Here is a 72089-nt window from a genome sequence, read left to right as displayed (position 1 = left end):
TAGTATCAATTGTATATTCTGGTGACGTGCGGGGTATGGTAAAAACTAAGATGGGACCCTGAACTTGCTACTTTCCTTGTCACCGCAGATGTCGCATCTTTATACAGCAACATTAATCATGCAGATGGTATGGCAGCAGCAAAACAAATAATATCCCCATGGCACAGAAAACTTTTATTTTGGAATTGCTAGATTTCGCAATGAGAAATAATTATTTCTGGTTTAATAAAACATATTACTTACAGACCAGGGGCGTTGCAATGAGAGCAAAGTTTGCTCCCAGCCTAGCCAATTTATTCATGGCTAGGTGGGAAGAGGATGTAATCTACTCTAGAGAATGTCCTGAACTTATTTTTTACAAACGTTTTATAGACGACATCTTACTTGTGTGGCAGGGAGAGGAAGAGGCCTTAGTTAATTTTTTCAGAACCCTCAATAACAATAGTTTGAATATTCAACTCACTTTCACGTATAGTACAAAATAAATAAATTTCCTAGATCTGACATTATTGAACCAAGGTGGATATATAGCTTTGGAAGCTTATTTCAAAACACCAACAGGAACAGCTATATCGCAATTGACTGCTGTCACCACCCATCCTGGCAGGCAAACATCCCTAAAGGTCAGTTCATGAGGGTGAAGAGGAATTGTGCTGATATTAATGCTTACTATACTAAAGCCACAGTAATAAAACAGAGGTTTATTGAGAAAGGATATAATAAAATGAAATTGGAAGCAGAAATGGCTGGTGTAGCGGGTATGGATAGAGACACGATGCTCTTTGATTCCACTATACAGAGAAAAGGTACATTTTGCCCATTTGTGACTTCTTTCTCAATCCAACATAAAACTGTGAGCAAAATTATCAATAAGAATTGGGATATTTTAAGAGCTGATCCAGTTCTATCCAAGGTCTTACCTGAAAGACCGGAGATCGTATTCCGTAAGGAACCTACTCTCAGGAACAAACTAGCTCCAAATGTTGTTGACCCACCACTGAAATCCACCTTTTTTACTAATATGCTAGGTGTTTACCCATGCAATAAATGTATTATCTGCCAACAGAGTAAGACCATTAAGAGAAAAATTGAATGCTTCACATCTTCTTCCACAGGCAAAGTATATGATATATCTACATTTATGAACTGTAATAGCCAATATGCTGTCTACCTATTAGAATGCCCATGTCATAAACAATATATAGGCCGTACTACAAGAAGAAGAGGGATAGGTTCCGTGAACATGTGTACAACATCAAAAGAGGATTTAAGGAACACTCATTCTTGAAGCACTATAGATATTTTCACAACAGGGATCCCTCTACTTTGAAATTTACAGGGATAGATATGGTACAGAACCATTGGCGAGGCTCAAACAAAGGCAGGCTTGTCTCTCAATTAGAGACGAAGTGGATATATGAGATGAGAACCTTGACCCCTACCCGCCACAAAGTTGATATAGATATCAACTGCTTTATAGATAACAGCTGAATTTTAACTGTTGTATTTTAGCCGGCATATCCACTTTTCTCTGCCTAGTGTTCTCTGTATGTGGACATTTGTACTTCTTACCTATTTTAATTTTTTTAATTTTTTCTATTTTTACGGTATCTTATTATCTTTTTTATAGTATCCTCGTCTATTTTCATGGTATCCGAGTCTATATTTTTTTCTAACATTAATTTTTATATTATCCAAATCTATTCTTATCATATTATTTTATGTTTATGCCAATTTTTAGCTGTATATATGCTTATTGTATTCCTTATGTATTATTTTCTTATTCTACTAAGAATATATATCCAATTCTCACCCACCTTCTCTTTTTTAATTTTTAATATTTTTTATATTTTTCATACAACATTATTTCTACATACAATATATTAAATATTTTTTATTTTTTATTATATGTTTACCTCAGGAATAGATGTAGGTTGTTTTACTTACCTACATTAACCTCAGGAATAGATGTAGGTTGTTTACTTACCTACATTTTATGACTTTTATGTTTTTTTAATTATGAATTTTCTTTATTGATATATGTTTTATTATCATTGTTTACATCCGTTTTGGGGAGTTGTATATATATTCCTCTTATTTTGAACATGTTCTTTAATTGAGTTTATTAATATGATTCACATTTGAATTTTGTATACACAGATTTAAGCGGTACAGTACTAACAGCCATATTTTATTTATTTAATTATCTTTAGCACTATTTGATTCCCATTATTTTCCCAATAATTTTAGCCATAATTTACGGATTACATTACTGTTTCACTTAATTGCTACATATAAGGCTTACACAAACATTAATAATCTATTGATTGATCCTCTGATATACGAGCTGTCCTTCCTGTATCACGATACTCAGACTCTGGGAAAATTGCACACTACCCAGATGTCTACGGCAAAATGGTGCCCGGATTAATTGCGTGCGCATTTTCGGGATCATAAAAGCAACAGAGCTGACATCCGGCGTTAATGGCACACCCCATTTGACAACGTACGTTGGTACGAAACGCGTTAAGCAGGAGCCGCACGCCATGACGTCACGCAGCCAGATCACGGAGGTCCGGCGGCCATGTTGACTTTCCAGCTAGTTAGTGCACTAAGCAGCTCCGTGCTGCATCTGTATATTCTGCTACCCCACGGATGTTCTCATATTTATCACTTATATTGCACAATAAACCTTTGCATTTATCAAAGTACTAAACTATGGGCATCCTTCTGTTTTGCTCTGTACCGAGCCTTTAATCCCCAGGATCTCAGGCACATACCCCATTGTACATAGAGGGATATCCACACCAGGCTGCATTCTATCCCACCTAAAGGGGACCTCTGGCTGCATTTTTACCATATCACGTCACCAGAATATTTGATTGATACTACTGAAATCACAAGATTGTGTTCACATTTGTATTTCCTGCACTTTATTGGGACTATTCTTTATTTATTTATTCATATATTTTAGTCATTGCATATCTGGACATTATTATAAACCAGCCAATATGTTGATTAATCACCAAATGATTATCTACTGAGTATCTATTGTATTAACTAAGTACGTTACTGTGGCACTTTATTTGGGGAGTAATCAGATATTTATCCTATATCCCTATTTATATTATTAGTGCTGAACATTTTACATTTATATTGGTTTTAGAAGGTATATGGTTTCCTTTTTAGTGTATCAGCTGCTTTCTATGTTGAGAGCTCGCTGAGTCACATTTTATTTCCACGTTCAATCTCAGATAACAGAAATATTCGCCTAAAAGGGATCTCTGCACCAGGAAGCAATTCAACAGGGCAATCATAAGGCCAATGAGGTGATAGTATATCAGCCTTCCTCTTGTCAAAGACATCCAAGTAGTTGTGATATAGTGGTGGAATGACCTGACTGTCACTGGATACTGGTTGGAAGGTCAGATAGTTTAAAGAGTTTGTGGGTTTCGAAGCAAAACAGTGTTGAAGGCAATAAGCTGATGAGAGCAAAACTCTTCCCACAGGCCAGTTGATCTAAGGGTTATGAGCCTGCCGCCACTGAATTCTGAGAATAACAGGGAACATGGGAGAACATAACATATCAAAGTAGAGAAACTCTTGATGGCAGGAGTCAGTCAGGGTAAAGATTGGCATAGTCTCTTGCATTACAGGCTCTGACCTTGGAATATTCCCATCGGCAAGATGGATCTCAAGTCTTTGTTTTTGCATTTTAAAAGGGATTTGTCATTTTCTTGCCACGGTAATGTCCAAAAGCAACTGCATGCCACAGAGTCAACGATTGCTGGGAGCTTCACCTCCGCTTTTGCCACCTGCGAGCAGGAGAGTCTATAGGCACTAGTCCTTTCTAACCACCATTCCCATAGGCATCAGCCAAGCTGATGAGGCATGGATGAGGCTTTCTAGAGTAGCAGGGGCCTCAACTCTGGATAACTCACCCTTAAGTGCTTCAGACAGATCAAGCCGATACTGGTATTTGAGAGCAGCCTCATTCCATCCAGTGTCTGCCGACCATTTACGAAAGTCTACCATATAATCTTCCATGGGGCAGCGCTCTTGTTGAAGGGCAGCATCAGCAGTTGCCATGCATTGAAGGTCATTATACAATTGTGCCATGGCATCAAAGAATGTGGAGGTGGAGATGGAGTTGAGAACTGGAATTTTCTGCTCCATCAAGTGGTTGGCCCAAGACTGAGGTTAATATGAGAGAAGTAATGAATCCCACTTTTACAGTCTCTAGAGAAACTCCTTGGTTGGAGTGAAAATACAGTTGGCAGGCGCTCTTGAAGGCCCTGAACTTCCTTTGGTCACAAAAAAGCGTTCAGGGATTGGTACCCTTGGCTCTGGAGGTGGTATCATCACAGTGGGAGTAGCAGCAGCCCATTCATGAGCAGGAGCAGCAGATGTAGAGGATGCAGCGGGTGGAGTCTGGTCAACAGGAGCAGATGATACGGTAAAATGTTACAGATGACCCTCCAGCTTTAAGTATTCCTCTTGTAAGTTCTTCATTGCCTCGGTGAGGGTGGCAACTTGCTGGCACAAAGCCTCTATTGGGAAGCACCTCTTTCAGCCTTGGATATTCTGACTGGATTATACTGTCTTGTACCTGACCAGAGGCTAAAGTGACAATTTGGCTCCTCTTGTGACTGACTGCAGAACATCCCTGAAGGTAATAACAGAAGGTGCTTCACCCAAAGTAGCATGGGCTGCCAGAGATGCAGTTTCCTGGTGGTCAGCATAGGTGAAGCACCAGAGCGAGATTTGCAGCCATGTAGCCATGCAGTGATGTCAGTGAGGCGGATTATGCCTTGAAGGTGCAGGTGAAGTCTTGAAAGTGCAAAGATACACAGCAGGGCAAGTGACACTCTTATTGTACAGGTGGATCTTGACAGATGGGTGAGGCAGGAAGCAGGATCAGAAGCCAGAGTCAAACACAGGAAGTCAATAAGGAATGGAGGCAGAAGCATGGTCAAGATCAAGCTGGGGTCAAACACAGGAAAGCAGGCAGTAACAAGTCCATGGAAACAAAATGGGGTCAGAGCCAAGAGAGACGCTAGGATGGGTCAGAGGCAAGCCAAATCAGTAACAGCTAATCCAAGCAAGGTCGCAAGCACAAGAATTCAGGATATAGAGGCTGATGATAATCCAGCAACTGACAAGCTGACCTGCAGTCCTTATAAAGGCCACTGGGCACCAACAACTAACATCCTTTGTGCGCGCCGTTGTGCATGGAGATTCACCAATGTATGCCGCGCACGCATGTGCACACTCTTACGCAAATTAGCATATCCATACTGGAAATTGCCATGTTTTCTAATTCTTTTCCTGACAAAGGTAAATTAAGTTCTTTGTTTATTTTATGAGGCTTGTGCTTCACATAGTAATTGGATGTGGTAGTTGTTTAGACTGTCATACGGGAGCATTTAGTTGCACTTTGAATTGTAATTTTAAAGTGATACTAAAGTCATAATTTTTTTTGTTAAATAACAAACATGTCTTACTTACCTGCTCTGTGCAGTGGTTTTGCAAAGAGCAACCCTGATCTTCCTCTTCTTGGGTCCCTCTGGCTCATCCCTGCTGTAGGGTGCCCCTGTAGTATGCAGCTTACTATGGGGGCACCTGAGCAGGTGTGCTCCTGTGCCACTGCTCTGTGTGTCCATTCACACACAGAGCAGCAGCTTGGCCCCACCCCCTCTCTTCTCATTGGCTCACTGGCTGTGATTGACAGCAACGGGAGCCAATGGTTCCTGCTGCTGTCTCAGCTAATGAGTAGAGGGAGCCCAGGGATAGCTGAGACTCCAGTGCAGATCGCTGGATCGAGAGGGGGCTCAGGTGAGTATTGGGAGCAAGACCACTGCACAGAAAAGGATTTTTACCTTCATGCATAGAATGCATGAAGGCAAAAGACCTTCAGCCTTTACAACCACTTTAAATGTCTTCTGATCATAATGTTGGCCAATTTAAAATTGCACAGGCACCTATTGCCTAGGTTGCCTAATTGGTAACATGTTGGACACCCCTACCTGTCCTAGTACCAGCACTCAGGGTGCTCACTTTGTTGGTAGACCCTCTAACTAGTAAAAGTGCAATGTGTCTGTTCACTGACTGGTTTTATTTGTTGCCTACAAACAATATAGATTTATAAAGGCAGATAAAAGTTAGTGGCAGATTAAAAGTCATAAATCCTTTTGCTAGTTTGCAGATATATGTAAGCAGTGAAAACTGCCTTGGATTTTATTAATCTGATGTATAACAGAACATTCTGATGTAAAGCTTTGTGGAACTTATTTTTTCTTTCTTAGAAAACAATAGAATGGATTTATTAAAAAAAAAAGAAGAAAGAAAAGAAAACAACCCAGGGTGTAGACTTGTCTGAGATAGGCATGGGCTGAAATAATAGCTTCCTTGCTCCCCCTGCTGAGAGCCAAACAATGTAGTGCTCAGCCAAGACGAAGATGCCATTAAAATGAAATTATAGTTTGCAAGCAGCTCTGTAATTGCTGCGAGAAGGGCTTACTTCGGGATAGCACCAAGCTTGGCTACATACAAGACTTACTGTGCTTATAAAATACAAATAAAGTTTGTCACATTGGTTTTGAGTTCATGGGGATCTTGAAAATGATTGCTGATGGTGCCCCATTTATAAAAAACTATTTCAGAATTAAGGTGTAGCTCCTTACAGCCAATCAGAACCTTGCTGTCATTTTTCACACTGAAAAGAGCTAATATACTAGTAGAACAATAGTAAGGCATACAAGTTTAACTTTGGAAAAGCAGACCATGCACTAGACTGACACAAATACAGCTATGCATATCATATTTCTGAAACTGTATATTTTCATTTCAGAGTCATTATCTGCCAGAATGTCCAGGTCGGTTGCTCATATCTGATTCTTCACACATATCTGGCAGTAGAAGCAGGTATATGGAGCTGCAGGCATCACTAAATGGCATTCAGTGGTCTAGACCTGGACCAAGTGATGGTTCTATCTGGACCACTAGCCAGCCACCCAGTCCCCAGTGTAGATTCCCTCTTCCTCTGCAGTGAGTAGTTCTTAAAGAGGTAGTAAAGTCTACTTTGCAACTTTTGCCTACAGGTAAGCTTATAATAAAGCTTACCTGTAGGTAATATTAATGTCTCCTAAACGTGAACCATTTAGGAGATATGCCAGTGATCAGTAGCCAGTGACATCACCGGCGCATGCACTCTGAAGGAACGGCATACCCGTGCCATTCCTTCAGAGCTCTGTGCCGTGCCCGGGTCTCCCATGCACATGCATGAAAGTGACATCATCGCAGCTCGGCCAGTCAAATGGCCGGAGCTTGCGAACCCAGAAACAGATCGGGTGAAGACTGAATCCCTGTCAGTGGAAACAGGGTGCTGCTGGAGGGATCCTTTCTAAAGGTAATTCTGACATATTGTACTAGTATGCAGTGCATATTAGCACAGTATGGCTTCAACGGGGGAGGGCATTTTTTTTTTTTGCTAGCTTTACTTCCACTTTAAGACTACCCCCATCCTAAAAACCGTTGATGTCACATGCGGGCCCCGCCCCCAGGAACACAGAAGAATAGAAGTGGAACTTCCTCTGTGCAGAGCTGCTCCTTCTCTGAGCTCCTGCCCTTCACCTGCCTGGTGCCAAAAAGTACAGGGGCACTCTAATGGGTACACCAGATTTAACCACTTGAGCTCTGGAAGGTTTTACCCCCTTCATGACAAGGGCATTTTTTGCTATTCAGTGCTGCGCTATTTTAACTGGTAATTACACAGTCATGCAACTCTGTACCCAAATTACATTTATATAATTTTTTTCAAACAAATAGTACTTTCTTTTGGTGGTATTTGGTCACCATTGGGTTTTTTATTTTTTATTATATACATTAAAAGAAGACCCACATTTTGATAAAAAAAGATATTTATAACTTTTTGTTATAAAACATATCTAACAAAAATCTAAAAATAAATTTTCTTCATAAATTTAGGACAAAATGTATTGTTTGGTAAAAAAAAAAACCAATAAGTGTATATTAATCGGTTTGTGCGGAAGTTATATCGTTTGCAAACTATGGTATATATACTGAAATTTATGCAGCTATGACTCTATACTAGTAATGGTGGTGATCAGCAACTTATAGTGGGACTGTGATAGTGTGGCGGGCAATCTGGCAATAGCTGATGCTGGCTGGGAGGTACACTAACTGACACTGACATCAGTAGCGACAATAATACAGTGATCAGTGCTAAAACTGTACACTGTCACTGTACTAATGACACTAGCTGGGAAGGAGGTAATATCTAGGGGCTATCAGCAAAAGGGTTAAATGTGTCCCTAACAATGTGTAATGTGTGTAATATGTGCCACTTTTACTAATAGACGGGGCTGTCTTTCTCCATGAAGAAACAGCCACATCGTTTGGGGCAGGCGGGTGACACTCATTGGGTGCCATGTGTGGGTTACATGAGAGGCCTACCCTAGGGTGGGTTCTTCTGGACTATGCCAGCCACCTGTAACAGGATCTTTACTTCACACATGGGGTACCTTTACTCTGTGCCATTCTCAAGGTCGCCATGGAGGAATACTCAACCTTAAGGCGGGCCTCTACTCTTAGAGATGAATGTGTACACTTGCACCATAACTGTTCTCCGGTTAACTCTTGGGTCCCCATGACAATGTATACTCTCACTATAGACTTGCAATTAGAAGAGACATGCTGAGACATCCCCAGCATTTTTCACTACCGTTCCCAGCAGTGGAATGGGGCACTCTTGAACTTCCATAAATCTGTACAGGATGGGGACCCCGTGGCATGAGTCCACTCTCATTGCTATGGGAGACAGACCACTGGTGTAATGAGTGCCTACAACATCTCCCTCGCTGCTAGAGACCGTTTCACCAATACCAGGTACACGCTACTGACAGGCTGCATTAACTGACTGTAGACTTCCATTACCCATGGTAACCACTTGCTGTACTGGACCAGGATGACTCTTAAGTGCTCTCTCTTCATACCCCTATGTGCTAGTGACCCAAAACTGTAGAAATGTGCATGGTATGCAAATAACTTCAGACCAGGCAGAAGGCACAGTTTCAACACTTTACTTAAGAAAAGACTGAGCATAACAAAGTCCACATGATAATAAAACAGTTCTTGTCCCTACATCCCTAATCCTAACTCATGTTATGTGCTGCCTCGGCATCCTGCAAAGGTAGAGTCCATGTATTAAAAAGGCCCATATGTGGCATCCACTAGCTGCTGGTGTCTTTGTTTTGGACCCCAGGCCCCAATGACCTCCTACATCACGACAGGCTCCCAGAAGTTTGCAGCAGCCAGCAGGGTAGTGGGGAGATAGAACTTCTCAAAAAGAGCTCAGCTTCTGGCTCCTGGCTCCGGACCACTGTCCTTTATACTCACAGAACCAGTGTCAGGTCCAAAGAAACATGCCAAGCAAAAAAAAAACATTCACCCTCACCCTCCCGTCCCTAACCTAGCGCAAGTGCAAACCACTTATATTGGTACAGAGCCCTGTGTTGTTTGCAAGAACAGGGCTCTGCGCTGTGATTGTACACAGTAGATCAGCAGGTCCCAGCCATAAATCATGGCCCAGGACCTTCTAACAAAATCGTGCCCAACCACAGCACGGGTCAACAGCGGATGTGCGCATGCACGCCCCGGACCCGAAAACAGGCTCACAACATTGATTTACATTGCTAAGCTCGCAGCTGCCGCCCTGTCACAGTAAATCTACAGTGACAGGGCAGCAAGTGGTTAAGGGGACACTCTGATGGGAACAACTGATGTAAGGGGTCACTTTGAAGGGGACATTTAATGTAGGGGGGAATTTTGTTTGGGACATTTGATGTAAGGGGCCGCTCTGATGGGGACAGCTGATGTAAGAGGACACTCTGATGGGGACACCTGATGTAAAGGAGCATTCTCAAGTAAGGGGGCACATTAAAAAAATCTGACAATAAATATTATTGAAATGCTATGGAAATTGTACACTGCTGTTTTATTGATAGACATCAAATGACTATATATGCACTAGGATCCGAGTCACAGCAAAAGGTTCAGCCACCTACTAAAAGAATATTTTACTGACCGGACCTCCTTGAAATGTAATTCAACACCCATGCTGTATAGTAATTCAGTATTATTCATACCTCTGTCAGGCTGGATATTGGTAATTATAGAAATCTAAACAGCCAATCAGGTAGAGATGTATTATCACACAATTATTTAGTACAGGACTGTTCGCATTAGGTAATACCATAATCTCATCATCATAATTCATTACAGACATAATCTAACCTCTGGTGTTTACTAATAGCTGTTAGTAATTCTTCTCTTTTCCGATGTCTTAGTGTGCAGAGGGAAGGTTGTCATAATACTTTTTTGCACGCATGTAAAAATTAGCATTTTTTGCTACAAAAGAAATGTTTTTGCTTAAAATCTACTAACAGTTTTATTATTTCTGAAAGCAGAAACTCTGTAGAATAATATGGCTGAAGTTGCAATTTTTTATTGCCTGATATTTGTGCATCTGTAACAATAGTTTGTGCAAATTTATATTTTAAGTAAAAATTATACTAAAATGAATTTTATTGCGCACAAACACAAAATAATACCCAATTTTTGTGAAATTTTGTAAAAATGCAAACGATGGGGTTTGCGTTGAGTAAATAGATACCAAATATGTCAAGCCTCAAAATTGCATGCCCTTGTGACATGACAAAAAAAATACAGAGCTCAAAAAGCTTTTTAAAATATCGGTTAACATGCATTTTAACATTAACTATTTGTGTACTGGGCCAATTTAGAAATTTCACATGCATGTGAAAATCTGCATTTTTATGCTCAAAAATTACTTAGAAACCCCAAATATTATATATTTTCCTAAAGAAGAGTCCCTGGAGAATAAAATAGTGTCAGTTGGGTTTTTTTATTTCAGATGATATTTTTGCAGCCATTTATCAAAAGAAAATTTTCAGGAAAAACTGTAAATAACAATTTTGTATATTGCATGATATTTGTGCATCTGTAAATATAGATTGTGCAAATGCACACGAACACAATATAATACCCAATTGTTTGTAAAATATAAAAGATGATGTGTTGAGTAAATAGATACTAAACATGTCAAGAGTCAATACTTAAATTTTGTGCACTCCTGTGAATGGGCTTCAAACTACAGTACCTAAATTATCTATAGGCGACACTTTATAAGCCTTTACATGTTACACAGCCCAACAAAAAGAAATATTTTTTTTCTTATTACCCTGCTTTATAGACCTTTCTTGGGGTTATCTGGGGTGCTAATTCAACATCAGCTCTAGTTTCTTAGACATGGTCAAATGTATATATTTTTTTAGTCAGTTTTCGAAAAGATCTTGCTAATCAACTTGGTCTTCTGTTACCTAGTTTTTGTTTTTTGCATACGAGTTAGTAGATATAATGTGAATGTTTACATATTTCTAACTGTAATTTTACATTGGAAACATTGGATTCTAAAGTGTAAGTTATTAACTGTATTATAGTTATAATCATATAGGAGATTTGTGTATATACTGGCACTCATATTGTTTAATTTTTGCAGACTGAGCACCGTAGAGGTTATGAACACTTTTTTATGTGTTTCTTTCATGCTACAAGGAGATCAAATAAATCACTACATTCAAATATCCTGATTTTTGATGGTCAACCAGAGTGAAGGGTGGTATATGGCATTTATGCTGCATCAAGCTGTTAGGTAAAAGTTGGTGCCATTTTTTTAAATCAGTGGGTCAGAAATTCCCAGGAACAAGTCTAACATTAACGGCACTAAAATGTGGTTGGCCTACATTATCAGATTAGAATTAAACATGAGCTCTAGTGCCAGATTGTTGCTGTTACCCTGACATTCGTGGTGGTACCGCACAAGTGTAGTGCAAACAATGCATGTCAGACCTATGTGCTCATTTGCATTTGTGTGCAAGCATGAGGGGATGGGGGTGCTTTTACATTTTTTCAATTGTTTTTATTTATTTTATTTCAATTTTGTTTCTACTATGTAAACTTTTTTTCTAATTTTACTTTATTGGTATCAAAAGGGGTAAGCACTAGTCCTTTTGATAGCTTTGCATACTGACAGGTACTCTTTATGGAGAAATCACAGGTCTATTAGACCCCCAAATCCATCTTCTGCACCAAAGCATCTGATCAAACACAGATTGATTTGATCAGATGCTTCCCTGGCTGGACTGATCAGGGAAACACAGCACTGAAATCCTTGTTGCTTCCGGCTTCATTCACCAGAGAGGAGATGGGGGAACAGTTGTTCCCCCATCTCCTCTGTACACAGCTGTGCACAGCCAACCAAAACACTGACAGCAGTAACAATGGCGGTGGGTGGCAGCAGGAGGGGAGCCCCCTTCCAAGCAGTGTAAAAGTGAACAGGTGGCTGTAAAGTCGCTTGGATCAGTTTTACAGTTACAGTAAGTCAATCACTGGCTCCAAAAAATGATACCAGGATCATGGCTGCAGCTGTAGTCATGATCTTGGTATATCTGCTTGCTACTACCCACATGGAAGAAAAATATATTTTAAATATATATTTAAAATATTCTTCCCAAATATATTGACATATATTTGAAATACTACAATTTTGGCAGTATTCAATATATTAATATATATATATATATATATATATATATATATATATATATATACTGTTTGTTGAAATGTGTTTTTATTATAAAATATTTTTGAAAATACATTTTCAAATATACTGTATGTCTTTAAAAATACATTTAATCTACATTTTTGGAGTGCATTTAAAAATATATGTAAAAATATATGTTAAAATTATTTTTTTATATCTAAAAAAAAAATATGAAGAATATATTTAACAAAAATATATTTTTAAAAATATTTTTCATATATCTTGTAATATATAAAAAGCGCATTTTAACATAGGTAGTCAGGCTGAAAAAAGACAAAACAGTCCATCCAGTTCAACCATAGAAAAAAAAACATGATATATATATATATATAAATATATTTTGAAATATATTGGATACGGCCAAAATTGTAGTATTTAAATATATGTCAATATATTTGGGAAGAATATTTTTAAAATATATTTCAAAATATTTCAAATATATTTTTCTTCCATGTGGATATGCTGGGAGAGATTAAAAAACATGCACAGATGGGCTCAAAAACCATGGTTGAAAAAGAACAGTGTTCTTGCTTCTTTGAATTTTGGTTGAATGTTCCTAAAATGAGAATTTTTTAGGTTTAGTCAGAATGATCTTTCTCCAATCTCCATGTATTGCATTCCACCCTCCTGGGTCTGCTTTTACTGCATCCTGGGTCAGATTCCTGCCCACCGGGTAAAGGTGATGATTCTAATTCACTGTTCACTGAGAAGTATGAAGGCAAAAAATTACACAGAAAGCAGAACTGATGACCAGGAAGACAGATTGCTTAACCAGTAACTACATACTGTAGTCATCCTGCTGGTTCTGCAGTGCAGAAGATATTTGTACATCACAAGACTAGCTGTACAGAGATACAAACTGTTTATCAAATAAAAAGTAAACATACAGTATATCTATTTCAGCTGCGTACTAAGCTGTCCTCCTGGAGTTTCATTTTAAAGCACCCTTTGGCTCCACTCTGGGACCTTTCAACACTGATCTTAATGGAATTGCCAGCTGTTGCTTTAAACAAGCTGTTATCAAGCCTCAGCAGGCTTTTAGCAAACGTCAAGCAGTGCTGAAAAATGTTAACAGCTTTTTAAAAATGACAGCTTGCAGGGCAAAAGTTCTACAGTAAAATAGCAAAGGGTGTCCACAATATAGAAACAGAATAAAAACCGTGGAGTTCAGATTCAACACAAACTAGATCATCAGGCCTAATGACTGAGTGGCATATTATTTTATTTTCCTAAACCATGGAGCAGCTTGGTTTTGGATTTATAACGAAGCCAGAAAAGTGAAGAAGAGATAAGTGAACTTTGTGTTTTATCACATGTGAGTTGGTAGATCGTTAGAGGCCACCTTCTGTAGACACCATATGGTATCTTTAACTAAATTGATTTTTTCTGTTTTTTTCATGTGTGCTTTTATCAATAAATCTCTCCCATGTTTCAAAGAATTTTCTGGTTTCATTTTCTTCCCCAAGGACGTTAATGTACCATCATTTCAGTTTCTATAGCTTTGAGTATCAAGCAGGTGCTTCAACAGAGAGGTCCAAATAATGAGGCTCACCTTTCAAATTATGAGCCCAGTGGGCTAAAACCTGTTGCAGATATGTGGGGGGGGGGGGGGTGAGCTGGGGCAGTCCGAAACAGTATCTGCTAAACAACTGCTAAATGGTCCCTATTAACTAAACCCCAAACCTCTGTGTTACATCAAACACGGGTTAAAAATCAACCGGAAAACAGCTAAATACGCAGATGAAAAACACATAAAGAAGCCATTTTATCTGCCAAAAGATTTGTTATTCACCCTGTCCTGAGATTTACACAGCTCAGTCAAACTACACGGCCCTGCCTAGCAGGGAAGACAACATGATTTTTTGCTCTGCTGTTCAGTAACACTAACAGGTCATGTCCTTCCCTTAAACTTTGACCGGAAAGCAAACGGAGAACCAACAGACCTCATCTCTCTGTCACTCTGCATCCCCCTCCTATCAGCATGCTCCTGCACTGCAGCATAACGGAGGACCTTTATGGGCTGCATTTCCTTCCCCCAGCCTAAGCTTTCTGTACTTGGAACTAGAAGAGGCTAATACCAAGCTACAATTGGATACATACACTGTATTGTGTGCATTAAACAAAAAAAAATTACATTTAATGCCTGGAGTTCAGCTTTAAAAAATCAAAGGGGCCCAAACATTGACATTTTTCTGAAAACATTATTTGTGAATATCCAATATTTGGTTCATTAATAAGTAATTTGCTGTGTATGTCTCAAGCATTCGCTCAACTGTTCTGAATAATCTTGTATTTTGCTTAATAAGTTTATTTTCTATCATCTCCAGCTCCATCTAGTGGCAATAATGTTGTTTTTCCTAAAATACCTCAATCAGGAAAGTATGCATTATGGCCAATAGATAGAGCTGATAATCAATGGAAATAAATCTATGGGGTAAATACAGGGATTATTTGTGAACGCTGAGTGACTACTTGAAACATTTGCACTGCATATTTTTTATACACAGAACCCTCTGTTTCATAACATGCAAAAGCTTTTGTATAGCTATACCTAGTAATTCAAGACTCCTAAAATACCAGATTTTGATGAGTTACAGTACTGTGCAAAAGTTTTAGGCAAGTGTCATGTTTCACATAACTGTCATATTCCTTTAAGTGTTCTTTGTATTTTGTCTCGGCTCCTCCCCTTCCTTTGGTTTAGTTCATGCTGTATAGATAGCCCCACCCTTTTGTTCATTTTCCCAGTAATGCACCTCAGCTTCAAGCCGCCTGTCTTATGGAGTAGATCACATTATGATCTTTTTACCTATCCCATGTTCATTGTTGTAAGATTCTCTCAGTTTATGGAATAAACTTCACAAGATCTACAAGGTGTCGTCTGGATCGAGTCACTGCCTGTGTTATTCAACTAAGATTGGAGTTATCGCCATCTCATCACAACTGTAAGTTACAGAGATCACACTTTCAATGAGGAAACAACAAAGAGAGGGCGCACAGGCCTAGTGCATTACCATAAAAAATGTTTAATAAGAAATAAAATAGGTGTTGTACTCACAAATGAGAATAAAGTCAAGGCACATCATAAAAGAACAGCTGGGTCAACACCGAGTAACAGTCCGCTTAATACAGAAGTGAAAGCATTGAAATGCGTAACCATGCCCCTTTCTGTACCTTCTTGATGATGATGCTTCTGGTTGTCTTCCATGTTGACCCTGCTGCTTCCATTCGTGATCCCCCATAGTCTTTGAGCACAGTGAGGAGCAGAAACATCAGTCCAGTCAGAGAACCTGGCTTGTGGCCACCATCAGACTACAGATAAATCAGACATGTCTGCCTTTCTCCTTTCACATGTCAGTTGCCTCTTCGCTTTTTAATAAACTTGTGTTTTAATACTGCAGTCAGTTCCCCCTTGTGTTTCTTTTTTCAGATTGACAGAGTTTTCTTCACTCTATGGGGCTGATGCCACTTTCTCCAATGAAAGCCATGGACTATTATCGATTTTAAAGCATATGGACTTTTAACTTTGTATTGAGGAAGTACACACCTTTTCCAGCCCCATTTATATCTATTGCATGTAACTGCATGTTGAGTAACTATGCTGTGTAACTGCAATATGAGTTGGAAGTGAGTTAGAGCTTGGCTTAAATTTGTTAGTGTATCTAAATCTGCTAGTCCATCTAACACTCCTCTCCTGCCAGATTAACAATGCTGCTGTCCAAAGACATCTCTGTACACCTTCATCCAGAGTGGAAGCACTCTAATATAGGAGCAGTGTCACTGGCCAGATCACCAGATTAAAACAGTGAAAAAAGCCCCAAAAAAGAAATCTAAAGCAGCTACCACATCTAATGATTGGTAAGCTGCAATATATTACATTTTTGGTTTTGTGTTTAATGTTGCTTTAATCTTTACTTTTATTTCATAGCTCCTCTTTTCTAAATAAAATTGTAAAGTTGTCTGATTTGCTCCAAAAGATAAACAAACGTGACCAGCGCTCCAGTCTTCATACAACCAAGAAGATGCCAAAATGCCAACCGAAGAGGTGCAGCCCTTCTAAGATCAGGAAATCTGAGCACTAGTGAAAAAGAACAGACAAGGGCACACTCTCGTCGTGCATTACCGTGGTAAAACACGTGTTTATTGGAAAAAAGAAGATATATACTCACAAACCAGAGTGATTAAAAGCAGTATATGTGGTCCACAAACACAGTCACAGTACATCTGTGTCTAATGATGCGAATGCCCTGACGCGTTTTGGGAGCTAAACCCCCTTCCTCAGAGCTAAAGATGCTCCTACTGGCCACAAGCCTATATACTGATGGAACACAGCGACAGCCATCTCCTCCTGTGCCACCTTCCCCTCCCTCCTAGATTGTAAGCTCGAAAGAGAAGGGCCCTCGAACCCCTCGTGTATTGTATTGTTACTGTATTGTCTCATGTTCTATCCCCCCTGCTACTGTACAGCGCTGAGCATACCCTTTGGCGCTAAATAAATAAAGTATAATAATAATAATAATATCAGAAGGAGGGTGGATAAAGCCCTGCCACCCAGCTGCCAGAGAAAAAATAAATAAATAAATTATTGTTAAAAATTAAAAAATTATTACTGATTTGAAAAAAAAAGAACTCCAATGTGGTCATCAAGCAGGCAGACAAGGGAGGGGGTTTAGTTATCATGGACAAGGAGGCCTATTTGATGGAGGCACAGAGACTCCTAGGAGACAGGGACACCTATGAACCACTCTCTGGGAATCCCATTGTCATGTATAGAGCCACTCTTAAAACTTTACTTGACACTGCAGTCATAGATAAAATGCTTACTAAACAGGAGTTGGCTTTTCTTTACAGACCTTATCCCATGACACCGCATTTGTATCATATCCCCAAAATACATAAGGATGCCACAAATCCTCCAGGAAGGCCTATTATATCAGGAATTGATAGCTTCACAAGCAACTTGGGCAACTACATCGATCATTTTTTGCAGAGGCTAGTAGTGGAGTTACCTGCCTATGTGAGAGACTCGGGCCATAAATTGGAAATCCTGTCAAACTATCGGTGGGAGAATAGTTACAAGTGGGTATCCTTAGATGTGTCCTCCCTATACACGAGCATTCGCCACGAGTTTGGTCTTCAGGCAGTACAATATTTCCTAGCCAAGGACCATTCTCTTCATCCCTCCCAGATTATGTTCCTTTTAAGGTGTATTGAGTATACTCTCACCCACAACTATTTCACCTTTATGGATAGATTCTACAGGCAGATCAGAGGCACAGCCATGGGAGCCAAATTTGCTCCGAGTTATGCCAATCTCTTTATGGGCTTTCGGGAGCAGAATTACATCTGGCAACACAACCCATTTGGTGCCAATCTAGTACTATACTCCCGGTATATAGATGACATCCTTATTATATGGGATGGTGACCTCACCAGTTTAAAGGAATTCATTTCCCTATGTCAATCCAACCCATATGGGATAGAATTCACCTATGTGGTAGGCGACTTTAACATTGTGTTCCTCGATTTGGAACTTAGAGTGGGTCTCGATTCATGGATAGTTTCCAAAACGCATTTCAAGCCCACAGCTGGGAATGCCTATTTACATTCCAAGAGTCACCATCACCCCAGATGGATCAAGAACGTACCCTTTGGACAATTCTGTAGGCTCAGGAAAACCTGTACCCTTTTGCAGGATTATGGTATTCAGAGTACATTACTTAAGAAAAAATTTCTTGAAAAGGGATATGCAGCCACCAACATCAAGGAGGCTTACCTAAAATACAGATCCCTTTATCCTGAGACCAATGTCCCATCTGCGGAGGCCTGTGTTGTAGTAAAGGCCAATGCTCCCAATATCAATAAAGAAACACACAGTATCGCCTTCTGTACAAGATATAACCAGAAGGCCTTCAACATCCAGAGAATATTGACTAAATATTGGGGCATTTTGGCCCAAGACCCTCATCTTTCTATACTCCTGCTGGCTCAGCCTGAAGTCATCTTCCGACGCCCACGGGATTTGAGGAGCATGATTGCTCCCATTAGGGTCAAATCTACTTCAACACGGCCCACTTCCGCATGGAATATCATTTTCGATCAGAAAGGGAGCTACAAGTGTGGGGTACTGAATTGTGGGGATTTTATGGCCACTGATGGTAGAGTTTATCCCATTGGTCAATTCATTAACTGCAGCACACAGTTTGTCATTTATTGCCTGGTTTGCCCATGTGGTCTTCTATATGTGGGTCGTACCACACGTTCCTTGAGGACTCGATTTGGTGAGCATAAACGCAATATATTGCATGGATTTGATAAACACACAGTGCCTTGTCACTTTAGCGGAAAACATGACGAAGATCCCGCTGGCCTCAAGGTGTTTGGAATAGAGAGCATATCAGGAGATATTGATATAGGTAGAAGATTCTGTAAACTTTGCCAACGGGAATCCTACTGGATCCATAAACTTGACACGCTGTTACCCAAGGGCCTTAATGATGCCCTTGATGTACAATCTCTGGTGTAGTCTTCTCGTGGCATATATTGATTAATGGCCCCATCCTTCTTGACCATTTTCTTTGTTCTGCTTATATTTCTGCACGTATTTTACCATATTCATTTACTGATCTTTTTATACACCTTGTATTAACATGATATATGAGATATGATATATTATTTATATGATACATATGCTAGTATACTTTGTATTGCTATTTGGCTGAATCGCTCTATTATATTACACACATTATATATTTTTATATTCATTTATTTCTATATTGGAATGGTATACTATTATCAATTTATAACTTTTTTTTTGTGCTTTTTGATGCTGCATCTATATTATTTATGAACAGTTTATTTTATCTTACTTTATTAAATATGTATGTTAACAAATTTGCACTGTGCATTGTGTATACACACAATGCACTTTGTGAACACACTCTGTTCATAGTAATGTAATAATACAATTTTTTAATAATAATTTAATTTAATTAATTTGTTATTATTTTTCTTTCTTTTTTTTTGTTATCATTTCATATTTATTATTATACCATTTTATTGTCTTTTCATATACTTCTGTATGGTTATTTTAGTTACATTTTATTATGTACATCCATGATGTGTCCCTACTGGCCCAGCCTGTGCTCTATTGTATTTTTATTTCCAGTTTCATTTTTATTTTTATATATATATATTTATATATATATATATATATATATATATAATGAGATTTTTTTTTATTCAAATCAATAATAATTTTTTAATTTTTAACAATTATTTATTTATTTATTTATTTTAATTCAAATCAATAATAATTTAAAATTTTTTAACAATAATTTATTTATTTATTTATTTTTTATTCAAATCAATAATAATTTTTTAATTTTTAACAATAATTTATTTATTTTTTGTTTTTTTTTCTCTGTCAGCTGGGTGGGAGGGCTTTATCCACCCTCCTTCTGATATTCCATCAGTATATAGGCTTGTGGCCAGTAGGAGCATCTTTAGCTCTGAGGAAGGGGGTTTAGCTCCCGAAACGCGTCAGAGCATTCGCATCATTAGACACAGATGTACTGTGACTGTGTTTGTGGACCACATATACTGCTTTTAATCACGCTGGTTTGTGAGTATATATCTTCTTTTTTCCAATAAACACGTGTTTTACCACGGTAATGGCTGATTTGCTAACTGAGTTGAGTATGTTCACTTTTAAAAGTGTATTTTCACTTTGAAAGGGAATTTTCAGTTTCCTTAATGAATGAAGTATAAATTAAAGTATACGTTCACCTTTGGGAACATGTCACATATTTTACCCATTTTTAAAGTGGCACATGTTCCCACCACTGCAGCGGCTGCCTGTGACAGCAGTACGGGGAGTATCTCCCTGTACTGGTTGTCACTTTTTGAAAACAGTGTGGCCGTGTGGGGCTCCACCCACACAGACGTGTCATTCATTCCCATGTGCTATAAAGAAATTAACTACAAGTACCAACATTGTTTGTGGATGTTGGCTTGTAGTTCTCAATGAACTACCATGGCACTAGAGCACTGTGATAGTTCATGAAGTCTTCATGTCGGTGTTAAACTGTCTGCTCATATGAGGTACGAACACATGGGTTACACTGATAGTTGGCAGGAGACCTGCATGGCACCAGGAATCTGATGATTGCTGGTGCAATGCTTTACAAGCTCCAAAAAAACCCCAAAAACAAATAAATGAACATTTTTTTAAATGTGCATTTTTTGCCTTTTTTTTTAACAAAGTGAACTTATCCTTTAACGTTGTGAAAATTACTTACAAACAGCAGACAACGTGTACTCCTCTACTGGGTTTATCACAAGCTAACAGCAAATTACAACAGGCCTTTAATTTTGGGGAAAATCTTATATGCTTGAACTGGTGAGAGCAGCCAAGTATTTTACTACAATGACCAATGTTTGGGAATCTTTCTGTTAATTTACAGTAGCTTACATTTCAAACTCTCGTCTTTGATGAGGGTGATTGAATGGTAGGATGGCAGCACTCATGGCAAATGTAATGTGAATAGGTGCATGGCAGGCATAAGGGACTATTTAGTGCGAATGCCTCTATTACTATAGAAGCTATGACATATCTACACTTGGGAAATGTGAATGGATCATGTGAAAAGGAATGGGTTCAAGATTATGGAAATATGGGAGGAGAGAATGAATATATACTTACCCAAGTCCAATGTTTAGAGCCATCACTGGTCCCATTACAGGATGTGGGGTGGGAATAACTAATCTAACACTGCAGATGTGCCCATGCTGACTGGTCCCCCAAAGTCCCCTTGTGTTGATGTCAAAGCGTTCAGTCTTGTGCAATAGGTATCAAAGGTTTCTACTCCTACTTTTGTCTTATTTTTATAGATGTGAGCTAAGGACAAACAGGGGTAAAGCATGTGTGGGAACTCAACAGGGGGTATTTTTTCACTCTTCTTCCACAAAAGAAAAAAAAACATTTTATCCCTTTTAAAACTCTTAAAGAGTTGAAAATGTTCAAATTGTGACAGATATTTATACTACAAATGGCATGGAGGGGTTGAATCGGACCTGCTGACAGAGCAGATTTAAAGAAATTTGCTCATTTCTATTGATGAATTACCCAGCGCTATAGTTTCTATTGTATCTAATGTGCTGTATGTGAAAAAAATGTTCATGCAGCTTGTCATTGTCATGTCACACAACTTTGATGAATAGGCTCTTGAGTATTCGGCAGAGGAATGTGCATACCAAGTAAGTTTTTCAGAGAAAGTTTAAGAGCTTTCTCTAACAGAAAAAATACAGTTGTTGGTCTGCATATTTCCTATGGGGCTAGTTTTATACAAACTGAGGCTCTGAGCAAGAAGTGAGCTGGGGCCTTCTACCTGCAGCATTACAGACTAGTTTGTAATTCACATATATTCACATAGAGCATATCATATGGTCCCAGATTTCAACTTCATATTTCAGATATGTCTGTTGTACCATGTTCTGTATTAAAAAGTATGCTTTCCTCTTTTTGCTTCCTTTGAGTGAAATACATGGTGATCCTACCAGTGCCCCTGCTTTCATATTTCAAACTGACCACACTAGGTATGAGAGCACATCCATCCAAGAGTGGTCAGTCTTCTAGGAGAACAGCCTGCCTGTCCTGCAATGGCTAAGACTCACCTCCACCCCGCACAGCTCTTCACTGGGAAGATCAGTGTACTGCTTTTTTTCTTTGCCTCCTGCTGACATGTCTCCCTGCCAACTCCTCTCCCAGCTCTCTAAGCCCCTTAAGCAGCTGAGAGCAGAGGTCACATGATCACTCATAAAAAAAGGTAAAATTATACACAAATGTTTGCCTTGCATTTCTATTTTAAACTGGGTGGGCTGTTTTAAATTTATTAAACTTTGCTTACATAATTATTAGCTATTTGTAAAACTGTCTGTTTAATAACTTCTGTATACCGTATAAAGTAGCTTTATAAAGATTTCCTAATCATCATCTGTCCAGTCATTGCACAGTTCAGTCAATGGGAACCCAGTACTTTTAGAAACACTGTTGTCAGGGACCATCGCGACGCATGGGTCTGCACATGCGTAGGTGTCTGTCAAGACATGCAGGCATCAGGGCCCTAGGACCCAGGCGCACCCGTCGCCTATGACGGTGCTGGGCAGGCACTAGGACCTAGGCTGCACCTGTCAGGTGCAGGGCGGGCTACTTAAATCAGCCCTGCACAGACACAAGTTGCCGTATGGTCTGATCTGGTTCCTGTGTTCCTATGTTCCCGTTGTTTGAGATTCGTTGCTGACCTGCCTGGACCTGACCTCTGCTGACTTCTCCTGCTCTGACCCCTTACTAAGTTTGACCTCTCTTTTGCTCAGCCATCCATCTGACCCGCACGGATTAGCTGCTACTCTCCAGACCTGTCTGCCTCTTCACGTCAGGCTCTCTACCTGTCATTACCTCTGGTGATTCCTCTACCTCAGGTGGGTATACTCAGGGGCCGCGACCTGGTCACTGTCCGCTCCAAGCCCATCCCCACCATCAGGGGCTCTGGTGAACAAGCGGACTGGGGCTTAGACTCTGCGCCCTGGGGAATCCTGTCCTGGGGACTGCTAGAGTACACCAGGTGGTCCATAACAACTGTGTTGCTTTAAAATGTAGAGTTTAATTTAAGTTCCATATCTGTAGGCCTAACATGGCTTTTCCTTAGCCTGACTGATAAACTAATATTGGAAGAGACCGGTGAGTCTTGCCTGTGATCTGGGATGACCCATACTTTGGGGCATGCTCCCAGTATTACTAAAACAAACACTCTCTCTTTCAAGTTCTAACTGTTTTTCATAGCCAACTTTGCATGTTTCCTAATAGATTTTTTTAAATTAAATTAGTAGCATGATACACAATTTTGAAATTAGACGCGCTGAGATATTCTGCTGGAATATTTCTTAGTTTAGATTTAGATTTACTCTATTTGTTCTGGTGACCACTGTGATCAGGACTGATAGCATGAAAAATTGCTACATTTGGTCACCAAAATACCAATAGAGGGATAATCTTTGGAAACCAGCATTTTGGTGACAATAGTCTTCTCTAAGAAGACATTTTCCTTCTTTTTGGAGAGATGTCTTCACACACACAGGTTGGGAAGTGAAGGGAAATCTCACCAAGGGAACAGAGGGCAAAGGAAACTGTATCCAAAAAAAAATAAAAATAAGGTTTTTGCTTTAGATATGCAATAAGGAACAAGAAGTATCACAAAGGTGGTTAATTTAAGCATTATTTAACTGTAATTATTGAAAAAATAAGTGTCATAGGTTATGAAATGCCTGTTAATTTCAGAAAAAAATTTGATTATTCTGGACATCTGCCCAGTGAACCAGATATGTTTCCCCATATTTCCAATGCATTAAGAGAGTTACTAATGAGTGAACACATCAAAAGATCCCATTGGCAAAGCATATTTTCCACAAATGTCCAAAAGTTAGTGAAGCTTTAATATGGATACTACTATTTTGTCTTATGTAAATGGTGTGTCTGATTAAACTTTAGCCTTAATTAACCTGAATATTTAACTGTACTTGAATCACCTTCGCCAGATCATCCCCCGCAGCTATCACCTTTTGTATCATCTCCCCCTTCCTTTAGATTGTAAGCTCCACTAGCAGGGCCCTCCTATTCCTCCTGTACTTAAATGTATTGTAATTGTACTGTCTCCCTTATATTGTAAAGCACTGCGCAAACTGTTGGTACTATATAAATCCTGCATAATAATAATATTTCCATGTCTAAGAAGGTCCAGGTCACTTTGTTATCCATAATAATAATAATATGGATCCTGTGCTTTTCTAAGAAATAGGGTTATCTGCTTACACTCAAAACTGTGCGCCCCCTCCTGCTTTAATTATCCTGCAGAAATTTGCAGTGTAATTTATATTTATATTTTCAATTTAATATTTTTATTTTGGCTAAGAAACTCTTAAGCCTTGCTAGATATATGGTACCCATCTATGTCCTAAAGTGTATAAAGCATTATTCCTATCACAAGGGTTTGTTTATGAAAAAGTTGCAAAGTGATTGAGGATCACAATCTTCTTCTACAATCCTCTAACAGATATTGCAAACCATATTCCCACACATTTGTAAAGCTGTGGTCTACAGGCTGCCAAAATAGAAAAAATGGTGAAAATGGAGAAACTGGTTTAAAAAAAAATTACTAAAAGAGAAACTGAAGTTTAAAACCTTGTGAAGCTCTTTTATACTTACCTACGTCTCCTGTCAATGTCCCTTGCTGGTGCAGCTTCCGGGTATGCCAACCTGTGATCCAGTGCTGCAGTCACTGGTCAGCCCCTCTCTTAATGACCTCATTGTGCTGTAAAGTATTTTGGAGCGTGAGCGGACACAGCCACTGGACAGCCAATAAGAAGTGTTCACATGACCTAGGCAACAATATGGATGTCCAAAGAGGGATCCAAATAAGGAACATCATGTGCTCATGGATTTAGATAAGTAAAAGGTACTTTTAGCTTGGGGTTTTTTAAAAAACTATCTGAGCAATTGGTTAGGGGGTGGGGTGTGGAGATGAAAAAACCTCGAGAGTTAATGCTTAAAGTTCAATTTCCTGTAAAAGAGATACTGTCATGTACCCAGTTGAAGCTGAGCTTACACCTCTTGTCCTGTTTCCCCTGGGGATGATGCTAGTGTATAACAGAGCACAGATTGGCACAGGTGCCTGTAGGAGACCCAGTTCAGAATATCTTGGAAGTAGATGCAGAGCTGGACCAGGCCAACTGGCAGTAGAAAGATACTGAATCTTGGATGCATAGTCAGGGCTGCAAGAGTCAGCAACAACTGGGCAGCAGGAGTGCAAAGTTGGGAACCAGGAGCAGAGTAAAAGCTAGGCCAGGGTTAGCATCAATTGAGCAGAAGATGTACCAGAACAGCAGACAGAAAGCAAGGTCAGGTCACAAGCACAAGTCATATCAGCAACAGAGGTTCAGGAACAAACAGGATAAACAAGTTGGGTCAGGATACAGATGAGCATAGGATCAGGTCACAAACAGAAGGAGTTGACAACTACTCAACAATGAACCTGAGTCCTCTAAGGCTTGAAATAGGCCATTAGGCACCAAAGTCCATTAAACAAGCAGGCTCACGCATATAAGCATGTGCACAATGCTAATGCTCACATGTACGTGAATGTGCACATGCCCACATAGATGCGTGCATCATCCTAATGCTGTGCACAGTTCTATGGACCTTTCTGCATGCTCGAGCATTCCATTGGGCACGGGCGTGAGCATGACTTTCCTGACAGATACTGGCAAAACCAGCATTTGTTCTATACGACGCTTAGCCTGATGACTCACTAACTGGTCACACTAGTGTGCCTTGAAGTCATTAGTTCCTAGTGACTATATAAAAAGGATATTCATATTCATAGCTTGGCCACTATGTAACGTGGCATGTTTAAGTATGGGCAATGCTAACTCCAGTTGAAAAGAAATATATTCAATGTAGATTAACAGTGGCTTCTACAATGTCTGAGTTAGTTCCTTAGGACACTCCAGGCTAGAAAGTACTTGGGGGTCCCCCGTGTAACACAGTGTTGTTGGAAGAGAAGGGCTATTTAATCTGACCTCCCCACAACCTGTGTTCATTTCTTGTAAGATTATCCTGAAACATCATCGCTGCAACATTATTGTTGAAATGCAATATTGTTGAAAAGCAAGTAAGACTTTCATGAAATGAAAATGTTCCTCCAGAGCACGTTTTAATATGAGCTCTGCTTTCTGAATCTAATTACAATAAGGAAGTCAATTACTTTTTGTTATTAAACTGTTACACTACATTTCATTGTCTCCTCTTGTTGCTGATCTGTCTCTAGTCATCTTTCTTTGACCTTTTTTTTAATACAATTTATTTTTGTATAAAATGATTATATTGTTGCCTAGGTTTATGTAGAAGTGTTTTTTCTCCAAAAATATTATAATTAGGGATTACAAAATGTCATGGAGAAGGAAAGTAAATTTTGTCAATTTTTAAAATGAAAGGTGCCATAGGTATGAAATGCTATCATTGGTTGTCATTTTATGATTAAAGAAGAACATCGCCATAAGTAAATAAAACTAGGCTAAGCCCTGGTTGCATGAAAAGTAACAACAAAACTAAATGCTGATGAAATTAAAAAAAAACATACTGTTTAATGGGTCCTCCAAATGTCATACACATGTTAAACAATTAAAACATTATACTCCTGTTTTACTCTGTATTGCAGGTGCTCGAGTCTGAATCAGGAATGAAATATACATCTCCATTCTCAGGATTCAGTTGATTTCCTTTCCATGCTCCATGTCTGTGATGATTATAAAGTGGTTTGATTGTTCCAAGGTACTTTACAGCTTCCTCTAACTTCCAGTGGCACCTGTATTCAATTAAAGTGGGATTCCTGTCTAACATTACTATGTTTAAAAGTGTCACCTCCCCCCTTCTGCTACTTATGCTGCCTAACCTGTGAAAAGAAAAAAGGTGTACCTACCTATATTCAATCTGCTTCGTTCTGGACATGTGATCCCCTGCGTCAGTGAGCTGGAGTTGTAGGGGAGAGCCCGCAACAATGGAATTACTGGAGCCATAACATCACTCATAAACTACCATGTCCCAGCTGTTTGTCAGTTCTCCCTCTTCTCCACTGCAGCAGCTGCTCACTGACATAGGGGAGTCAGAGCTGCTGATCACGTGCCTGGAACAGAGCAGACTGAAAATACGTAGGTATAGACATCTTTTTTACACAGGTTAGGCAGTATAGGTAGCAGGAGGAAGAGGGAACATTTTTAAACATAGTTAATTTACCCATAGAAGGTTTGAAATTTGGCCGGTTCACTAGCAACTGGCTGAATTTTGATCTATCCATGGTCATTCCTGCTCGGCAGATCAAAAGGGTAAAAATTTGGCTAGGTCACCAGGGACTGGCTGTATTTTGGTTAATCCACGGCAATTCCTGGTCTAACTAATGACTTTGGATGGGAATGTTGCAAAACTTGTCAGTCAGCAGCTTGCAGCCAATCAGCTACAGCCACTGATTAGTGTATTCTGAGAGTGGAGGAGTCCCCACTGTCAGAATATTATGGGTTTAGTTCCACTTTCTGCAGAAGACTGTATCAGTTTTTTTTGGTCCACCTCTCCGAAACCTCTTGGGTAATACTTTTATAAAAGTACACCAATATTAAGTGTGTCTCTATGGCTCTTGGTCGAATGCTAAGGGCTACATGCAGAATCACAGTAAAACATGTGGCAAATATAATATGCAAAGCCTTAAAAAGGATTGTTGTAGGAATAAACTCCCAGGAGGACCAGTACACAACACCAAATGTAATTCCTTAAAACATATAGACAGAGCATACTGTAAAAGGTTTGTCACATTATACATGATATATAGAGACCTGATTTCACAAGAGAAAAGTGCACAAAAATTCAAGAAGTGACCGAACATAGCTTTTCTCTATTGATTCCTCTGGTTTATGACAGTACACATAACTGTCATTATAATAAGAGTCCAGCCTCTGATTGTCAATCAATCTTCCCTGATTGCAGCAATCTTCTCCTTCACAATCATTAGTCATTGCTTTGCCTTCCTGTGCTGATACATTGTATTATAGTACAGCTTTCAACTGAAGAAATTCATTTTTTTTACTGCTAAAGTTTTGAGTAGTTTTGTCAATAACTAGAAAGAAACTTTTCTGTTCAGCCATACATGGCCATAGATATGAGCCAATGAATATCTGAAAACAGATACATAGGTCCAGACCATTTGTCACTTCTGGCTCCTACACAAAGGACTAACATGTCCAAATGGATCTGTGGGCTGCTACAAGCCACCGATACATTGCAGAAAATGCTTTTCAAATGATGCTCTGGTGTAAAGTGGATAGATACAGTACAATGATTAAGCGTTGATGTGGGGCTTCTGAAAAAGAATATATACCTAAGGCAGCATAATCTCAAAATACTGCCAGGAACTATCTATTACTATTTCAGCCAGTTCTGCCTTTTTTTGTATGACATGGTTTTTAAAGATTTAAATTTTTTCCAGGATTTATTTCTGCTTTTGACCCATTGGTAAGGTTTTTACTCACTTCCTGTGACTGTAACACTCATACAAATTTATGTCCATGATGCCCATACAAGAAATGGTGTGAGTGCAGTTATCACTGGGACATGAAGAAGTTGACAGTAACAAAAATGCTGCCAGACGTTCTACTCATTCTCCACTCTACTAAAAATATGTATTTCTTTGTTAGTAATCAGGGATGCCTTGATGCCTTGAAGTTTTATCTCCAAAGGCTACTCAGAAAACAAATCTCTGTTGTCCAAGCAAACACAAAGGAATGGGAGAAAAAACCAAAGGTGTATGTGTAATATAGCAGAGTGCCCAACTATTCACCATGCTCACATGCAGGCACAAGCCCTTTAACTGCTTTCCTCACAACTCCCAGGGTTCCTGGACACACACAGGGAGTATGAATTTCTCAATTTACCTCCTTTCATCAGCTTAGACAGGCCATACCTGATGAGGCAGAGGTAGCTGGACAAATGATAAGCAGCCAAGTTAGCGACACTGCTGTCAAAGCTGACATGCAGGCAGACAAGTCAGAGCCTAATAGCTTTCCTGCATACAGGACTCCAGAGATGTGCCTTGGAAGGCAGGTACATTTCCCTCTTACTTGGGTTTTGGTTACTTTAAGGGGGGTGATAAGAGGCTTTTTTTAAGCACTCACCCATGGAAGATGAGGGCTTCTGGGGTAGTCTGGTTGGAAAGGCTCTCTGGATTAATGACTTCTCATATGGGACCCAGTGTTTGGAGGCTCAGAGAGACTTTGGGTGGGAAAGAGCCTCCAAACCCTTTACAGGGACCTTGGTCCTGAAAGGATTAACTCAACAGCAGAGAATGAAAGGGTCAATAGTTAACTAAACTCTGCTTTAGGCTTGTTCCTATGAACACGAGGTTACCTGGAGAATGGAATGTTGTTATCTATGTAGGCGTCTCTAGGCCTTGTAGAATTGTAGAAGTTACTATCCTGTTTATGTTAGCTTATGACACACCACATCATGGTTTATTGTAACATGTATAACATATCCTGAATGATGATTTATGGAAACCTCCTGAAATCTTCAGTGTTATCACTATACTTAAGCTCAAGCTATAATAAAGATCTCTGAGTTCTGCATCTCAAACTTTAGTGTCAGACTTGCATTATTCCCAAAGTACTTTGTACCTGGAATGATTGGATGGAGAGAGCCAGCATAACATTGAGTTCCTAACAGGAACAGTCTGAAAAGTAGCAGGAAGGAGTTAGCACATTATCTGTGACGTAGAGTGCTTCACAGCTGTGAGCATGGATGGTCTGGCAACTGAGATGTTGTTTTGCTGAGCTCCTGCAGCCTTTGCAGTAGCCCCAAAGCAAACAGGAACTCTAAATCCAAATGTGGGACTGGTATATTGGTGGTGAGCTGTTTTTTTGGACTGCTTTATTTTTGATGGAGAAGGCTGTTTTTGTTTGTTTGTTTTGAGATTCCAATAAATACTGTTAGTTTTACAAGCAGCTGGCTGGTGATCCCAAGCTCTGAATGTCACACCTGGAAGAATCTGATACTGCGGGGAGCCCCTGCCCAATTGCTACCAGAGTACTGCGATTCCAGTGAGGTGGTCTCCCTGTGTCAACAGGCCTTGGATCCCTCCAGCTGTCTCCAGAACTACTCAGGACTTCACTCAGAGGGACGTTGGCTATGACAGTAATTACAGTTAGCTGTGTTCTATTCTGCTTTACTGTCTTATAGAGAGTATGCTATCCATGTTTGTGAAGCTTTCATATATCAGTGCATGTTTTGTTTCTTTGAAGTGTACGCACGCTCTTTGTCACTCTGACCCTGGTTTGCATTTTGATTATAACTTTGCACTGTTTAGTAAACTGCAAGTTAGAGTTACTCCGCCTGATCATTCTTTCGATTATATCTATCCTGTTACACAAGTGAACAGAGCGAAAAAGGAATGTATTATTCCTACTATTACTTATTTGAAGAATTGGGAAGTGGTACGTAATATAGTGAAAACAAATGTGCTAAAGACGGTGGAAAATAGTTGTTCTTTTTTAAAGAAGCATTTTGCTTTGACAAGCGAGATAAAGTAGGGAACTTTATCAACCTCTGATAAAGTAGATACATTGATACTTCTACCTTTGATATAGTAGATATACAGTTGCAAGAAAAAGTATGTGAACCCCTTGGGATTACGTGGAATTTTGCATGAATTGGGCATAAAATGTGCTCTGAACGTCATCTAAGTCACAACAATAGAAGAACACAGTCTGCTGAACATAATACTACACAAACATTAGATGTTGCCATGGTTTAATTGCACATAACATGTAAACATTCACAGTGCAGGGAGGAAAAGTATGTGAACCTTTGGACTTAATAACCGGTTGACCCTCCTTTGGCAGCAATAACCTCAACCAAACGTTTCCTGTAGTTGCAGATCAGACCTGCACAACGATCTGGAGTCATTTTGGACCACTCCTCTTCACAAAACTGTTTCAGTGTAGCAATATTCTTGGGATGTCTGGTGTGAATCGCTCTCTTAAGGTCATGCCACAGCATTTCAATGGGGTTGAGGTCAGGACTCTGACTGGGCCACTCCAGAAGGCGTATTCTGTGCTGTTGCAGCCATTGTTTTGTTGAATGACTTGTATGCTTTGGGTCATTGTCCTGTTGCATCACCCATCCTCTGCGGAGCTTCAGTTGGCGGACAGATGGTCGTACGTTTTCCTGCAAAATGTCTTGATAAACTCTGGAATTCATTTTCCCATCAATGACAACAATCCGTCCAGGCCCTGAGGCAGCAAAGCAGCCCCAAACCATGATGCTCCCTCCGCCATGTTTTACAGTGGGGATGAGGTTTTGATGTTGGTGTGCTGTGCCTTTTTTTCTCCACACATAGTGTTGTGTGTTCTGCCCAAACAACTCAATCTTGGTGTCATCTGTCCGCAGTATATTTTGCCAGTAGTGCTGTGGAACATCCAGGTGCTCTTTTGCAAACTTCAAACGTGCTGCAATATTCTTTTTGGACAGCAATGGCTTCCTCCGTGGTGTCCTCCCATGTACTCCATTCTTGTTTAATGTTTTCCTTATTGTAGATGTGTCAACAAAAATGTTAGCATGTGCCAGAGATTTCTGTAGGTCTTTAGCTGACACTCTGGGATTCTTCTTGACCTCATGCAGCATTCTGCGCTGTGCTCTTGCAGTCATTTTTACAGGACGACCACGCCTAGGGAGAGTAGCAACAGTGCTAAACTTTCTCCATTTGTAGACAGTCTGTCTTACCGTGGACACATGAACATCAAGGCTTTTGGAGATACTTTTGTAACCCTTTCCAGCTTCATGCAAATCAACAATTCTTGATCGTTGCTCTTCTGAGAGCTCTTTTCTGCGAGGCATGGTTCACATCAGACAGTGCTTCTTGAAACCAGTAAACCCAAAACAGGTGTGTGTTTTTTAAGGACAGGACAGCTGTCAGCAACACATCCAATATCATCACACTGATTGGAGTCAAGGTTGGCTCACTCCTGGCTCCAATTAGCTCTGGGAGAAGTCATTAAGCTAGGGCCTCACATACTTTTTCCTCCCTGCACTGTGAATGTTTACATGTTATGTGTAATTAAACCATGGCAACATCTAATGTTTGTGTAGTATTATGTTCAGCAGACTGTGTTCTTCTATTGTTGTGACTTAGATGACGTTCAGAACACATTTTATGCCCAATTCATGCAAAACTCCACGTAATCCCAAGGGGTTCACATACTTTTTCTTGCAACTGTATATACATTTTAAAGTCATTTATAAGCCTCCTAAAGGGCATATTCAGATGAACAACTGTGTAATTGTTTAGAATAGATGCCATTTCCAGTTTTGGAGCTGGGGAATATAGATTATTTAGGTTCTCCTTTTACTTAAAGGAGAAGTACAGCCAAAGCTCTTTTGGTTGTACTTCTCCTATGGATCACAGGAGTGCAGTCCGTTCTGCACTCCTGTGACCCGTTTTCAGATGACAGCAGACTGAAGTCTGCTGTCGGCTGACATCACTCAGTCCAGGCTGGGGAAAGATCCTGACTTCAAAGTCGGGATCCACCCCAGAGGCTGGAGCGGCACCTGGCTCAGCCTCTCAGTGAAGCACTGAGACCCTGAGCCAACCACCGATCCCTCCCCCTCCTCAGCCCAGTGCTCCAGTGAGCGCGGTGGGAGGGGGGGGGCAGAGCAGACAGTGGTGACAGACAGTCCCTCTCTCTGCTCAGAGCAGAGTAGAGAACTCACCAATCAGCGGTCATACTTGATAATTCACCAATGAAAAAAGTGTCCCATGCAGGTAAACAAGGTCAGGTGCAACAAAATTCATGTGCATAGTTCAATGCTTGTGTTCCAAAAGGAGCCTTTCCTCCAATCCGTGTGTCCATGTGGCGATCTTCTCCACCACAAACATTAGCTACTTACCAAGCACTAGTCAGCAGCAAACTTTAATTATGTATCACGTATTACAATCTGTTTAATCCAGCCAATAATGGGTTACGGTAATTCAGTTCACTCTCCTCAAATCCATCTTCTCTTTCCTCGAGACCATGCATACAACAAACAGTTGCTGCATACTGTAAAACCCTTTTAATCATTTAAAATCATTAAAAACAAAATGCACTTATATTCAAATGTGTCTTCTTGCCCCAACAATAAGGTTTATATAACATGTATTCAGTGGTACTGTTGACTGCCGCACACAACAACAAGCTGTGATCAGAAAGACTCTCTGTGCAGGATGACGTCACTCCAAAACCAACCCCACCCTACATGTTTCGCCTTTCCAGCATCTTCAGGGAATCCTTTTGGAACACAAGCACTTTTTATTGGATGAACTTTGCACATGAAATTTGTTGCACTCAAACTTGTTTAACTGTATGGGATGCTTTATTCATTGGTATGCACTGGATATTTTATTAAATATATGAATTTGACTGCACAGAACACTTTAATATATGACATTATAGCACTGGACACTTTTTGTATGGTTTTTGTAATATTTGCACATTTTCCTTTACTTTGCACTGTGTATTATATTGGTGTGGATTACTAAAAGGGGACAGCACAGTCACCATTTGTAGGTCATATTTTGAAAGCTTTCTAGCTTTTTATTAACAGCAGTTTTCCCCACTTCCAGATATTTGTTTATATATTTTTTTCACAGGGAGCAGACAATTGGTTGGTATCTACACCTTTTGATTTGATGCACCTGGAATGTATTTAGATGATTTAAACCAAACGTTCAGTTGGGTTTTAAAAATCAGCGTTGACTTCCAAGGAAGAAAGCTATACTTCTTTTTTATTGTAGGTAACAGTATCTACACTGCTACTGGAAATAAATAAGTGAGCACAAAAGGGGGACTCCGACCTAGAACCCTCAATTGGAATCAGGAGAAGCTACCTTTAAAGTATAGCCAACACTCTATATAGAAACACATACATTATAAAAGGCGCTACTCACACCAATCAAAAAGATGTGCAAATAATAGTGCAAATGATAATTAAAAAATGTAGTATAACCAACAATGTATATAAAAACATGAATTATGAAAGGTTCTAATCACAATAAATATACTACAAATAAACTAATAACTCAAAAAATTGCAAATAATGGTACAAATAATATTCAAAAAATCCCAAGGGCAAATCATAAAACGTCCATAAACAAACAAGTATCCATAAAGTGTATAGCCCATGCAATGGTTCCACAAAATAATTCTGTACACTGTGTTCTCAAAATCAGTGATGTGTATTCCAATGACCCAGTGTTTTGGTAAGTTAGTAATCCTTCTGCACGTGGTGGAACATGCCTGAGCAAAGGGCAGATGTATTCCAGATTCCAGGAAGTAAATTAATATGCCCTTACTTAAGATGGCCAGGGCCAGATGTGCCAGAGAAGTGTTTTTCAAAGTGATCTCTCATCAAAATAAAGCACGGAGACATGAATCGATGGGGGAGTTTGCTTTGAATATGAATGAATGAAACAATGATTTAAACAGTGGTTTTGGTTTGTGCCGCTCAGATGCACTGTAGTTCCGCTTTAAGTAGCAGTTTTTTAAGTAGCTGTTTCCCTAAACTGGAATAAACTTGCAAGTCAGGACTTGCATGTGGCTATGGGCCACCAAATAGAGAAGTTGGTGAATGAATGGCAACCCAAAATTTCAACAGTGATGGTACCTATATTTTTACCACGGCATGCCCACTAGAAGTATTATGATTCTGTTTTTCTACTAAAATAATCAAAGTTAGAAATTGTACAAAAATTAGTGCCTGCTCTTTTTTCCTTCTCTGTTAAATAATGTATAGATCCTCATTAGCTGATTTGCACAGCAATCTTATACTTAAGGGACTGAAATCCTTAGAACAAAATGTTCATTCACGTGTTTCTTTCTCATTAAAATAGCTGAGAACCGAGACATTAAAAAAGACAATTTAAAGTGGAGAAAATTATTCATCCATGGATTTTCTATCCCATCTTCCTCATATTTATTTTTACGATTTTACCATTTCCAAAAGTAGCCTTTGAGTACTCCTTTGAAAAGAATTTCACATGTGGTGCTTTGGGGTAATTACACCGCAGAAGCCCTGAAAGAAAGAGGGTGGCAGTTAAGCAGTCTCATACCCACCTAAACAAGCTTTAAACCCATATGAAGTAATTGAAGAACTAGCTAAGCTTTTGGATGAATTAACCATATCTAAACAGACTTCCTATAAAATAGAAATACTTGAAAAAAAATAACAACTAAAGTGACTCAATCTCTCTACTAAATGTAGACCATAAAATATTAGCAAAAACAATGGGTGATTGATTATAGAATTTTAATTCCTTCCCATCTCCCATCTCATCATGTAGATTTCACCCCTATGAAAAACTTAACTACTGGGTACATCCCAGTATAGCAGCTGAAAGCTCTGATTTAAACAACTCAAGGACAACTGAATGAAAAAACTACCTTCTTAAATGTACATCTTTTAGGCACTGTACAGTAAATCATCATAGTATATTGACTATTAAGTCCTAAATGTACCTCCTTTACACAGTACAGACATACTTTGTCATATACCAAGCTAATAACCAGTAATCATATCTCAGACCCTCTTTTGTTTCTTCAACTTAGGGCTTGCCCCTTCCTCAGAAAAATGACTGGATTTTTTTGGAAAAAAAGTAGCTAAGCCAATGAAACAAATTACCAAATCAACTCTCTCAGCAAAGCTCACCTATTTTTCAGTATTGCCACCTTACGATTCACCATTTCAGACAGACATCCAGGATGGCTCTTTTTCAAGTTGAATGAAAACAAGTACTTTTTTAACCCACTTCTTGTGACCCCCGTCATGGACACATCAGCTTGCAGTGCATTAACAAATTTTCCTGGGCTCATGGTAGAACACTGCAGAAATAGAGCTGATGTCATAATTCCTGCAATGCTCTCTTCAGTATGGGAGGCAACCCACCACTGAAGGAACAAGAAGACTCGGGACATCTCATGCTAGCCAATTCATTTTAGGTATGTACATATATATATATATATATATATATTTTTTTTTTTTTTTTTTTTTAACTGATTTATGTCGTATTAAAAATTCAGCATTTAGAGATGCAGCTGATTTTCTGCTCCATAGTTTGTTTATCCCAAAGAAACACTTCCTCATAAACTTACTCTAATAACTGGGAATTCCTTAATATTCCATTAATAGTAACAAATCTTCAATACTTTATCTGTACCCTTTAAGAGACGCCATTAACAAAAAAAAAAAACCTTCTAGTGGAATAAATATTTCATTCTATATTTAGGACTACATATACACAACATTTCTTTTAACTTGACTATATGGATATATCCAATTTAATCCTACATATTAAAGGTTCCTTTAGTGCTCCTAATTAAGAAAATCCCTGTTTAATAAAGAAATAAATAAGAATATTTCTGGAACATTTCTATGAGAAAATGCTGTGCCTAGTGTGAAACTTGTCACAATAGAATTTGTTCCTGCTGGCTATTTTAATAAGGGAAGATAATTTTGCATCTAAGCATTTCACATTCTTGTTGCTGATACAATTAATCACAGGCATTTTTTTGTTTTAGGGTGACAATGCTTACTCAGTTCAGCTACAGCGTTGTCATCGTAATATTACTCACTTATGAGTTGGATTACAAGCAGCCATGCCAATGCACACTGCGCTGATACATGAACCATGGTTTGGTGTTATTACTCCGTCTCGCTTAACAACAATACTAATATGATATACAGTACCTCACATAGGGAGCACAATGTTATTTACCCATCAGAGAACTTGCACTGTGAGATAAGAAGCAGTAAAGCTGGCCATACATAGATTGAAATTCAGCCTGTTCGCATATTTTCAGTGCCCACATCGGGGTGTTTTTACCCCCTCCGGTGCACTTTTGTAACCCAGTTTGGTTTGCTGTTGTTTATTTTTTTACTGTGTAACCTACTTTTGTATACTTGTAAATTCCAATAAAACTATTGAACCAGGAAATTCAGCTGGCTCAGCAGCCACTGTGAATTTCGATCCATGTATGGGAAGGCTGGTTGTACAGACGCCAATCTACTGACCCACTTCTCTACAACTAGCCTGTTAGTATTTTTCCGCTCAACCAGCGCAGTACGTCTAGCACCTTCAGTGTGTGGATGAGGGAATCAAGTCATTTTTTTTTTCATTCAACCCACTAGCTGAATAGAAAAAAAACAAATACTGAACTATGGGCTGCCTAAGTCAGTAGATGTCAGGGATCTCCTCGATCCCCGCCGCGATGGTCCCGGCGCAGGCGCAGTGCGCCGCCCTGTGCAGGGACTCGGGCACTAGGTCTGGGCCGGCCGCGGCGTTCGAGTTCGCGCATGCGCAGTAGAAGCCGCGGCCGCCCGCTGGGCACCAATGGCAGCGCAGGGCAGGATATTTAAATGGCCCTGAGCTGTCATTCAGTGCCTTCTGGTCTTTCCTGTATCCTGTACCTGCGAACCTGTGAATTGTAAGTTGCTGACCCGGATTGTGCTCTGACCTTGTTGTATTCTCCTGCCCTGACCCTTGCTTTGCCTGACCTCTCTCTTGAATGCCCCCTATTGGATCTGACCTGCTGTTACTGACCTGGCGTGTGACCTGACTATTCTCTGCCCGCTGCCTTGTACCATACCGTCCTCCCTGTTACCGACCCGGCTTGTCTGACTTCGCACCTGATCAGCCATCCATCCATCCATCCCTCCCAGTGGGGTCTTCTGACCTCCTCATATCAGGCTCTTCCCCGTGGGAGCCCTCGGCGTATACCACTACCACTGACGGGTTTACCCAGTAGCCACGACCTGGTCTCGGGGAGCTCCAAGTCCATCCCCACCATCAGGGGCCCTGGTGAACAAGCACCCTGGGACTTAGACTCCGTGCTCTGGGAACGCCTATTTAGTGGAGTGCTAGTGGTACCGCCGGGTGGTCCCTTACAGTAGATTTTCTGTGTGTGATAAAAAGCAACACAATCAGTAGAGTTGCACTGGGATAAGAAACAGTAATGCACAACCATTGTGCAGCACTGCAAAACAGGAAACAGAGCCTGCATATGTTAAAAGTAATTATCAACGTGTTAAAAACACTACATAAGCGTTCCTCCACCAGGTGTCACCCACAGAGGCTTACCTCAAAGTTATGACCCCCCCTAATAAGTCACAAAGCACTTGAGGATATCAGGTAAACTCCAGCAGAGGCATCACCACTTCTATGCACAGTGTATGTCACCTCTAGTTCAAAGAAGCACATATGGGAAAACAAAAGAGAGCCAGACACTCCACACAATGTAAAACCATTCAGAAAAGTTTATTAAAAATCAGTAAAACTACTCCCTTATGGGTAAAAAAAAACAGCACTGTAAAATTTACAGTTTACAAGTCCCAGGATATTGTGCTGAACGCTTCCTGGTGACGTCACATGTGACTACTCCACGCGTTTTGGCACAACTGACATAATCAGGGAGTTCAGGCTTGCTCATCATTCCTGTCATGCACCTTTGCATTAGTTTGATATTCACAGCAATAATTACCTTTCACTGAGGACATTGATCTACACTATGTGGACATTATTTTGTCATTTTTGATGGCTTCTAATTATGGTCAATTTATTATCCACTTCAGATGAACTTATTACACTGATTGGTTTATATATTTTTTTATTGTATGGTGCTTTATTTGTTTATGCATAATTTTTTTTTAATTAGAGCAGTACATATTGATTTCTGTTGACACTATAGACATAGGTATCGAATGGTGTGCTAGCAGCTTTCTATCGATTACCTTACCCACTAGCATGGTTCCATGTTGGTTTGAGTCCTGTCTATACCTAACATACTTACGTCACAGGAGCAGGTATGCAAGACTTAATTATATTAATAATTAAATATTACCATTATTGTGTTGAGTTTAATATTATATCATAATTATTGTAAATTGTTGGAGCTAGGAAATGTGTAATTTTAGAAATAATAAACATCATTAAATGCATTCAACAATTTACCAAGTACTCAGGTGCTGAGTATTAGTTTCAGGGCAGTAGCAAATAATTCAGGCTTTTCCTCGATGCACAAAAGATGTGGCAATGGAAGCAGTGAGTGACTGCTACCATAACAGTAACCTGTGTTGTTATATTTAATGAATGAATACATGTGTAATAAACCTAAATTGTATAATCCGATATACAGGCTGCCAGTCACACAAGCACAGTTCCATGCCCAACGACAATCCAGGCTAGTCTAGGGGATTTTTAGTAGTTATTGCTGAAGAACTTTGATGGGAGAGAGTTTTAGGGTCACAGGATACTCCAAACCAAACAGTAGTAGCATCTTCCACACACAATCCCCAGGTGCTCTGCCCCTCTAACTATGCACAGGGCCAGACATCTTTTATGTGCCAGACACACTCACATGTCAGTCAGTCACTCTCTCTGGAGTTCAACCAGCTGGTCCAGATATCCCACGGAAGTAGCAATTTGCTCCTGCTGGGAAAAAAATTCCTTCCTGATCCCCCGAGAGGCAATCGAATATTCCCTGGATCAACTTTACTTTTAAATGTTAGTATCCAGTTATATTCTGTGTATCGAAACAATCCAGACCTTTTTTGAAGCAACATTCACTGAGCTGGCCAGAACCAATTCTTGAGGGAGTCTATTCCACATTTTCACAGCTATCACTGTGAAGAAACGTTTCCGTATTTGGAGATTAAATCTCTTTTCCTCCAGACGTAAAGAGTGCCCCCTTGTCCTCTGTGATGACCTCAGGGTGAATAGCTCTACACAGAGTTCACTTTATGAACCACTGATGTATTTATACATGTTGATCATATCCCCCGTTTATCTCCTCTTCTCAAGAGAGAATAAATTTAGTTCCTCTAATCTTTCCTCATAGCTGAGCTCCTCCATGCCTCGTATCAGTTTAGTTGCCCTTCTCTGTACTTTCTCAAGTTCCCCAATGTTCTTTTTGTGAATTGGTCCCCAAAACTGAACTGCATATTCCAGATGAGTTATAACTAATGATTTGTACAGGGGTAATATGATATCTGTCTCTCTGGAGTCTATACCTCTTTTAATACAAGAGAGGATTTTGCTTGCTTTAGAAACTGCAGCTTGGCATTGCATGCCATTATTAAGCTTGTGATCTACCAGAACCCCCAAATCCTTCTCCACCATTGATTCCCACAGTTGTACCCCCCTAGTATGTATGATGCATGCATATTCTTAGCCCCCAAGTGCATAACCTTACATTTATCAACATTAGACCTCATTTGCCATATAGTTGCCCAATTAAACAGAGCATTGAGGTCGGCTTGTAAGTTGAAGACATCCCGTAAGGACGTTATTCCACTGCACAGCTTGGTGTCATCTGCAAAGAATGAAATGGGATTTGTAATCCCAGACCCTATGTCATTTATAAATATATTAAAAAGTAAGGGTCCCAACACTGAACCCTGGGGTACACCACTGACGACCCCAGACCATTCAGAGTATGAATCATTAACAACTACTCTTTGAATACGATCTTTTAGCCAGTTTTCTATCCATTTACATACAGATTTTTCCAAGCCCGTAGACTTTACCTTACACATTAGCCATGTGTGGGGAACTGAGTCAAACACTTTTGCAAAATCCAAGTATGCCACGTCCACCGCCACCCCTCTGTCCAAGGTTTTGCTCACCCCCTCATAAAAAGAAATCAGATTTGTTTGACAACTTCTGTCTTTCATGGATCCATGCTGTCTGTTTCTTCAAATATTTTTTCCGGCAAGAACTCATCTATGTGGTCTTTTATTAAACTCTCCAGTTTCTTCCCAACTATAGAAGTTAAACTAACAGGTCTATAATTACTTGGTAAAGATTTTGACCCCTTTTTAAATATTGGCAACACATTGGCCTTACCAATCCAGTGGTACTATGCCAGTCATTAAAGGGTCCCTAAAAATTAGAAACAATGGCTTTGAAATGACAGCGCTCAATTCTTTAAGGACCGGTGGGTGTATGCCATCCGGTCCAGGTGCTTTATTCACCTTTATACTGTCTAAATATTTTTGGATGATATCAATTGTGAGCCAATGTGGGTCATCTGGAACTGTGTCAATACCATGCCCATTATGGACAAGAGCTCCCCCATGCTCCTTTGTATACACAGAGCTGAAGAAGTTATTAAATAAATTTGCCTTCTCTTTGTCCCCAGTCAGCCCCTTTAGATTATTTTGTAAAGGGCCTACATGCTCAGACCGGACCTTTTTACTATTAATATATTTGAAGAATTTTTGTGGGTTGATCCTGCTATCTTTTGCAATCTGTCGTTCGGTTTCAATTTTTGCGGCCTTTATTTCCTTTTTGCATATTCTGTTATATTCTTTGTAATGTTTAAACGATGATAGCATTCCTTCATTTTTATATTGAATAAAAGCTCTTTTCTTATTATCTATAGCTTTTTTAACTTTGGCCGTAAGCCACATAGGTTTGATTTTTAGCCTTTTAAACTTGTTGACCAGGGGAATATATTTTGCAGTGTGTTCACACAGGGTGTCTTTTTGAAGAACTCCCATTTTTGTGTTGTGTTCATCGATGCCAATATTTCCTCCCAGTCTAAGTCTTGGAGAGCAGCTCTCAGCCTTGGAAAATAAGCTCTCTTGAAATTGAGCGGTTTTATTTTTCCTGTACATGCTCGCTGTTTACAGCTAACAATAAATTAAATCATGTTATAGTCACTGCTACCCTGATGTTCTTTTATATGGACATTTGTAATAAGCTCTGCATGGTTTGAGATTACCAGGTCCAGCAGAGCATCATTCCTAGTAGGGGCTTCTATGAACTGTACCAAAAAATTGTCCTGTAGTAAGCTTAAAAATGTTTGCCCTATAATTGTTTCTGCAGCACCATTACTCCAGTCAATTTCCGAGTAGTTAAAATCCCCCATCATTATCACTGTCCCAGCCCTTGCTGCCCTTTCGATTTGTGCACGGAGCTGAGTTTCCACCTCCTCATTAACACTGGGAGGCCTATAACAAACTCCAGTGATTACCTTTGTAGTATGCACCTTCATGTGCAGTTCCACCCATAATGCTTCAGCTTCATCACACTTTCCATCAACTAGGTCCTCTTTCACACTCACTCTGAGATCACTTCTCACATAGAGACAGACACCACCACCTTTCCTATTTATATATGTACATTTGTTGATATATCATCAATCAGATAGCTGCTGGAACAATTGTGGTCTTATACTTTCCATCTTTAATTTTTTCTGTGGCACATCTTTGTATAGAAAGCTTTTAAAATTTTTAAATTGTGCCTTTTTGTGAAATGGGGAAAACAGAAGGTACACAAAACTGTAAATAAAAACAATTTACTCTAAAAATCTGAGGTTAACATTTTTGTCTTACAACTTTCAGAGTTTGTAAAAGACCCCCCCCCCCCAAAAACCATATATTTTCTGAAAGCACATGACCTGTAGAATAAAAAAAATGTGCTACTGATTTTTTATACCCTACAGTAGTTTTTAAACAGAACTATGACAGCATAGATCAGAAGGAGTATCAAATTCAGGATTTAATTGATTGCAATTCAACAAGGGTAATCTATATGAGAACTTGCCCATGCAATAAATCTTATATTGGAAAGACTAAATGCCCTCTAAAGGTCCGAATAGGGGAACATATGAAGTAGATAAGAGAACAAAATCCTGAGAAACCCCTAGCAAGACATTACGCTACTTGTCATGGTGGTAAGCTTTCAGGTATGAAAGTAAGGGGTATCTATGTGCTCAAACTTCCCCAAAGACGTAGGGATTTTGATCGCATTTTGTTACAAAAAGAGAAAAGTTGGATCTGCAAGATACAAACTTTAACCCCACTAGGACTGAATGTAGAAATTATTTTCAGGTCTTTCTAGAGAAATAATTCATAAACACGGTTAAGAGATGTGGTTTAGTAGATCTGAACAAAATGTGATAGCTTTATAACTTAGAATTAGCTGGACCTGAATGGGCCTCCGCTATACAAATTGCCAAATATGATATAGATGATAAACATTATCAAGGAATATACAGATTAACTGTCTAAGTATTGTTTGAATGCGAAATAGTTGGGCTATGTATTACTACTACCAATGAATGAATAGTAAATGTGACTCTGTCCCTTTACTAGATTATGGGTGGTCTCTGGCTGGAGACTATACAGATATAAGAGACTACTTGTATACTGCCTTACGTCCAGACAAAGCTACGCTACCTTTTAGCAAAACGCGTTGCCATCATACGCAACATCACATGATGCCATCTTTCCATCTGGGAACCTTACGATGACGGCGTCCCTCAGACGTCAGTGAAAACATCATAGAAGAGACATGTGATTTGTGTTTAAACCGAAGAGAGCAGCGGTCAATTCTCTAAAATCATAAGACAAGCGAGTGCTTAAATAAAATCAGCTGCTGGCATAAAGGATGAACCCCTGTATCCTCGTATGAACAAATAATATAAAAAAATGCAGCACTAAGTATTGAGAAAGTGACAAGTGCATAAGAAAAAGATGCAAAAAAATGCGCTAAATAGTGTAACACAAGTGTCGTCAATGAGTGACAAATAAATAGGTGAATGGATGATGTATAAGGGAACCAAATCACATCAAGTGATAAATATCAAATGGTCAAAATAAAGACCAAAGAACATAACTGCAGTACATATTATGACAAATTGGAGGTATTAATGCAGTAAATTATTTCTTGGAATATATGCAGTCCAAAGTGGTGGTGTATCAAAAATCCGTGCTGGTGACTTCCGTGATAAACAAATGAAGTATGCTTGCACTCACCGGAAGCGCAATTTTAATGCGCATGTAATATAAATATCCGGGAAACACTGGTGGTCTTCGGGGTTCTGTCAGGGACAGGGGGCTCCACTGGTACACACACAGCACACAGGAAGGCACTCCAGACCTCACCTTAATTGGCTCATAGATAAGCCACCAAACAAAGGTTTTGGATAGTGTAGGATTTTATTGTTAATTAGTAAAGTGAATTTCAGGGTAAAGTTGGTAAGCTTACATGGGTTTTCAGAAAAGGCAAATGCAGCAATGTGAAGTAAAGATGGCTGCTGGCCTAACATGCCTCGGTGGTGTGACGTCAGCGTGGCAAGGTTCCTCCTGGCGCGTTTCGTGCGAAAGCATATTCTCAAAGGGGTCGAAGGGTTACTTTCTCAATACTTAGCAGTCAATTCTCTGTCCACACCGGATAGACACTGGCTGAGTGCCATACTTAGTAAGCATCGCAAACTGCGATAAGATGAAAGTATCGGTACTTGTACTCGCCTATAAAAAAAAAGGGTACTCGTACTCACCAATAAAAAAAAGGTATTGGTGATATACCTACTTACTATGCTTTTTTTATTATTAATATTTTTTTATTTTTATTTTTTCATGCAATTTTATTTTTAAATATTTCATATTTTTTTGGGGTGGAGGAGGGGCTTTGGCGAGGTTTCAGGGGTCAAAACAGATCCCTAATGTCTCTTTTTTGAGACAGAGAAAGGGACTACAGACAGTCCCTTTCTCTGCAGCCTAAACTGCACATTACATGAATGAATGAGGAGTCTGTATACTGACTCCTTTTCACTCATAAACTGACAAAGTAAACACATTTTACTATTCTCAGTTATCAATGGATGTAGGAGCAATAAGTAGTGAACTTTAACTGTACCCACTAAAGGAAAAGGAAGGGGCTGGTAAAGACATGTTTACCAAGCCCCCCCTCCCCTTTCCCTGCTGTCCATCCTGACAACTTGGATGCGGAGCCAGAGCAGTAGCTGCAGGTGGCGGGAGGGAGAGGAGGGAGTGCCAAAAGCAGCCGGGGATTGGTGAGTGGAGGGCCAGCAGAGGAGGTCAAAGTGGTGAGGAAGGGGGGGTCAGAGTGGTGGGGGGGACATTTTTGTTCTGTGTCAAAGCCCCTGCAGCAAGCTGGAGGCAGTAGGTGAAGAAAACAGTGGCAGTGGTGGGGGTGGTTACATTTGAGGTGAATGGCTCCAATCAACGGCTTGTTAGTCGCTGATCAGAGCTATCTGTTTGCTCAGCAGATCCTGCTGAACAGTTTTGCTATAAGCTCATGGGCACTGAAGTGAGGAATGGAGGACCTAACCTGCTGGAAGCAATGCTGTAGGTCCGTAAGGACCTGGCAGTGAAAGGGTTCAGCTATCCAGATCTCACTCGCAGTAAGGGAAAAATAAAAAGGCTTCCAACAGTGCAGTAACATTAAATACAGAGTTTATGCATCCCCAGTTAAAATAATACTCACAAACAAGCGTTATACAATACCCATCATCAACTCAGAAGCAGTATCCATATAAAACACTCATCAGTGACCTTATCCCAGCCACTCAGCATCTCACTTGGTTCAGTGACTCATGAGCTCCAATCTGTTCACCTGGGTAGGACTGATATCACCCCCTGATGACTGTTCAACCCAGCCTTGACATGTTTCGTTATTACAACTTTCTCAAAAGACTTTTCTTTACTATATCATTTATTACTGAATTGTAAGGCACATGACCACCTCTTTCCATCTTCAATATTATTGTGATTGCCAGTTATCTATATCAACAGAAGTGTACAAAATAGCAGACTGCTTCTACAATCATTTGTGAAAGAATGGGTCGCTCTCAGGAGCTCAGTGGATTCAAGAGTGGTACCATGATAGGTCTCCACCTATGCAATAAGTACATGCGTGAAATTTTCTTTCTACTAAATATTCCACGGTCAACTGTTAGTGGTATTATAACAAAGTGGAAGCAACTGTGAACAACAGCAACTCAGCCAGGAAGTGGTAGGCCACATAAAATGACAGAGCGGGGTCAGCGCATGCTGAAATGCACAGTGTGTAGAAGTCGCCAACTGTCTGCAGAATCAATAGCTAAAGACCTCCAAACTTTGTGTGGCCTTCAGGTTAGCACAACAACAGTGCGTAGAGAGCTTCATGGAATGGGTTTCCATGGCCAAGCAGCAGTATCCAAGCCTTACCAAGTGTAATGCAAAGCATCAGATGCATTAGTGTAAAGTATGCTGCCAATGGATGCTAGAGAAGTGGAGACGTGTTCTCTGGAGTGACAAATTCTCTGTCTGCCAATCCAATGGACATGTCTGGGTTTGGCAGTTGCCAGGAGAACAGTACTTTCCTGACTGCATTGTGCCAAGTGTAAAGTTTGGTGGAGGGGGGGAGAGTTTGGGTGGAAGATGGAGTGAGCAGCATGGTGTGTGGAGCCTGGGAGGGGGTCCACGATAGGAGCCTACCTATGGGTGGAGGAGCTGGAAGGGAGGATCTCTCAGCCTCATCGTCCCCTGAGAGAGAACAGCCTGGGAAGCAGGGAAGGTGTCAGCCCAGTGTAAGGCCTGAAGGCAGCCAACAACCCACAAGCTTGCAGGAGAGACTGAGTGAGTAATCCCACACCCCCTGGGCCAGATAAGAGGAAAGGACATTCGGGTTGGAAACATGACTAGCACCCATCTGGGACTGCTGATCTTAAGAGGCAGGTTCTGGGTCCTCTTGCCCAGGGATTCCCTCAGGCAGCTGGGTGAAGAGGAAATTTCATCTGGGGTCTAAGGTAGTACATCAGGAAAGGCTGGATAACTCTCCAAGAAGAGAAAACCCTTCTGAGCACTTATACATAATTCCAGGAAGTTGTCTTCAGTTTATCAGTTCCTTGGGCATCCCATGTATTCCTCATCCCCATCCAAGTTTAAATCCCCTAATAAAATCCATTAAAAAAACAAGTTCAATAATTGTTTACTGTCTCTGGAGTGCAAGGCTGGAAGGAAATGTGTGTTGTCTGGCTGTGCTGGACTATAGGGGGACCCAAATCTCTAGTGACTCCTAAGTAGGTAATGCTACATATACAGTTGTGACCAAAATTATTCAACCCCCAATGCTGTAAAGGGGTTTAGGGACTATAGTGTACATTTGGAATTGTATTCAGAATCAAATCCTACAAGGACGTTGTAACTACCCAAATGCAACTAAAATGACATCAATTGTTTATGTAATACAGTAGTAAATGGTTCTTATGTGGTTTCTTCATTGCCACAATTATTCAACCCCTTAAAGACTACCACTCTGAAGAACAGAGGTTCATACAGGTGCTTTCCATCAGGTATTGAAAACACCTGTGGATGTCACCGAGCAGCAATCAAGCATAATAAGCACCAATTAGGCAGCTTTAAAATGACTGTGATACTCAGCTCCTTCTAGACATTTACTGGTGTGGTTACAAACATGGTGAAGGCAAGAGAATGGTCCAGGAAGACAAGAGAAGAGGTGATTTCTCTTCACAGGAAGGGCAATGGCTATAAGAAGATTGCAAAGATGTTAAACATACCAAGAGACACCTTAGGAAGCATCATTCGCAAATTCAAGGCAAAGGGCACTGTTGAAACGCTACCTGGTCGTGGCAGAAAGAAGATGCTGACTTCGACTGCTGTGCGCTACCTGAAGCGTAGAGTGGAGAGAAGTCCCCGTGTGACTGCTGAGGAACTGAGAAAAGATTTGTCAGATGTGGGTACAGAAGTTTCAGCCCAGACAATAAGACGCACACTGCGTAATGAAGGCCTCCGTGCCAGAACTCCCAGGCGTACCCCCTTGCTGTCTCCAAAGAATAAGAAGAGTCGACTGCAGTATGCCAAAAGCCATGTGGACAAACCACAAAAGTTGTGGGATAGTGTTCTGTGGACTGATGAAACAAAATTAGAACTGTTTGGGCCCATGGATCAACGCTATGTTTGGAGGAGGAAGAACAAGGCCTATGATGAAAAGAACACCTTGCCTACTGTGAAGCATGGTGGAGGGTCAATCATGCTTTGGGGCTGTTTTGCTTCTGCAGGTACAGGGAAGCTTCAGCGTGTGCAAGGTACCATGAATTCTCTTCAGTACCAGGAGATATTGGATGGAAACGTGATGCAGTCCGTCACACACCTGAGGCTTGGGAGACGTTGGACCTTTCAACAGGACAATGATCCCAAGCATACCTCCAAGTCCACTAGAGCATGGTTGCAGAGGAAAGGCTGGAACATTTTGGAGTGGCCATCGCAGTCACCAGACTTAAATCCGATTGAGAACCTCTGGTGGGACTTAAAGAAAGCAGTTGCAGTGCGCAAGCCTAAGAATGTGACTGAACTGGAGGCCTTTGCCCATGAAGAATGGGCGAAGATACCCGTAGATCGCTGCAAGACACTTGTGTCAAGCTATGCTTCACGTTTAAAAGCTGTTATAACTGTAAAAGGATGCTGTACTAAGTACTAAGATTGAATGTCACTTGGGGGTTGAATAAAACTGATAATGCTGTGAGCACAGAAAAGACATTTGTGGTTATTTCATTATAACTGTTATGTTATATTTGTCTGACCTACAAGTGCCTCTTTAATGTAAATGTAAGCAAGATGACTGAATGATCAAAAGCAATGTCAAACTGGCCAAAACACTCAATTTCAGTGGGGGTTGAATAATTTTGGTCACAACTGTATACACACTCACCAGGTAACACAAATTGCTAATCAGCCAATTACATGGCAGCAACGCAATGTATTTAGGCAGCAAACCAAGCATCAGAATAAGGAACAAAGGGGATTTAAGTGACTTTGAACATGGCATGTTTGTTGACTGGTCTGAGTATTTAAAAAACTGATGATCTACTGGCATTTTCAAGCACAACCATCTCTAGGGAAATCGAGATTCATCAGACAAGGCAACATTTTTCCAATCTTCTATTGTCCAATTTTGGTGAGCATGTGCGAACTGTAGCCTCCGTTTCCTGTTTTTAGCTGACAGGAGTGGCAGCCTTAGTGGTCTTGTGCTGCTGTAGCCTATCTACTGCAAGGTTTGATGTGTTGTGTGTTCAGAGACGGTATTCTGCATACCTTGGTTGTAACAAGTGGTTATTTGAGTTACTATTGCCTTTCTATCATCTCGAACCAGTCTGCTCATTCTCCTCTGACCTCTGACATCAACAAGGCATTGGATATTTTCTCTTTTTTGGACCAGTCTCTGTAAGCCCTAGAAATGGTTGTGCATGAAAATCCCAGTAGATCAGCAGTTTTTGAAATACTCAGACCAGCCCTTCTGGCACCAACAACCATGCCATGTTCAAAGTCACTTAAATCCCCTTTATTCCCCATTCTGATGCTCGGTTTGAACTTCAGCAAGTTGTCTTTACTATGTCTAGATGCCTAAATGCATTGAGTTGCTGCCATGTGATTTGCTGATTAGGAATTTGTGTTACCAAGCAATTGAACAGGTGTACTTAATAAAGTGTGTGTATATACATATATATATATATATATATATATATAAGCGTGAAACCTTTTTGAGGACCCCTTGTATTTAAAGTGGAAAATTAATTCCTGCTAGATCACTTCAGACTGACCCCTTTTGCAGGTAGAGCTATGTGAAGCATTAACAAAAAGTGCCTATTCTTTTTAAAATTCAGTAATACATTGCCTTACCCTGCTCTGCACATGCTCAGTAGAGGCCAATCTTCTGACAGTCTAAAGATTTACTACTGCTAAGGAGCTCTGGGCTTCTGATTATGGCAGTCTCCGGTAAGAAGAAACAAGAGGCTATGCTGGAGGCAATTTACAGCACACACTAATTTTGGTAGCACAAATATTACTAAGGAATGTGTGTTCCTTGCTAAAGAACATTATTTTTTTCAAGTTATTATGGGTAAAGTTCCGCTTTTAAAGAAAATTTGTTTGCAGTGTCTGCGCAGGATAATATAGCGCTTGAGTATTCCATAAAGCATTAAATCAAAGAATGTCTGTACAGTATAAGTATAAGTATGACACTTGAATGTTCCATAAAGCTTAAAGTCCAAGAGTAGCTGTGTCCATAAATGTGAACATCAAGTGGGTAATATGCACTTGAATTCAATATATTATGATATAGTCCTGCTGCTGCAGATTAAAAAATACACTGTAATGCTTGTATCAAAAGATCATAATCCATCCACAAAGCAATATGCTATAGTGCAGCATATAATGCAGTACAACATTGTATATAACGCTTTCAAAATGAAAGGTAATATCCATATGCCATATAGTCATGCAAGTAAATGAAAAGAGTCTGCATACATCATTTATGCTCTCAAAAATTCCTGTATAGTGTGGAGAACCTGCTTTATGCTGTTGTGTCCCTGATTAAATTTTTTGCTAGGCTGTAACCCAACCTGAGCATTGTTTTTCACCATTTTCTATGCTCTGTGGGTCTCCCCTAAACTCAGTGAGTTGATTGTTTCTCCCTGTTACTGTGAGGGAGGTTCCAGTAATTAGAATAGGAGAGCAATCACTGAGGTATGAATATGTATCTGACTCACCCGATCCCTAAGGTCTTTGTTCTGAGGTATGGTTCAAGAAGATGATAAATATTTGGGTCAACTTTCCAGAGTGTTTTCACCTCTCGGGCTTTTGCCTGGAGAGAATTTGTGGGCCTTGCCTTAGCTGGGGGTATATGCTGGAGGCTCAGAATTCTAGCTTCCCAGTTGAAGTGTATATCTGAACGCAGCTGGACTAAAAGGATGTCTGCTTGGAAAAGGCATCTGTAAAAGATCTTCTAGCTAAACATTGTCACAGAAGAACTTGGTAGAAGCATAGCTTGACATTGTATGAAGGATTAATTTCCCACCAAGCAAGGTATCTTTGCTCTAAAAGGGTCAAGAGCCAGATTTACTGGAGGTAGGTCACAGATCTGTCTGTCTGCTCCCAATGGAGCAGCAATTAACAACAGTATGTTCTTAAATGACCTACTACTATTGCTACTTTAAAATTAACTGTCAGGTTTTTGTGCTTTTTTGGGTATCCTACACCCTAAACCAGGGCTTGAAAAAGCCGCTCGCCCGCTCGCCAAATGCGAGGAGAAATTCCTCTGTGGCGAGCGGCGAGCTGCTGCGAGCGGCGAGCACAGATGAAAAAGCATGGAGCGACTGCACATGCGCTCCAAGCCTCATTGTGAAGCCGAGTTCCGGTTTACAACTTCCGGTTTCCGCGGTATCGCCATTACAGTGGCAGCGCCGCTGAGGGGACACATGCAGGAAAGGTCCGCTCTCCTACACTGAGAGGAGACATCCTCTCCACCGCCGCGGGGGATTCGAGGCCCGCTCTCCAACGCCGTGGGGGACACGAGGCCTGCTCTTAACAGCCTTGGGGGACACAAGGCCAGCTCTACACCTCCTTGGGGGACACGAGACACGCTCTCCACCGCCTTGGGGGACACGAGGCCCGCTCTCCACCGCCTTGGGGGACACGAGGCCCGCTCTCCACTGCCTTGGGGGACACGAGGCCCGCTCTCCACCACCCTGGGGGACACGAGGCCCGCTCTACACTGCCTTTGGGGGACACGAGTAAGGTTTGTGCCTGGCTAGTAGGTCTGGACTTGAAATTTTAACCCCTGCCCTAAACCCTCTCTTCTAGAATTATGTTCAATATAAGGTGAAAAAACTAAAGTGACTGACATGGAAATGTTGGCCTGTCACAATGCTTAGGGGGTCATTCCACACCAACCCAACTGGAGGAGAGCTTCAATTTTGGCACCCAATGTGGGACTTTACAGAATTTAAGGGCTAGGGCTACCCATAAAAATTTACAGAAATGTTTGAATTCCATCTGGGTGCTTTGGGGCATGTGTTACTGTAGACTGTCTTTTTGAGAAAACTCAAGAAAGATGTCACCGAGATGTGTTGTTATTGTGGGGAAATGTGTTTTTTCTGAAAAGAGAAGATTACTGGCATAAGGTCCTCGAAACCATAATAGAAGGGGGAGATAGGTGAGATAGGCTTTGGAAGAGGGTAGCTAAGAGAGACTTCAGGGAGATATCTTGTGTATTCTTGAGTCAGATTCTCATTATTCAGTGTCTGAGGACAGCACAGAGAAGCTGGAGCAGTTTGCACCTGTTTCTTCTGTATGGTGAAGAGGAAGTGAATGTGGTAAAAATGTATTTGGCAAAGAACACCTAATCATGTTCAAAGAAAAATGAATTTAAAAAAAGGAATTTTGCTTACACATCATTGGATGGTTTAAGTCAGCACAGCTTCCTCACCTTCAGCAAGTGAAAACTCCATTGCATTCCTTGCAATATGAACAATCTCTCCTCTATTAGCAAGCCAACCCCACTGTGTTCAACGGGTCCAGCATCAAACAAGGACAGAGGAGATGTCCGCACAGAAGCATGCCGCCTAGCCCTGTCACCAGGATTTATTTATTTATTTCAATACCAATCTTCCCATAAAATTATACACTATATCAGCCTTTTTCAACCAGGGTGCCCAGGCACCCTGGGGTGCCTTAAGGTTTCTTTAGGGGTGCCTTCGCAAAAATGTCTAAAATTGCCCAAAACTTGTAAAGAAGCCAGCGGGTGGAACAAGCCTGCCTTTTAGTTACACAAAGCCACAGGTTTTCATTGTGCACCATTACGACCTTCTAGTCACCGGCGTCCTGACAACCAATGACATCACCATTTGATAAGAAGGATGTCAGCTGCCTGCACAGCATCCTACTTTGACCCTCCCCTGCCCCTCTCCATCAGTGCTGGGATCACATTTGCTCAGTGATGGATAAAAACTTAGGGATAAGAGAAACTCTAGAATACTACTCAGTGCCAATGTGCAAAGGTGTGTTGCTTTATAAGAATAAATCACCTCTAATGTTGGGTGTCCTACATGTGTGGATTATATAAAAATATTAGTTTTATAGTTTTTCACATTTTAGAATGGGGTGCCCTTTTATAATTATGGACAGTCTAGAGGCCCCCCATGCCTTAAGACTGTCCATAATTTTATAGGGTACCTTGGGACTGTCTATATCAAAAGGTGCCTTGACTGAAAAAAGGTTGAGAAACACTGCTCTATATTGCCAAAAGTATTGAGACACCCCTCCAAATCATTGGATTCAGGTGTTCCAATCACCTCCATGGCCATAGGTGTACAAAATCAAGCTCCTAGGCATGCAGACTATTTTTACAAACATTTGTGAAAGAATGGGCCGCTCTCAGAAGCTCAGTGAATTCAAGCCTGGTACCATGATAGGTTGCCACCTGTGCAATAAGTCCATCCGTCAAATTTCCTATTAAATATTCCATATTCCAACATAGAAGCAACTGGGAACAACAGCAACTCAGCGCATGAAGTGGTAGGCCACGTAAACTGACAGAGTGGGGTCAGCGCATGCTGAAGTGCACAGTGCGCAGAAGTTGCCAACTGTCTGCAGAGTCAATAGCTAAAGACCTCCAAACTTTGTGTGGCCTTCAGATTAGCACAACAACAGTGTGTAGAGAGCTTCATGGAATGGGTGTCCATGGCCAAGCAGCTGCATCCAAGCCTAACATCACCAAGTGCAATGCAAAGCATCAGATGCAGTGGTGTAAAGCACGCTGCAACTGGACTCTAGAGCAGTGGAGACGTGTTCTCTAGAGTGAAAATCATGCTTCTCTGGTAATCCGACTGACGTGTCCGGGTTTGGTGGTTGCCAGGAGAACTGTACTTGCCTGACTGCATTGTGCCAAGTGTAAAGTTTGGGGGAGGGGGGATTTTGGTGTGGGGTTGTATTTCAGGGGTTGGGCTTGGCACCTTAGTTCCACTGAAGGGAACTCTTAAGGCATCAGCATGCCAAGGCATTTTGGTCAATTTCATGCTCCCAACTTTATGGGAACAGTGTGGGGATGGCCCCTTCCTGTTCCACCAGTACACAAAGCAAGATTCATAAAGACAGTCCTGATCTCAACCTGATAGAACACCTTTGGGAAGAATTAGAGCGGAGATTGCAAGCCAGGCCTTCTCGTCCAACATCAGTGCCTAACCTCACAAATGCGCTTCTAGAAGAATGGTCAAACATTCCCAGACAGGGGCAGACTGACCATTTGGAAACTCGGGCACTGCCCGAGGGCCCGGGGTCAGTAGGGGGCCCCATGGGATGCCCCTGGTACCTTTTTCATAGGCTTTTTTGAGTTTGGGCAAGGACCCGGGGGCCCCATGAGTTGTCAGTCCGCCCCTGTTCCCAGAGATACACTCCTAAACCTTGTGGACAGCCTTCCCAGAAAAGTTGAAGCTGTTATAGCTGCAAAGGGTGGGCCAACTCAGTATTGAACCCTACAGACTAAGACTGGAATGCCATTAAAGCTTGCGTATAAAGGCAGGCGTCCCAATACTTTTGGCAATATAGTGTATGTGCATGCTGCAATTAGGCATTAAAAATACTTGATATTTCTGTGTTGTTACCTGCATTTTTTTTAAAGCTAGTGACAGGGTCTCTAAGAAAAAATATGTATGCCATGTTATTTTATTATATTTTTACCTGTTTCAAATGCAGATGAATTCATGGATATTTTTCCTAATTACCATTCTATTTAGGCTTAATAATAAGCCATTACAATATGTTAAAAAATATCAGCATCTCATATTTAATTTAAGCCCAACTTTGTTATATGCTTCTTATAAATTAAATAAATATATATTCTGTTACTCAACATTGGTTATATTTGCAATCATACATTCATAAAAGGCATGATTGTTATAGTTGTTGATATGCTACAAATGTCTTCAAAATATTTAACAGTTTCTATAAAATTGTCATGTTCAATATTATTCACTTTAATTGTAGATTAATAAACCAATAATAAGCTATAGTTCAATGACTGACCACTGAACATGGCAATGTTTGGCCATGCCTATGTACCTACAAGGGAATGTTAAATCTAGTGACCAGCTTCTTTATCCTGCCAAGAGGCCTGTACTTTCTCATCTTTGTTAGATGCATGGGCTTGACTTTTGTAATCAGACTGGTAATGGAAGTTGTCTGGTTGGCATTAGTGAAAGCTTTTTAACCCTTGGTATGCCTTATTACAGTCAATCTAATCATTGACTACAAATCCCATAAAAGCAAAAGAAATATAAGATAAAAAATTGCCACAGTTAATTATTTTTTTCTTTCATTATTAAATCTTTTTAATTTTTTTCCTCTTTTTTCTGAGTTATGATTCTAGGCAATCTCTTTTAAGTTTCCGTATTACCATAACAGAGAAATCCATTTAGCTGCACGCTTTGTAAAGTCCGCGAAAAAGGGAATATGTGAAAACTGTCGGATTTGTATTAATAAAGCTTTAAATAAGAGCAATGATTAGAATGCAAAAGTGAAGCATTGTGTCGGCCAACAGCAATAGATACTGCACCTGATGAGGCTTAATGCATATGAATTCTCAAGGCGCTGGCACACGATAAATTTCCATTCCAATCACCAAGCGCTATCCTTCCCTCCATATCAATGTTGGCTGCATAAATTGCTATTTTTGTATGCAAAATGGCATTTTTTTTATTTTCGAGCCGTGAATAATGAAATTGTGTGGCCCGTGCAAACAGTTAAAAACAAAATCTCTTGTGTATTCGATGTCTGCAGTGTTGATGAATTCACTTACTGTGAATGACAGTATAAGATTTCTGGGTCAGGATGGTCACCCCAAGGATGACACTGATGAAAATGATAAACTAAATGCCAGACGTGCCCACAATGCATTATGGGATGAGACAAGTAAAATGTCACCATTCAGCCACTGCCTATTAATAACGAGATATGATTGTGTATAATGAGCACAGAGCTTTGCCGTGATTGAAGTGTGATTTCTTTTGATCTTCCAGATGTTGTGGCACTGAAATTCATTTTATCCCGTTAATGGTGGAAAAGGGAACTGATCAAACACTATTATTTGAAAAGCTTAGGTCAAGTTGGCGGAGTTTATTTTGTTGATCTAAATTTCTTTTTTCTTTTTAATCTCGTATGCATTATTGTTTCTGTTTTCTTTTTTGAAATAAAAAAAAATAATAACTAGCCTCCTGTTTTTCTTTTGTGAAATGAAAAAAAAAATATACCCAGCCTCCTGTATCTTCTATACACTCTCTACATTTGTTATTTTGAAAATGGCAATAAAAGGGAGCTGGACCTGGCAGCTGTATGTGAACTGATTTAGGTGCCAAAATATTTGTAATCTGATTGGACAACGCAGAAGCAGCAGCACAATCATGAGATGACAGCAATGTGCAATGTTATACAACCTGACTTGCTCACCCTACTAGCCCTCCCCCTCTTAGTCTAACAATTGTTCAAATGGGTTATGGGAAGCTAATATACAGATAGATTTCATGTACCAATACTAGCTAGAATTGCAATTAAAAAAAAGTAGATTGTTCTTTTATTTTCAAGCAAATTTTCACCAAAGCAGCACTGTGTACTGGAGAGTTTCTACTTTGGCAAAATCGATAATTTCACAGCGAAATCAAATTTGCTGAAAGTGCTCCGCTCATCCCTTGTTAGGATGACAGATAAGCAATTACCATTTTCAGAAGGAGAGGTCATCAATGGCAGATTTCCTTTCAGCCAAATAGCTGTCTGATAGAAGCTGCCATGGTCTGGATTTAATTTCAAAATGCATACCCATAGCTCCCAAATGCCCTTTATTTGGAGGGACGGTCCTTATTTGGACACCAAAAACCTCTGTTCCTTTCTCTTACTCACTTATCCCTATTTTTAGTCTTATAGACCCCTATTTGAAAAAGAAAAAGAAAAACACTATAGCTTATCTAAACCCAAAAAATAAAACATAGATGTGCTTATCAGTCCTTAGATCTCATAAAGTCAGGGGGTATACGTACCAGTTCCCAAGCAGTCACCTCACTTACAGCAATGCTGGACTGGTGCTTCACTGCCCCAGAATCAGCATGTAGCCTGTGAGTCAGTCAACCACAGCCTCCATTAGAGAAATATTCGACTGACAAATAGAAACTGGCCGACAATGCCCATAAATCAAACATTTATATTTGCCACACCTCAGGGAATAGGCGCACGGTGCCACATCCCAATGAACCAAAACAATACACAGTGAAGGAAAATACCTCCAAAACTAAGGGACTTTAAAGGCACTGTGCTTAAATCACAATACTCTAAATGAAGGCAAAATATTGAATTTATTCCATTAAAAAGTGGGGAACCAGTACATAGCCACCAAATTTAAACATTTGACAATTTAATTAACTAACAGTTTCATAAAATCACATATAGGTGTGTCAACATTATTATGTCCCGCTGGAAGGTACTGACACGTTTCACAGTTCACAGCTGCTTCATCAGGGTTGTTACGGGACCATCTAAAATATTTAGAATACAATTTAACAGCACAAATAATAACATGCATGTAGGACTTTATACAAACATAGGTAATATATACTAATCATTAGCAGCTTACCACAACAACGGTTAAACCATCTGATGACCATTGGTTCTTGAGAAATTGCCACATAGAGGGCCTTAAAAATCCCAACCCCACATAACAACATGGGGGAGGGCTCTGTCGGACAATGGGCCAGATAGAGGGAGAGGAAGGCGAAGGCCACCAACAATCAAATGTTTCCAACTACAATATAAAGCACAGAGTAAATATACTCAGTTGTACTTGTTGCACAGCTCACACCCTAACTTGGGGTGTATATATGTGTGTAGCAATGATAATCATAATGAAGATAACAATAATATATATATATATATATATACACAATATATGCCTTTAAGTACAGGAGCACCAACGCAATGGAATATAATACATTTTAATGGAATATAATAAATATCTTGCTTTTATTTAGTGTATTTTGATTTAGGTATGGTGCCTTTAAAGTCCCATAGTTTTGGAGGTCATTTCCCTCACTGTGTATTGTAATGCCCATAAATCCATAGCAGAGCAATCTAAAAATTATAACTGGCAGGAATTTAACACAGGCTATGGTGCAAATGGCTCATATACCAAATCATATTCATAGATATGAATTCCATTTGCATGCCAGTCACATGATTTGACTTATGTAACTTTTTCATCTTAGTGACCCTTCAATAATTCATACAGGAGACCCTTGGGTAAGGAAAAGTTGTTAAGAAGTGTCAGTAACTGTAGCTTTAGTCTGTGTGTGTTATTATATTAATATAGTTTTAGTACAATAGAGATGAAACTATTGGCTCTGGCTGGAGGAGAAAGCAAAGATGTTCAGCAACTCAGTTTGGCTTCATTAAGGCTGGACAAAAGATTGAGCAAGCAGCAGGGATTAACAGATCCATCCTGCCAGGAAGACATAAAACAAGATGTTCAATGCGCAGCACAAACCCAACGAGCACCAGACTGAATGAAAAGTTCACATTAGGAAGGGCAGTCTTAGATAATAATTGCAAGCCTAAATCATTTAATTATGCCCAATTTTTGTTAAATCGTTGAATAAAGGAATTATTACTATGACTACCATTTTATAACAAATCCTAAGCTTGTCTGGAACGAATATACAATGGAAAAAACAGCAATAATAACAATACTATTACAAATAATGCAGGAATATAATGAACATTGTTTAACAATGACCTTTCCTGATTTTTTCAATATGACTGATTTCATTTTATCATTCAAACCCAGGTTTCTGGGCAGTTTTTTTTTTCTTCTTTTTCATTCTTCTTAAAGGGAAACTTTAATATTAGCAAAATTGTACTTAAAGTGGTAATAAACCCAAAAGCAAACATAGCTGTACCTGCGTGGGTTTCCATCAGGCATTCTGGTTTCCTCCCACATTGCAAAGACATGCTGGTAGGTTAATTGGCTCCTGTCTAAATTGGCCCTAGTATGTGTATGTATTAATGTGAGTTAGGGACCTTAGAGTGCAAGCTCCTTAAGGGCAGGGACTGATGTTATTGTACAATACGTAAGTAAAGCGCTGTGTAAATTGACAGTGTTGTTATAATAAATAAAAATAAATACATTTCATATATTTTAGCTTACAATTTCTTAGATGTGATGGCTGCATTCACTTTCTTTTGTAGGCTTTCTTTCTTCTACTTCCATCTGGTGATCTGACCAGCAAGTCTGTTGTTGTTCAAAAGAACAAGCTCCCTATGGAATGTATCAGTGACAGAGATGAGACAAACCATTTAACACTGACAGGGGTGCTTTTGTTTATTTATGTGTAACCTTTATTCCAAAAGGAACAAAACAGTTTGATTTAACTGCTCATAAAGTATTAGCTGGAGTTTGGCTTCAATTTGTTAGGGCTATAATCTGCTAGTACATCTAACACTCCTCTCCCACCAGACTGACAATGCTGCAGTCCAAATGTGCCTCCTATGCTCATTCATCTAGAGTGGGGGGCAAGCTAATACATGAGGTGTATTACTGGACAGATCACCAGGTAAAAACAGAGGGAAAAAAACCTAAAGAAAGGGAACTAAGCAGTCACATCTAATCGAATGATTGATAAACTGCAGTGTTTTACATTTTTGGGGTTTAAAGTGGTTCTAAAGCCTAAAGTTTTTTTACCTTGATGCACTCTATGCATTAAGGTAAAAAAAATCTTTGTCACAGTATCCCTCCTCACCCTCCTTATACCCACCTGAGCACGATTTCGATTTATTGCTGTGCATGAGAGCAGAGGCTCTCCCTGCTCTCTCCCTCCTCATATGGCAGATTGATAGTAGCAGGAGCCCTGTGGTTGTTGTTTTGTCAATAGACGCAGACAGGGCAGCTCGAGAGTGAACTCGCACGAGTACCCCTCCCATGAAGCAGCTTCCTAGGGGGCACTTTCCAAAGAGGAGCCTAGAGCACGTGCGGGGGACCCAAGAAGAGGAAGATCAGAGTTGCTCTGTTCAAAACCGTTACTCAGAGCAGGCAAGTATGACATGTTTATTACTTTAATAAAAAAATATTCAAAACTTTACAATCACTTTAGTACCCCTTTAAAGCTGAACTTCAAGGAACCAATAGATAGCTGCTCATTTAGGTCTCGGAAGCATGGAAAAGCAAATTTACTTACCTGATAATCCACTCCCGCAAGCTCCTCCTCACAGCTAGATCAGTCCTTGGAATGTCTTCTCTCCCTGTCTCCAGTGGTCTAAGCTCAAGACATCATCAAGAGGGTCCATAACACTTTACTGGATGTGAGGATGTTGAGGGACACTCCAGTGCTGGAGCAGGGTTGAGGGGTGAGCAAAGTCTGTTAGAGGAGCACAGAATCGGGTAAAGCTGGCCATACACTAGGAGATTTTTTTATGAAAATTCTCACCAGTATATTCTCAATAACTTTGAAGCAAATAGACTTTCCTGAATGAAAAAAATAATTCACTGTTTGAAATTTGTTAGTTTTAGAAAAAATTTCCATAATGCACCTTCAAATTTTCTTATTACTGCGTTGAAAAATTTATGCCATATTGACTCTACTAACAATTAGAAAATTGGACAAACGAACTTAAAATTAAAGATTTAAATTAAATTTTCTTAGTGTATGGGCAGCTTAAGTCAAATTTATTTCATCATCCCCTAGACCAGGCGTCACTAAATGGCGGACTGCGGTCCGAACCTGGACCGAAAGACAGTCCAGCAGCCTGGGTGTCCTCTTTCAGCTGATGACCTCCTTCCCCTGCCGTCACCTCAGCTTTTATTACTACAGTAGCTGGCAGGCAGAAGGGACCACCCAAGCTCACAAGTTAGGGAGTTGCCACCAGAATAGGGGGCAGTACCAGCTACTAATCACCTGCCTCCTAACAAGAAATGCTGGGCTGTCCCGCCCCCTATCCAGACATGCCACAGCCCCGCCCACCAACTGCTGTACATAGTCAAATTGCAAAGGTTGGAGAGAGGCTATGACTGAAAGGGGGAAATGGGATGTAAAGGAGGGGGCTTTCATGTAAAGGGCTCTGGGGGTTTTAAGGACGTAGTGGCTGTTAAAGGAACTGAGAAAGAAGTAGGAGCTGTGAAGGGGACTGATACACAAGAAAGGGGGGCTGTGAAGGGGACTGGGATACATGAAAGGGGGGGGCTGTGGAGGGGACTTGGATGCAAAGAAAGAAGGGGGGCTGTGAGGGGGACTGGGATACAAGAAAGGGGAAGCTATGGAGGGGACTTGGATGCAAGAAAAAGGGAGCTGTGAAGGGGACTGGGGCACAAAGTCAGGGGGAGGGCTCTGAAGGAGACTGGCGTGAAAGAAAGGGGGGTGTTGTGAAGGGGATTGGGGCACAAGAAAAGGGGGGCTGTGTAGGAGACTGGAATACAAGAAAAGGGGGGCGGGCTGTGATGTAAGGTGAGGGCAGTTATGTGAAGGAAACTTGAATGTAAAGAAAATGGCTGTGATGTAAAGTGATGACAAAGGACACTGATGTGAAGAGGGACTGGGGACACTGAAGGAAAGAAGACACTGTGATGTAAAGGGGGGCTGTATTGTAAAGGGAGGCTGTGAGGTAAGGGGGGAACATTGATACAAAGGGGGGCTGTGATGTAAAGGGGGCACTGTAATGTAAAGGGGGGGAGGATTGTGATGTAAAGAGGGCCTGTATTGTAAAGAGGGTGCTGTAATGTAAACGGGGGCTGTGATGTAATGGGAAGACTGTAATGTAAAGTGTGGGCTGTAATGTAAAGGGGGGCTGTATTGTAAAGGAGGTGCTGTGATGTAAAGGGGGGATGTATTATAAAGGAGTGTGCTGTTAAGGAGACGGTATTGTAAAGGGGAGTGCTGTAATGTAAAGGGGGGCTGTATTGTAAAGGAGGTTCTGTGATGTAAAGGGGGGCTGTATTGTAAAGGAGGTGCTGTGATGTAAAGGGGGGATGTATTATAAAGGAGTGTGCTGTAAAGGAGACGGTATTGTAAATGGGAGTGCTGTGATGTAAAGGAGGGCTGTGTTGTAAATGGGGGCACTATAATGCAAAGTGGGACTGTGATGTGAAGGGGGGTGATGTAATGTAAAAGGGGGCCTTATTTTAAAGGGCAGATGCTGTGATATAAAGAATGGCACCTTACAAATTATGCAAAGAGGGGGGTTCTTCAGTGTAAAAAGGGGGCTCTGTGGGATAAAAGGGAGAATTTGATGTGAAAAGCGCTGTGATATGGGGGGGCTGAGATGTAAAGGGAAACTGCTATGTACAGGGGGGGCTGTGATGTAAATGGAAACTGCTATGTACGGGGGGGAGGGCTGTGATATGAAAGATGGGCCATAGTGCAAATATGATACTCAGACCCCTGCTAGAAGATAATGTTACTGACCGGACCTATTTTCCCACCCCAATGAAATGAATGGCACATATCTACCTAAATAGTTACATCAGTTCCTCAATGTGCAACCCAGCTGGTACCATGTAGCATTTTCAGATGAAGTCCAGGACATGGCCAACTCCTACAGCACATATGCACTGATGGACCTGTTCATTCTTATGGATAAAACTGCATTGCTCTGATTGGATGGGGGCCACCATAAACGGGGGGGCCACCATAAACGGGCCACATGATGTACTTGCAAAGGCTGTGAGGCTCCAAGGAGGGCTGTACAATGAAGAATTTTGGAGTTGAAGGTAAATATTGCTTATTTCTTTTGTCTGTGCCCTCGTTGCCTTAAGATCATTGGGAGCCAATGCAGGGCGTATTGCATTGTACTTGTGCCAACCTTGATAGCTATGCCTTGCTGAGTATTAATAGTGGTTACATACAGTTCCATGTAAGACATGGGGTCTTAAAGTACAACTAAAGGTTCCTGTACGACATGCTAAAAAGTACTAAACCCAGTTACTATGTGATGCACAAGCCTTCCTTATTTGTGCCCCACTTGCTCCCCCTCCTAGACACTGCAGCCTAAGTGGGAGGGTTTAGACAGGGTTAGCAGTGTCAATCCAGAAAGCAGAAGGCAAAATTAGATGTGGCCAAGTGCTGGCTGACAAGTTATTGGCTTGTCTATCAGTAGTGACAATGCTGATTGCCCCTGCAGCATTTTTTCATCCCATTATAATGCAAACAGGCACAGCCATCATGAGAGTGGTAACACTGCTCTGAATTCACGAGCAGTGCAGCATTGTTTCCACACCACTGTAGCAGAGTACTCCTTGATTCACTATGCTGAGGGGCAGATATGAGCTCCTTTAACTCCTTTTCCCCACAATCTCGTGAGTTTCTGCAAGCCCCTGGCCTCCTAAACAAGCATGGAATAAAAGTGTTCTTGTTTCGTGCCCTCTGAAGCTTAGAGAGACCTGATGAAGCAGACGTGGCTGGGTATGTGAACTGCAGCCAGGTGAATGGTTTTCCACTATTAGCTTAGGGTACCAGCAGCCAGACAAGAACCCACAAAAATGCAGCTTCTACAGAAGATCCAGCCACTGCAGGGGGCAGTACTCTAATTGCTAAATGTTATGATACACTGTCTGGCAGGATTGTGGATGGTGAATCTGCATGATCTATGTTTGTCACCTACGATAAGGGGATCCAGAGTTGATGACTTTCTATAGAAAGAGCAAACTTTTTGTTTTATTAGAATCTTTACAAATCATGTTCTGGGACCTTAAGCCCGGAGGTTTTGTAAAGCTATGCATTTGAATAAGCTTCCATTCCTAGTTCTACGTCTTGCCTGGTAGCCAGATCTCGTTGTTGTAGTCTCAGCTATCCACAGGCCTTTATATATGATCTTACTGATGCTCAGGGCTCTCTGTCTTGCTTTCTCCATTGTAAGAGCATGCTACTGGGTGAAAAAGCTGAGTACTGACAGAATACTGAAAAGGTACATATGTTGCCTGTTTGTTTTAGAGAATCCATAAGGTGGCACCATAGTAGTCACAATCTGACCTGTGTTTAGTTAGTTCTTGGCCGAGCAGATGTTTTGTTTGTTTTAGGCTATGAACTTGTTGTGCAAAGCCCTCCTGCATTGAAACTATGTTTGTTTGCTGCCTTGCTGACTAAAAGTGCAGGACAAACCTGCTTAGACTGTTCCTGGGTGCCTCAGCTTTGTGAATCATGTACCGCAGCCACTACCAGTTGAGCCTGCTTCCATTACAGTTTGGTTATCAGCTGCGGAAAACACCTTAATATTTATTATTGAATAAAATAAAACAGATTTTGTTGGCAAACTCTAACCAACAATTAACAGACTTTTCAGTTACTGAAAGAGGTTGAATAAAGACACCAGTCCATCCAGTTCAACCTGTGTGGGGGTGTGTGTGTTCATGTCAAAAACATTGCCCATATCCCTGTATGTTGTGTTCATCAAGATACCTGTCCAAGAGTTTTTTAAAACTATCAGTGCTTCCTGCTGACACCACCAATTGTGGAAGTGAGTTCCACATCCTTACCGCCCTGACAGTGAAAAACCCCTTACACAGTTTAAGTTTAAACTGGATCTCTACCAATCTCATTGAGTGGCCATGTGTCTTATTACATTCCCTGAGGCTGAATAGTTTATTTCCTATACTAGAATCACCATTAAGATATTTGTATATCGTTATCATATCCCCTCTCAAGCGTCTCTTTTCTAGGGAGAATAAGGTTAGTATTTGTAATCATTCCTCATAACTGAGGTCCTCCAGTCCCCTTATTAACTTTGTTTCCTTTCTCTGGACTCTCTCCAGTTCCAACACCTCCCTTCTGAGGATTGGTGACCAGAACTAGACAGCATACTCCAGATGCGGCCGAACCAGAGTTTTATAAAGTAGCAGGATTATAGTTTTACCTGTTGAGTAAATTTCATTTTTAATGCATGCTAATATTTTGTTTGTTTTGCTTGCTGCAGTTTAGCATTGCATGCCATTGCTGAGCATGTCATCTACTAGGATCCCCAGATCCTTTTTGCATCCTGGATTCCCCCAGAGATTCTCCTGTTAGTGAGTAATTTGCTTTCATATTTCTAGCCCCCAAGTGCATTACTTTACATTTTTCAGCATTAAATTTAATTTGCTATGTATATGCCCATCCCATTATTTTAATGAGGTCTTCTTGTAAAGTTTCTACTGTATATCTTGTTGTGAAATTATTGCCCTGCTTAGCTTTGTATTGTCAGCAAATACTGAGAATGAGCTATTTATACCAACCTCTATATCATTTATGAAGAAATTAAACAGAGTTGACCTCAGGACAGAGCCTTGTGGTACCCCACTTACCACTTCAGTCCAGTCCGAGTACTTGCTATTTATCACCTCCTGTTGGACGCATTGCCTGTAACCAATTTTCTATCAAACCCTACGGTAAATGCCTGTAGATCTTAGTTTGTAAATTAAATGTTTATGTGGAATTGTATCGAAAGCTTTTGCAAAATCCAGATACACCACATCCATCATTCTACCTTTGTTTAGATGGCTGCTCACTTCCTGATAGAATATTAACAGATTGGTTTGGTAAGATCGACCTTTCGTAAATCCATGCTGATTACTACTAATCATACTGTTTTCTTCAGCAAATTCTTGGATATAGTCCCTTATCATCCCCTTAATTAGTTTACTTGATGAAGGTGTTTTTAGGCAAATGTGTGGCAAGCCTTTGTGTTCCTTTTGGTCAGCTGTGGCTTTTGACTTGGAACTCTCCCATGCAGGCCATTTTTGCCCAGTCTCTTTGCTTTTGTTGAATCATGAACACTGATCTCAACTCTCAACTGAGGCAAGTGAGGCCTGCAGTTCTTTATATGTTGTTCTGGGTTCTTTTATGACCTCCTGGATGAGCCGTTGTTGAGCTCTTGGAGTAATTTTGGTAGGCCAGCTATTCCTGGAAAGGTTCATCACTGTTCCAAGTTTTCTCAATTTGTGGATAATGACTCTGTGTTTCGCTGAGTCCCAAAGCCTTAGAAATGGCTTTGTAACCCTTTCCACACTGATACGTGTCAGTTACTTTGTTTCTAGCTGTTCTTGAATTTCTTTAGATTGTGGCATGATGTGTTGCTTTTGAGATCTTTTAGTGTGTTTCACTTTGTCAAACAGCTTCTGTTTAGGTGACTTTTTCATTCAACAGGTCTAGTAGTAATCAGGCCTGGGTGTGGCAAGTGAAATTTAACTTGAAATTTGGTTATTCACAGTTTATTCATGATTTAGCAAGGGGGGGCAATTGCTTTTTCACAGACAGCCAGGCAGGTTTGGACAGCTTTTTTTCCCCTTAATAAATGACATCATGATTTAAAAATGGCATTTTGTATTTACTCAATGCAATGCAAAAAAGAGAAAAAAATCAAAAAGGGGGCAAATACTTTTTTACAGCACTGTTCACTGTTAGAATTTTTTTTGTTCCGAGAAAAATTTTCCAATAACAATCTGAAAATCAACAAACATCCTTAAAATGAAAATTTTGTATTGAAATTCTACTAGTGTATGGCCAGCTTTAGGATAAAGGGGCCTAATGTGCATGGGCTGAATTAAAGAAAATCAATTAATTCTCCCATCCATGGTTACAATTTGGGTAGAGAAATCTACACTGAGGTCTTTTGTATTTAAGCAGCTTCAACACTCGCAGCTGCCTAAATACCCAAGCTGTTACTGTAACTGATAGGATGCAGTCACTGTTTGGTTAATAATTTTCTATTCAGATCAGTTGATTTTTAAATCAGCTTTTGTTGAGTTGGGTGGTGTTTACAAGGCCACCCACAGCTTGAATTTAGGCTGAATAAGCAGCAATTGCCTGAAAATTGAGCTGTCCATGGGGATCTTAAGCCCTAATTTACACGAGTGCAGCTTTGAAATTGTGCTACTTCGTGCAACTTCAAAGCTGACTATTCAGTGCAACTTCATTGTGGCTTGCTGACACTCTGTGTGACTCTATTTAACAGATGTCAATGCAAGTTGCAATGAAGTTGCACAAAAATAATGCAGGAACCTGTTTCAGAGTCGCACCAATTTGAAGGGTTCCATTGCTGCTAATGGGGTGTGACTTGTCATGCGACTTTGAACTCTCAAATCATGTGACAAGTCGCACTGGTGTGAATCATGGCTAAGAGTTATTTTTTAAAGTGACTGTATGTATTGGATACTTTATTTTGATTTCAACTTGAAGGTTATATCCATGAACATTTTCCTTGACTTATATATTATATTGATTATAAAATCAGCGTAAGTGTGGATTCACACGTGCAAATTGAAACTCCGTTTTCACAGATAATTAATTAAATAAGGTTTTGTCTTAATATCTCAAGTTAAAGACTGGCAGGACAAAACTATTCCTAATTATATTGAATAATGAAGTCATAGACAGTTTGAATTTCAACTCTTCAGCACACAGGAGAGAGAAAATAATCATTTCATTTTCCCGTCAATGCCAACAGTGTGAATGGGGGAATCTCCATTGGATGCAGTCAATGTTTGGCAGATATTTCTCCACATGGCTCAGTCAATTTTTGAATCAATTTTTATCAAGCTGGGTGGTGCTTGCAGAGTCCACATGGCTCAAAGTTTGGACAATTTAGCAGACATCAGCTGACATTTGAGCCATTTATGGGAGCCTTTAGACTGTGGGGGTGGGTGGGAGGGGGGGGCACATCGCTGTGATGTACTAATAAAAGACAGTTTCACATGAACACTGTCACTTTACACACACACACATTCACTACATACACACATCTGCATACATACTGAAATGAGAACTTATTCTTATACTTTTTTACATTATTATTTCATCTTCTGTATTATATTATTTATTCTGTAATCATTTGCTATTTTTTATTAAACACATTTTTGATTTTTATGCAAGAACAGAAGTACTTTTCATCTTTTGAGTGCTTTTCATCCTTAAAGGTATTTCTCCACGTATATGAAGCACTAAAAATCATATAAACAGTGGGCTAAGCAAGCCAGATTCGAATTTCTCAGCATTTTACACATAATTTGTCTTTCACCTTGATGGGGAAGGGGGGTAGTGTTGCAAAAACAGCAAACTTTAAAATCAATCTTTCACGAGATATAAAGCTTAAGTTAGAAGCACTGAAAGAGCCTAGAATCAGAATCAGAAGGAGACAGAATAAGAGTGGGAAGACAATACTGTGTAATGACGTAAAAAGAAAAGCCAGATTAATTGAATGAATATGAACTTTATTCATTCTTTGCTTGCTGAGAGTAAATTGGAATTTGAAGTTTTGCATATTAATAGTTTAGATGCTGAGTAATGATTTGATCTTTGGGAGCAGTGCTTACAAGATAATAAGAGAATTGAAAAACAACTTTTTCACCGTAAATACCAGTAAGTTAAAGAGAAAAATTAGAAATATTTAATACTGTAATAAATATTAGGCCTACACATAGTGCGCATGTGAAAGAAAACAAAAGACAGATCAGAACAGACAAAGAAACACTTAATCTGACAGCTGTGTAGGAGAGGTCTTCTTGTGAAGATACCTTTTCGCTTTCTGTTGAGTCTACAGGACAGGAAATTAAGGGAAATGGATGGCACAAAAAAACACTGACTGTGATTTTAAGATGAATTATCATTATAATTTTTACTGTTGTGTCCCATAAAGGACAAAGCACATGTAGTACCTGTCCATCCCCCCTGCTCTTCTGCTTCAGCCGATCTGACAACAGCTTGGAAGTAGATGGCTGCTTCATAACTGCAGCTTGTCTCAGCTGTGAGCACTTTCCCTAGACAATCAGTGGCAAGAAGAAAGCAGATGGAGATTTATTCTGCAGCTTCTTGTCACAGGAAAGTGCTCACAGCCGAGACATGCAGCAATTATGAAGCAGCCGTCTCCTTCCTAGCTGTTGTTGGGTCAGCCACAGCAGAACGGAAAGAGGGCATGTGGGATCTCACAGCTAGTGTTAGGATGCCCCTAGCATCATAGGGCAAAGTACTATATAGAACTTCTTTAACCACTTTCCCACTGCCCTATAGCAGAAGTACTGCTACAGAGTGGCAGGGCTGTGCAAAATCATATATATATATACGTGATTTGCATTTCCAGGGAGGGGGCATAACAAAATGCAGAGGTGATCAAATACCACTGAACGAAAGCTCTATTTGAGGTAAAAAAAAATGACATAAATTGCATTTATGTACAGCGTTGCATGACCACGCAATTGTCAGTTAAAATAACACAGTGCCATATCGCAAAAAATGACCTGGTCAGGTATGGGGTAAATCCTCTGGAGGGCAAGTGGTTTACCCTCCCCAATATTTTATGTCATCAGCACCCTGTAAGAGAAGTTTAATATTTACATTTCCAGTGAGTGATATGCTAAATCTTCACTTCTCTATAAGAGTTACAGGCACCACGCTGTGTGACATGGGTATGTTTGAATGCATGCCCCCACTGAGTGCTGAGGTATTACCCATTGACCACTACATCACTACTGTATTTACCTATCTTAAAGTATATCTAAACAAAGAACACAAATGTAATATATTGCAGTGTACCATTATTTAGGTGTGGTGGCTTTATTAGTTTTCTTTCCTCAGGCTAAACATATTATTTCTGGAGGTACAGAAAAATATCTGTTGATTTGGCCAGAAATCCAGTGTCCTTATAATGTGCTGTTCGGTGAGCTGAAATCTCAAATAATGGTAAAAGCTCATATGAGTTCTCTTCTGAGACCCACAAACCTCCTTCTTTCCTTTATAATAGAGATAAGAAGGAGACATCGTAGTCCAAACTGGAAGAGCAGCCTAGGCTTAAATGATGCTTCTCCATAATGCAATATATAAGTACCCTAGCACATGAAGTGCATTATTCACAGATGAAAATAAAGGGGGAAAATAAATAAATAATGCCCACCCAAAGGACGCAAAGTTCTTTAGCCCTTAGATGGTTCCCCCAAGTGTTCTTCCTATTTTGTGAGTTGAAGAATATCATCATCTTTTACTAAGAAAACCCTTACCTGCCCAGTAGATCCAGTGTTGTCCTGCTCTGATCTGTGCCATTATGAGACAGCTGCTTCTTCTGGGTTCAAGCTGATGATGCACGATGAAACACATCAGTTCAGCTTAGTCCATATACTCATTTCTCTCTCCCAAATCAAAGAAAAAACTAAATCCAACAAGTTTTGTCTTTATCACAGCTGTGAAAGAGTGAAATGGTGCAAAAAAAATGTTTGTGCCCCATACAAGCTACATGTGCAAAATGTTTTTAAAATAAAACAAATAATAAATGTAGATGTTTGCAGATTAAAAAGAAAATGTGCATTTATTATTTTTATTTTTTTATTTTTATGAGGAACCAGTGAAGCCTTGCACCCATGATCAGCAGATCGCATGTGCAATCTCAGGCTCATGCAGACTGTCAGTGTAGCTGTCTGCCTGTACAGAACCCAGAAGAAGCAGCTGCCAGGAGAGAAAGGCTTATTTGATCTTCAAATATCAACAATTATGCTATCTAAAGACTGCTTGATGCTAAGTTATGCTTTGTATCCCTCCTCCATGTTACCATGTTCTAATAGTTTTATTTTGAAGAAGACCTTGGGTTATCATCACAATAAACACATTGGAGTTGATTTACCAAAAGCAAACAGGCTGTTCATTTTGTAAGGGAAGTTGCACTTTCCAAGGGAATTTTCCCCAGCTCTTAGTGAATGTGGTGCAACTTCACTTTGCAAAGAATCACATACATGGAAAATAAAAGAACGGTATTTTTGGCTTGCACATGATTGGATGATGGAAGTCAGCAGAGTGTCACCTCATTCGCTAAGCTCTGGACAAATGTCCATGTAAGTGCAACTTCCCTTGCAATGTTAACAGTTTATTTGCCTTTAGTGAATCAACTCAATTGTCTGTAAATAAACTAACTACATGCAAGGGATCATATTGCCCTTGTCTGGTCAATGACCCCTCTCTGCCTCTGGGATGGTAAGATCTGAAGTTATGTTCATCTGGTATCAAGATCTTAGTACTTAACCTATGTAATGATAGAAGATCCCCCTTATCCCATTCACAGCTATTCATGACCCAGTGATAGTGCTTTGTGGAGGAGGAACTGAGGGTACAAAATGTGTGAGGGCACAACATGGATAATCTGGAACACATTTTCCAGTCTGAATCCTCCAAATTGTAATTACCACTGAGTTATTCACATGGAAAATACAGTCAGAACCTTGCATTTCTGGCACCACATGCACACACTATGAAATTCAGGTTACATTTCTCCTCTGGGGAGGAGACATTCTGCTGGATTTATACCATGATCACAAGACCAGGAAGTATGGATTGACTTTGTTCAGTTTGGCATTCTAGGTTGGAAGCAGCTACTTTATATGGGGTAGGCTGTGCCATGTACTTTACATCAGTACATGAATTATTTGTACCCATTTCACTTACTAAGCTGCTGTATTTTATACTCTTAGGATATAATTTTTTCCTGCAAGACATTCTTTAAGGACTTACCCAGGTGAACATAAAGCAGTATTTTATTTCATGTACACAGCAGGTGGAGAAAATTTTAGGATCACGGGTTAAGCAGGTAAATGAAACAAAGCAGATGGAACATTTGACACAGCTCCCAAGATAGACAGTCATCCCTCACAGCAATATGGTTTGCCTGGCTTGAATGCTGCGTTGTTTAGCATTGCAAAACAACAATCATCTATTCTATTACATACAATGCCGGTGGCAGCAGAACCCTGTTCCTTATCTTCTACAACATATATTTTATTAAAAGGAAATGTATAGTATTTTTTTACATAAAAATTTCAAAGAAATCAGCTTGATGTAAATAATCTTATTAAGGTATGTTTGTGATTTAAACACCTTCCTTCTTTGTGAAATGTATTATTATATACAGTATGTTTATATGGGGCAGCCATATTTGCTTAATAAGTATACATAATCTGTATGGCAGTGATGCATAATAGTTACTGTTCTATCTACCAGTCTTTGAAAACAGTGTACTTGCTGTTTGGCTGGTATTGTATGGTTGCCACTCATTCCTGTTTCCTGGGGACAGATCCCATTTCGAATGGTCTGATCCCAGAGAAACATGCATCCCCGACATGTACCTGGTGGCAGTCAATGCTAACCACAGCTTCAG

Source organism: Staurois parvus, unplaced genomic scaffold (genome assembly GCF_062004578.1).
Source record: "Staurois parvus isolate SC_StPar_1 unplaced genomic scaffold, SC_StPar_1.0 ptg000005l, whole genome shotgun sequence".
Lineage (NCBI taxonomy): Eukaryota > Metazoa > Chordata > Amphibia > Anura > Ranidae > Staurois > Staurois parvus.
This window is presented reverse-complemented; position numbering follows the sequence as displayed.